At 66.9% G+C, this 66,726-nt stretch overlaps 3 protein-coding genes across 8 annotated transcripts; 1 reads left to right on the top strand and 2 right to left on the bottom strand.

Annotated features, from left to right (window-relative positions):
• Positions 1 to 23,111: 23,111 nt before the first annotated feature.
• Positions 23,112 to 25,120, bottom strand: LOC142825940 (uncharacterized). Its single transcript, XM_075918185.1, has 3 exons — positions 25,060 to 25,120; positions 24,437 to 24,530; positions 23,112 to 24,241 (listed from the first exon to the last, which is right to left on the bottom strand). Exons 2-3 carry the CDS (start codon positions 24,528 to 24,530, stop codon positions 23,220 to 23,222), a joined length of 1,116 nt encoding a protein of 371 aa, XP_075774300.1. The 5' UTR covers positions 25,060 to 25,120; the 3' UTR covers positions 23,112 to 23,219.
• Positions 25,121 to 25,140: 20 nt separating this feature from the next.
• LOC142825939 (uncharacterized) lies at positions 25,141 to 42,159 on the top strand. 4 transcript variants are annotated; one of them, XM_075918176.1, is made up of 3 exons: positions 25,141 to 25,225; positions 35,645 to 35,732; positions 36,342 to 42,159. In XM_075918176.1, the coding sequence occupies exon 3, from the start codon at positions 36,374 to 36,376 to the stop codon at positions 38,204 to 38,206; it is 1,833 nt and encodes a 610-aa protein (XP_075774291.1). In that variant the 5' UTR covers positions 25,141 to 25,225; positions 35,645 to 35,732; positions 36,342 to 36,373; the 3' UTR covers positions 38,207 to 42,159. The 4 variants fall into 4 exon arrangements, with proteins under 4 accessions (XP_075774291.1, XP_075774292.1, XP_075774290.1 ...); XM_075918177.1 differs by having other exon boundaries at positions 36,339 to 42,159; XM_075918175.1 differs by lacking the exon at positions 25,141 to 25,225 and adding an exon at positions 31,996 to 32,203 and having other exon boundaries at positions 36,339 to 42,159.
• On the bottom strand, positions 41,039 to 60,195 carry NDRG2 (NDRG family member 2). 3 transcript variants are annotated; one of them, XM_075918182.1, is made up of 16 exons: positions 60,061 to 60,195; positions 55,361 to 55,440; positions 54,082 to 54,187; positions 52,943 to 53,063; positions 52,796 to 52,858; positions 52,120 to 52,180; positions 51,658 to 51,744; positions 51,131 to 51,187; positions 49,071 to 49,174; positions 48,747 to 48,791; positions 48,201 to 48,252; positions 44,307 to 44,354; positions 44,158 to 44,193; positions 43,807 to 43,858; positions 43,680 to 43,713; positions 41,039 to 42,641 (listed from the first exon to the last, which is right to left on the bottom strand). In XM_075918182.1, exons 2-16 carry the CDS (start codon positions 55,436 to 55,438, stop codon positions 42,422 to 42,424), a joined length of 1,164 nt encoding a protein of 387 aa, XP_075774297.1. In that variant the 5' UTR covers positions 55,439 to 55,440; positions 60,061 to 60,195; the 3' UTR covers positions 41,039 to 42,421. The 3 variants fall into 3 exon arrangements, with proteins under 3 accessions (XP_075774297.1, XP_075774298.1, XP_075774299.1); XM_075918183.1 differs by having other exon boundaries at positions 43,687 to 43,713; XM_075918184.1 differs by lacking the exon at positions 43,680 to 43,713.
• Positions 60,196 to 66,726: the final 6,531 nt, after the last annotated feature.

Below are 66,726 nucleotides of genomic sequence, written 5' to 3'. Positions count from 1 at the left end.
ACAAACAAAAAACCAACCAAACAAAAACACAAAAACAAAAAATGGGGGGAACAAAACTTGTTGAGCAGAACAAAAAAGGTCCAGTATTTGCTGTTTTTTTTACCCAGGAGATCCCTGCACACAGCAGCCATGTCAACACCCCACAGCTCCCAGTCACCAATCCCGTCCCCAGGGTCCCACTCTGACCCCAAGACTCCTTTCTGCAGTACTTCCTAGACAGCCGCTTTCCATTCTGTGTGCGTGAGACTGATTGGTCCGTCCTAAGTGGGGCACGTTGTCCTTATTAAACTGCATCCTACTTACCTCAGGCTCTTTCTCCAGTTTGTCCAGATCAGTTTGAACTAGGACCCTCTCTCCCCACGCACTCGCAACCCCTCCCAGCTTGGTGTCATCTGCAAACTTAATAAGCCTCCTCTCTAAGCTAATATCTAAATTGTTGACGAAGATGCTGAATAGGACCAGTCCCAGACCAGACCCCCACTTGTTCTGCCCTCCCAGCACGACTGTGAACCATTGGTAACGACTCTCTGGGAACAGTTCTCCAGCCAGTTATGCACCCGCCTTACAGTAGCCCCATCTAGGTTGTATTTCCCTAGTTTGTTAATGAGATGGTCACGTGACTCCGTATCAAATGCCTGACAAGTCTAAAGGTCCCTACCAATCCTGCGTCCTTTGGATTTGCCCTCAGACCCATCCCCTGAGCTCTCCTTTTGCTGCTTGACAGGGGCTCTGATGCAGAAATGCATCCTTCAGTCAACGTGTTAAATAAGCCTGGAAAAGTTGAACAGATTTTCTTGTGCCCCAGACCGAACATGTTCCGGGGTCACCACGCAGAACGCAGGCAAAATGCCCCACACCAGACAGAAGAGGTGACCGAGGGCCAGACCTGAAAAGGTATTGAAAAATCCCCTGGGGGCCTTGTGTACCCGAATCCCTTTCTGACTCTGGCCCCTAGACACTGCCGCAGAGCCTGGCGTCCCCAGCCCTGCATCCAAACAAAATCTTCAGTGCCAAAAGGGGGCCCTCCCAGCACCCCTACGCCCGCAGACGCCTGCCACACTCGAGTACCTCAGGACCGGGATTTCCTGGCTTTTCTGCTGGGGCCTCTGCGAATCCCAGAGGGGCTGAGTAACAGGAGGGCAGCCCCAGGAGACTCCAGAGCCATTGGCAGGGCAGGTCTTGAGGCAGGGTGTGTGCGCAGCAGGTGAGGGGAGATGGCCACGAAGGGGGCTCAGGTCAGGAACAGCCAGAGGGGCCATGGGAAATGGGCACAGGTGGGGCTGGGGGTGCAGCATGTAGGGTGCTGAAGAGGTGCAGGGGGGGGACTGGAGGGTGCTGTGTGTGTGCTGGGGGGCGGGTTGTAGGAGCTCGGGGCTGGGGGTGCAGCATGTAGGGTGCTGAAGAGGTGCAGGAGGGGGGGACTGGAGGGTGCTGTGTGTGTGGTGGGGGGCGGGTTGTAGGAGCTCGGGGCTGGGGGTGCAGCATGTAGGGTGCTGAAGAGGTGCAGGGGGGGACTGGAGGGTGCTGTGTGTGTGGTGGGGGGCGGGTTGTAGGAGCTCGGGGCTGGGGGTGCAGCATGTAGGGTGCTGAAGAGGTGCAGGGGGGGACTGGAGGGTGCTGTGTGTGTGCTGGGGGGCGGGTTGTAGGAGCTCGGGGCTGGGGGTGCAGCATGTAGGGTGCTGAAGAGGTGCAGGGGGGGGGACTGGAGGGTGCTATGTGTGTGGTGGGGGGCGGGTTGTAGGAGCTCGGGGCTGGGGGTGCAGCATGTAGGGTGCTGAAGAGGTGCAGGAGGGGGGGACTGGAGGGTGCTGTGTGTGTGGTGGGGGGCGGGTTGTAGGAGCTCGGGGCTGGGGGGTGTAGCATGTAGGGTGCTGAAGAGGTGCAGGAGGGGGGGACTGGAGGGTGCTGTGTGTGTGCTGGGGGGCGGATTGTAGGAGCTCGGGGCTGGGGGGTGCAGCATGTAGGGTGCTGAAGAGGTGCAGGGGGGGACTGGAGGGTGCTGTGTGTGTGGTGGGGGGCGGGTTGTAGGAGCTCGGGGCTGGGGGTGCAGCATGTAGGGTGCTGAAGAGGTGCAGGGGGGGACTGGAGGGTGCTGTGTGTGTGCTGGGGGGCGGGTTGTAGGAGCTTGGGGCTGGGGGTGCAGCATGTAGGGTGCTGAAGAGGTGCAGGAGGGGGGGACTGGAGGGTGCTGTGTGTGTGCTAGGGGGCGGGTTGTAGGAGCTTGGGGCTGGGGGTGCAGCATGTAGGGTGCTGAAGAGGTGCAGGGGGGGGACTGGAGGGTGCTGTGTGTGTGCTGGGGGGCGGGTTGTAGGAGCTTGGGGCTGGGGGTGCAGCATGTAGGGTGCTGAAGAGGTGCGGGGGGGACTGGAGGGTGCTGTGTGTGTGCTAGGGGGCGGGTTGTAGGAGCTCAGGGCTGGGGGTGCAGCATGTAGGGTGCTGAAGAGGTGCAGGGGGGGACTGGAGGGTGCTGTGTGTGTGCTGGGGGGCGGGTTGTAGGAGCTCGGGGCTGGGGGTGCAGCATGTAGGGTGCTGAAGCGGTGCGGGGGGGGACTGGAGGGTGCTGTGTGTGTGGTGGGGGGCGGGTTGTAGGAGCTCGGGGCTGGGGGTGCAGCATGTAGGGTGCTGAAGAGGTGCAGGGGGGGGACTGGAGGGTGCTGTGTGTGTGGTGGGGGGCGGGTTGTAGGAGCTCGGGGCTGGGGGTGCAGCATGTAGGGTGCTGAAGAGGTGCAGGGGGGGGACTGGAGGGTGCTGTGTGTGTGCTGGGGGGCAGGTTGTAGGAGCTCGGGGCTGGGGGTGCAGCATGTAGGGTGCTGAAGAGGTGCAGGGGGGGACTGGAGGGTGCTGTGTGTGTGGTGGGGGGCGGGTTGTAGGAGCTCGGGGCTGGGGGTGCAGCATGTAGGGTGCTGAAGAGGTGCAGGGGGGGACTGGAGGGTGCTGTGTGTGTGCTGGGGGGCAGGTTGTAGGAGCTCGGGGCTGGGGGTGTAGCATGTAGGGTGCTGAAGAGGTGCAGGGGGGGACTGGAGGGTGCTGTGTGTGTGGTGGGGGGCGGGTTGTAGGAGCTCGGGGCTGGGGGTGCAGCATGTAGGGTGCTGAAGAGGTGCAGGGGGGGGACTGGAGGGTGCTGTGTGTGTGGTGGGGGGCGGGTTGTAGGAGCTCGGGGCTGGGGGTGCAGCATGTAGGGTGCTGAAGAGGTGCAGGGGGGGGGACTGGAGGGTGCTGTGTGTGTGGTGGGGGGCGGGTTGTAGGAGCTTGGGGCTGGGGGTGCAGCATGTAGGGTGCTGAAGAGGTGCAGGAGGGGGGGACTGGAGGGTGCTGTGTGTGTGGTGGGGGCGGGTTGTAGGAGCTCGGGGCTGGGGGTGTAGCAGAGGAGGGAAGGGAGATGCACATGATAGGAGCTCAGGATGGGAGCAGTGGGGGGCAGTGGGAGGCTGGTGCAGAAGGTGGGGGGTGCAGGAGGCAGGGCTGGGGTGAAGCAGATAGAGTAGAAGATGAGCACAGCAGGAACCCAGGCTGGGAGCAGCCGGGGAGGTGAGGAGCTGGAGGGTGCAACAGGTACAAGGTGTGGGGGTGCAGGAGGGGGAGATGGGCACCTCGGTGGCTCAAGCCGGGAGCAGCCAGGCGGGCCATGGGAGGTGGGAGCAGCAGCTGGAGGGTTGGGGATGGTGATGGTTGGGGGAGCAGGTTTGGGGGGCTGTGGAGTGCAGGAGGTGTGGGGGGAAGGCAGGCAGAAAGCTCAAGCTTAGGGCAGCAGGAGGTGGGTGCAGCAGGTGGGGGGGGTCTTTGGGTAATAGGGGTTAGGGGTGCAGCAGCTGGGGACTGGGGGTGTAGGAACTGAGGGGCTGGGGTGCAGGGACTGGGGGTGTAGGAACTGAGGGGCTGGGGTGCAGGGACTGGGGGTGTAGGAACTGAGGGGCTGGGGGTGCAGGGGCTGGAGATGCAGGGGCTGGGACAGGGGGTGTAGGAACTGAGATGCTGGGGGTGCAGGGGCTGGAGATGCAGCAGCTGGGGACAGGGGTGTAGGAACTGAGGGGCTGGGACTGGAGATGCAGCAGCTGGGGACAGGGGGTGTAGGAACTGGGGGGCTGGGGGTGCAGGGGCTGGAGATGCAGCAGCTGGGGACAGGGGTGTAGGAACTGAGGGGCTGGGACTGGAGATGCAGCAGCTGGGGACAGGGGGTGTAGGAACTGGGGGGCTGGGGGTGCAGGGGCTGGAGATGCAGCAGCTGGGGACAGGGGGTGTAGGAACTGAGGGGCTGGGGTGCAGGGGCTGGAGATGCAGGGGCTGGGACAGGGGGTGTAGGAACTGAGGGGCTGGGGGTGCAGGGGCTGGAGATGCAGCAGCTGGGACAGGGGGTGTAGGAACTGAGGGACTGGGGGGCTGGGGGTGCAGGAACTGGGGGGCTGGGGTGCGGGGACTGGGAGTGCAGGGACTGAGGGCTGGGGGTGCAGGAAATGGGGGACTGGGGGTGCAGGAAATGGGGGGCTGGGGTGCGGGGACTGGGAGTGCAGGGACTGGGGGTGCAGGGACTGGGGGCTGGGTGCAGGAACTGGGGGTGCAGGGGGTGCAGGAAATGGAGGGCTGGGGGTGCAGGGGGTGCAGGAAATGGAGGGCTGGGGGTGCGGGGACTGGGAGTGCAGGGACTGGGGGTGCAGGGACTGGGGGCAGGAACTGGGGGTGCAGGGGGTGCAGGAAATGGAGGGCTGGGGGTGCAGGGGGTGCAGGAAATGGGGGGCTGGGGGTGCAGGAAATGGGGGTGCAGGGGCTGGGGGGCTGGGGTGCAGGAACTGGGGGTGCAGGGGCTGGGGTGCAGGAACTGGAGGGCTGGGGGTGCAGGAACTGGGGGTGCAGGGACTGGGGGTGCAGGAACTGGGGGGCTGGGGGTGCAGGGGCTGGGGTTGCAGGGACTGGGGGGCTGGGGTGCAGAGGGTGCAGGGGCTGGGGTGCAGGAAATGGGGGGCTGGGGGGCTGGGGGTGCAGGAACTGGGGGGCTGGGGGTGCAGGGGCGGGGGTGCAGGGACTGAGGGGCTGGGGGTGCAGGGGCTGGGGGTGCAGGGGCTGGGTGCAGCGGGAGCTGGGGGGCTGGGGGTGCAGGAACTGGGGGGCGGGGGTGCAGGAACTGGGGGGCTGGGGGTGCAGGGGCTGGGGTGCAGGGACTGAGGGGCTGGGGGTGCAGGAACTGGGGGGCTGGGGGTGCAGGAAATGGGGGTGCAGGAAATGGGGGGCTGGGTGCAGGGACTGGGGTGCAGGAAATGGGGGGCTGGGGGTGCAGGAAATGGGGGTGCAGGGGCTGGGGGGCTGGGGTGCAGGAACTGGGGGACTGGGGGTGCAGGGGCTGGGGTGCAGGAACTGGAGGGCTGGGGGTGCAGGAACTGGGGGTGCAGGGACTGAGGGGCGGGGGTGCAGGAACTGGGGGGCTGGGTGCAGCGGGGGCTGGGGGGCTGGGGGTGCAGGAACTGGGGGGCTGGGTGCAGCGGGAGCTGGGGGGCTGGGGGTACAGGAGCTGGGGGTGCAGGGGCTGGGGGGCTGGGTGCAGCGGGAGCTGGGGGGCTGGGGGTGCAGGAAATGGGGGTTCAGGAACTGGGGGGCTGGGGGTGCAGGGGCTGGGGGTGCAGGGACTGAGGGGCTGGGTGCAGCGGGAGCTGGGGGGCTGGGGGTGCAGGAGCTGGGGGTGCAGGGGCTGGGGGGCTGGGTGCAGCGGGAGCTGGGGGGCTGGGGGTGCAGGAAATGGGGGGCTGGGGGTGCAGGGGCTGGGGGGCTGGGTGCAGCGGGAGCTGGGGGGCTGGGGGTGCAGGAGCTGGGGGTGCAGGAAATGGGGATGCAGGGGCTGGGGGGCTGGGTGCAGCGGGGGCTGGGGGTGCAGGAAATGGGGGTGCAGGGGCTGGGGGGCTGGGTGCAGCGGGAGCTGGGGGTCTGGGGGTGCAGGGGCTGGGGGGCTGGGTGCAGCGGGGGCTGGGGGTGCAGGAAATGGGGGCTGGGGGTGCAGGGGCTGGGGGTGCAGGAACTCGGGGGCTGGGTGCAGGGACTGGGGGTGCAGGAACTGGGGGTGCAGGAACTGGGGGGCTGGGGGTGCAGGGGCTGGGGGTGCAGGAAATGGGGGTGCAGGAACTGGGGGGCTGGGGGTGCAGGGGCTGGGATGCAGGAAATGGGGGGCTGGGGGTGCAGGGGCTGGGGGGCTGGGTGCAGGGACTGGGGGTGCAGGAACTGGGGGGCTGGGTGCAGCGGGAGCTGGGGCGGGCTCCGGCCGGGGGCAGCGGGAGGGGCCGGGGGCCGGGCCGGTGCAGGGCCCGCCCCGGGGGAGGGCGCCGCGGGGCCTGCCGGGGCGCAGGGCGGAGTCCCCGGGCGGGCGGCGGGAGGGTCCCGCGGGGCCGCGATCGCAGCGCGGGAGCCTCGGGGGCCGCTGAGCCGGGCCCGGCCGCAGCCTCCTGCTCTCCCGGTCAGTGCCCGGCGGCCGGGCCTGGGCAGCGCGGGGGGCGGGGCTGGGGGCGGGGGGGCCCGGCCGGGTGCAGCCTGGGGGCTGGGCCGGGTGCGGGCTGGGCGGGGGGGGTAGGATGCAGGGGGGGGGCGGGATGTGGGGGGGCGGGGGGCTGGCAGGATGCAGGGTGAAGGCTGGGGGGCTGGATGTGGGGGGGCTGGGTGCTGGCTGGATGGGGGGGCTGGGCTGGGGGGGCTGGATGTGGGGGGGCTGGGTGCAGGCAGGATGCAGGGTGGGGGCGGGGGGGCTGGATGTGGGGGGGCTGGGTGCAGGCAGAATGCAGGGTGGGGGCGGGGGGGCTGGGTGCAGGTAGGATGCAGGGTGGGGGCTGGGGGGCTGGATGTGGGGGGGCTGGGTGCAGGCAGGATGCAGGGTGGGGGCTGGGGGGCTGGATGTGGGGGGGCTGGGTGCAGGCAGGATGCAGGGTGGGGGCTGGGGGGCTGGATGTGGGGGGGCTGGGTGCAGGCAGGATGCACGGTGGGGGCTGGGGGGCTGGATGTGGGGGGGCTGGGTGCAGGCTGGATGCAGGGTGGGGGTTGGGGGGCTGGATGTGGGGGGGCTGGGTGCAGGCAGGATGCAGGGTGGGGGCTGGGGGGCTGGATGTGGGGGGGCTGGGTGCAGGCTGGATGCAGGTTGCAGTGTGAGGACTGAGCAGGTTCCTGTCTGGGGTCTAGGCAGATTCTGGGTGTGGGAGGCTAAGAAGCTGGGGGAGGGGGCTGGGGCCTCGGGGTGTCTGGGGCAGGTGAGGAGGGCTGGGGAGATGCAGTGGTGATGGGGTGGGGGCCTGTGTCTGTGGGGCTGGCAGGCAGTGGGGGGCTGGAATGGCATGGAGATGGGGCCTGGCTAGTGGGTTTCTTCAGGCCCGGTTGGGGGCCCCCTTGGGCTGTGCCCTGGGGAACTCTCGGTGCTCCCCTGCTTTTCCTTGCCAGGGCTGCTGGGTAGAAAGTTGCCCAGCGACACAGTGGGCCCCCCGCTACCCTCCGCCTGCCCCCCTGACTGCCCCTCTGCCCAGCAGGCTCGCTCCTAGCAGTGGCAGGGCTGGCGTGGGGATGGGTCTTTCTGCCAGCCAGGGCCGGACCGAGCCATTCCGGCGCCACGGGCAGACAGTTTAATTGCGCCCCGAGTTGGGGGAGGGCGCACGTGTGGCCTCGCTCGCACCCGGCGCGTGGGGGAGGGCGTGCAGAGCTGGCGGCGGTAGGACACACGTGCCCGGCCCAGCCCGGCTACCGCCGCTGGCATGCAGCCCGGGGCAGGTGGAGCCTGGCCGTGCAGGGCCCCGCGGCCACGGGGGGAAGGGCGCTGCTGGCAGGCGCTGAGGGGGGCCCCCAGGAGCTGCTGCAGCCCAGGATCCAGGAGCCGGGCGCGTGGCGCCTGATGGCAGCTATAGGGGGCTCTGCGTGCCCCTTACAGCTGCCCGGCTAGCCCCTGCCTTAATCCGGCCCTGCCGCCAGCTGTGGGTGAGTCTGCCTAGGGTGGGGGTAGGGGGACCATGGAGCTGGCGGGGAGCTGCATAGGGTGGAGAGGGGAAGGGGCACCCAGTGCAGCACCCCCCCCCCCCCGTGTGGGTTGGGCTCGGGGGCTTCCCCATGTGCAGTGGAGCTGCTCCTGCCTGGAGGCTGGGGCGCAAAGCCAGCCTGACCCCCAGGCACAGACTTGTGCCCCCTCTGCATACCCAGGGCTCCCCCTCACCTCTCCTGCTGGAGCTGGCCTCCTGCGGGCGGGGGGGACCTCTGGAGCACAGCCCAGGGCAGGGGAAGGAGAGGAAGGGACCGACCCCCTGAAAGGGCTCCGTGCTCTACCAGCGAGCCGGGGCTGGGCTCTGGGGCCAGACGTTCAGACTCAGGGTTTGGAGGGTCGAGTGAGTAACCACGGGAGCCACTTCCCACGGCTGCTGACACCAAGGTGTGGGGAGTCACCAGGCCCACTGGGCCCAGAGGCATTGTGGGGGGAACCGGCTCTTCAGCCAGCTCCCCCGCAGCTCCAGCTCCAGCTCCCCCCGTCTTGCTGCCTCTGGTACAGATAGTCGACAGCGGCCTGGTAAGCCCAGGCTTATTGGGTAGTCAACTTGTCCAGTGTTTCTCAACCTTTTTTTATAAAGTACCCCCCCTTTAAAAAAAAAAAAGTACCCCCAGTATCTAGAGTTTTCAGACACACAACTTTTTTTTCTACCAGTGCAACACATTTGTTTAAACGATTGTAGCTGGGCGGGCGATGACATTTTTGGGTGTAAAAAGGACAAAAATAATCAAGTGCTGTAAAACTTAAAACATTCAGTTTTCTCCAAATGTCAGTTTGTTGACGTAGCCCCCAAACTTCTCTCCAGGAACCCCTGAGGGTACTCGTCCCTCTGGTTGAGAAACACTGGACTAGTCAGCTACTCCCTCACGTCCCTAGTCAGCAAAGGGACCGGGAGCTGTCAGTACATCGGGGGGGGGGGGGGGTCTGGCTCCTTCCCTGCACCCCAAGCCAGCTCAGACTGACCCACGCCCAGCTCCTGGTCCAAGCCCCCCAGCCAGGCTGCTACTCCGACCTTTGTTCTGCTGCCTCAGGCAAAGGTGTCAGGTACGAAGGGCATTGGCCATTGGTTATTTGCAGGCAGCCTCCCTCACACTCGAAATTCCCATCACCTTCTAGGGATTGGTGCAGTGCCTAGGGAAACTGAGGCACACACATGGAGTTACTACAGCACAGCAGAATTCACATGCAGCAGAACAAAGTTACGAAACCCCCCAGCTCGCACACTCTCCCTTGCTGACAACATGCCTGGTAAGGGGGGAGGTTGCTCTGGTGGGCTCCGCAGATCAGACTGCTTATCACGGGCCACTAGCTGCACCCAGGTGGAGCCCTGCTGAGGCTGTGACTCACCTCTACACTCTGTGTCCCTGCAGGTGACGGGGCGGTAATGCTGGAGGCACAGGGGCGGTTCCTGAGGAGCGCTGTGAGGAAGCTGGAGATGCCAGAGCCAGAAATACCAGGGATGCTGGAGCCCCAGGGGCTGCTGCGGAGGAGTGCTGTAAAGCTAGAGATGCCGGAACCAGGCAAAGCAGGGATGCGGGAGCCGCGGAGGCCACTGCGGAGGAGTGCTGCGAAAGCTGTAAAACTGGAGATGCTGGAGCCACGTGGGCCGTTGCTGAGGAGCGCTGCGAAGGCTGTAAAACTGGAGGCGCTGGAGCCAGGTGAAGCAGAGATGCTGGAGCCGCGTGGGCCGTTGCTGAGGAGCGCTGCGAAGGCTGTAAAACTGGAGGCTCTGGAGCCAGGTGAAGCAGGGATGCTGGAGCCGCGTGGGCCGTTGCTGAGGAGCGCTGCGAAGGCTGTAAAGCTGAAGATGCCAGAGCCAGGCATAGCGGGGATGCGGGAGCCACAGGGGCCATTGCTGAGGAGCGCTGTGAGGGCTGTGAAGTTGGAGACGCTGGAGCCAGGCGAAGCCGAGACGCTGGAGCCACAAGGGCCATTCCTGAGAAGCACTGGAGAGAATGTTCCTCAGATCCCCATGCTGAGCAGAGCTGGTGGGAGCCAGTGCCGGGCAGAGAGGAGGAACCCTCCTCGCGGGAGGCGGGATAAGAACAGCTGCTATGACCTCCCTCCAGGGAGGCAGGGGGCCAGCCCCTTGCGGGACATCACCGTGCCTCAGAGTTCGGCCGCAGGGGAGCCCCTCATGTGTGCCACCTGTGGGAAGAGTTTCAGCCGCCGCTCCAAGCTGCGCTCCCACCAGAGGAACCACACTGGAGACAAACCCCACCGCTGTGGGGACTGTGGGAAGAGCTTCCTTTGGCGCTCAGATCTGCTCCGCCACCAGCTCCTGCACACAGGGGAGCGTCCTCACCAGTGCGCCCAGTGTGGCCGTGGCTTCAGTCGGGCCTCGCGGCTCCTGCAGCATCAGAAAGTCCACGGGGAGCTTGGCCACGGAACAGAGGGCAGCCTGGCACCGAGTGCAAAGCAGGAACTCCATGGGGCACCTGGCCACAGAACGGAGGGCAGCCTGGCACCAATTGCACTGCAGGGAGTGCATGGGGAGCCTGGCCATGGAACGGAGGGCAGCCTGGTGCCGATTGCCCTGCAGGGAGTCCACGGAGAGCCTGGCCACGGAACGGAGAGCAGCCTGGCGCTGAGTGCACTGCAGGGAGTCCATGGGGCACTTAGCCATGGAACAGAGGGCAGCCTGGCACTAAGTGCACTTCAGGGAGTCCACAGGGCACCTGGCCACGGAATGGAGGGCAGCTTGGCACCGATTGCACTGCAGGGAGTCCATGGGACACCTGGCCACGGAACGAAGGGCAATCTGGCAGCGATTGCACTGCAGGGAGTCCATGGGGTGCCTGGCCACGGAATGGAGAGCAGCCTCGTGTCGAGAGCACTGCAGGGAGTCCACGGGGTGCCTGGCCACGGAACGGAGGGCAGCCTGGTGCCGAGAGCACTGCAGGGAGTCCACGGGGTGCCTGGACATGGAACGGAGGGCAGCCTGGTGCCGAGAGCACTGCAGGGAGTCCACGGGGTGCCTGGCCACGGAACGGAGGGCAGCCTCGTGTCGAGAGCACTGCAGGGAGTCCACGGGGTGCCTGGCCACAAAACGGAGGGCAGCCTCGTGTCGAGAGCACTGCAGGGAGTCCACGGGGTGCCTGGCCATGGAACGGAGGGTAGCCTGGCACCGATTGCACTGCAGAGAGTCCATGGGGAGCCTGGTCACGGAACGGAGAGCAGCCTGGTGCCGAGTGGACTGCAGGGAGTCCACGGGGCACCCAGCCATGGAACAGAGGGTAGCCCGGCGCTGAGTCCACTGCAGGGAGTCCACGGGGTGCCTGGCCACAGAAGGGAGGGTAGCCCGGTGCTGAGTCCACTGCAGGGAGTCCACGGGGCAGCTGGCCATGGAACGGAGGGGAGCCTGGCACCGATTGCGCTGCAGGGAGTCCACGGGGAGCCCTGTCTCAGAACAGGGTGGAGCCCCGTGCTCAGTACACTGCATGGTGTGCACACAGATCCATGCCACGGAACGGGATGGAGCCCGGTGGTCTCTACGCTGCAGGGAGTCCATGCGGAGTCCTGCCATGGGGTAGGGTGGAGCCCGGTGCTCACAGCGCTGCATGGCATGCACACAGAGCCGTGCCACGGAACAGGATGGAGTCCGATGGTCAGTACACTCCAGGGAGTCCATGCGGAGCCCTGCCCCAGAGCGGGGTGGAGCCCGGTGCTCACTACACTCCACGGCATGCACACAGAGCCATGCCACGGAACAGGGTGGAACCCAGTGGTCACCATGCTCCAGGGAGTCCATGCGGAGCCCTGCCATGGAGCGGGGTGGGGCACAGCCCTGAGTGCCTTGCAAGGAGTACACACAGAGCCCTGGCATGGTGCAGAGGGCAACGTGGCACAAAGCCCAATGTTTGCAGTGCAGAGAATTCATGCAGAGCCCTGCTACGTCACAGAAGGACCCACGATCCAGAGCGTGGAACTGATTGTACTGCAGCAAGGCCACGGAGAGCCCTGCCACGGTACAGAGCAGGGCCTGGCACTCAGTGCAGTGCAGCCAGGCCACGGGGAGCCCTGCCACGGTACAGAGCAGGCCCTGGCACTAGGTGCACTACATCCTGGCCATGGGGAGCGCTGCCTTGGGGCAGAGCAGGGCCTGGCACTGAGTGCAGTGCAGCCAGGCCACAGGGAGCCCTGCCACGGAGCAGAGCAGGGCCTGGCACTGAGTGCAGTGCAGCCAGGCCACGGGGAGCCCTGCCACGGAGCAGAGCAGGGCCTGGCACTGAGTGCAGTGCAGCCAGGCCACGGGGAGCCCAGCCACGGAGCAGAGCAGGGCCTGGCACTGAGTGCAGTGCAGCCAGGCCACGGGGAGCCCTGCCACGGAGCAGAGCAGGACCTGACACTGAGTGCAGTGCAGCCAGGCCACGGGGAGCCCTGCCACGGAGCAGAGCAGGGCCTGGCACTGAGTGCAGTGCAGCCAGGCCACGGGGAGCCCTGCCATAGGGCAGAGCAGGACCTGACACTGAGTGCAGTGCAGCTAGGCCACGGGGAGCCCTGCCACGGTGCAGAGCAGGGCCTGGGACTGAGTGCAGTGCAGCTAGGACACGAGGAGCCCTGCCACAGTGCAGAGCAAGACCTGGCACTGAGTGCAGTGCAGCCAGGCCACGGGGAGCCCTGCCTGGGAGCAGAGAAGGGCCTGGCACTGAGTGCAGTACAGCCAGGCCACGGGGAGCCCCGCCACGGAGTAGAGCAGGGCCTGGCACTGAGTGCAGTACAGCCAGGCCACGGGGAGCCCTGCCACGGAGCAGAGCAGGGCCTGGCACTGAGTGCAATGCAGCCAGGCCACGGGGAGCCCTGCCACGGAGCAGAGCAGGGCTTGCCACTGAGTATAGGACAGCCAAGCCACGGGGAGCCCTGTTGCAGAGCAGAGCAGGGCCTGGCACTGAGTATAGGACAGCCAGGCCACGGAGAGCCCTGCCACGGTGCAGAGCAGTGCCTGGCACTGAGTGCAGTGCAGCCAGGCCCCAGGGGGCCCTGCTACAGCGCAGAGCAGGCCCTGGCACTGCGTGCAGTGCAGCTAGGCCATGGGGAGCCCTGCCACGGCACAGAGCAGGGCCTGGCACTGCGTGCAGTGCAGCTAGGCCACGGAGAGCCCTGCCACGGCACAGAGCAGGGCCTGGCACTGCGTGCAGTGCAGCTAGGCCATGGGGAGCCCTGCCACGGCGCAGAGCAGGGCCTGGCACTGTGCACTGTGCATCCAGGCCATGGGGAGCCCTGCCACGGTGCAGAGTGTGCCGTGGCCCAGAGCCTGCAGCCAGCTGCACTGCACAATCTCCAGGCCAGTGAGAATCAAGCTGTCAGCACTGAGCTGGGGGGAGGCCTGGCTGAGATACCTCCTGGCTCGGTGCAGGAGAGTCCCTTCCAGTGCCCCGAGTGCCGGAAGTGTTTTAGCCGCAGCTCGTACCTGGTGAAGCACCGCCGGATCCACGGGGCAGGGAAGCCCCACCAGTGCTCCCAGTGCGGCAAGAGCTTCAGCCAGCGCTCCTACCTCTGCAAGCACCGGCAGATCCACACTGTGGCAGCTGGCAAGCCCCACGAGTGCCCACTGTGCGGCAAGCGCTTCAGCCTTCGCTCCTACCTCTGCAAGCACCGCCGTCTCCACGCCCGGTAGCTGGGCGGGCCGGCTGGGGGCAGGGGGCCGCTCTGCACCCCCGTCTGTAGCGTGTGCTCAATAAATGGTGTCTAGAGGGGGAGACGCTCCCGTGTGAATGTGCGAGTCTGCGCCGGAGCTGGCGTGCAGGGGAAGTCGGGGAAGGGCTGGGGCATCAGAGCAGAACAGCTGGAGCTCTGGCGGGGAGACCGGTGTGCCCGTGCAGCCATTCCTGTGGTGGGGGAGGGGACAATACTCATCACAGGGCAGCTCCCTGTTGCTGGGGAGCCCCCGGGCCCGGCACCCCCATCCGCAGCCAAACGCAACTGTCAGACGGCAGGGACACGTGTACAAGACTGGTCAGCGCAGTAACCAGGAGCAGCCAGTGCAGCCCAGCTTGGGGTGAGGGGGCTCAGAGCCATAGCTCTGTCCCCCCCCGCCTCCCAAGCCAGCCCAGACTGCCCCACTTTCGGCTGCCTGGTCCCAGGCCCCCAGCCTGGCGACTCCTTTGGGGTCAGACCCCCTCCCCTGCTCACAGAGGGCATCAACCATTGTGCAGGAGCTGGGTGGGGGTCACACCCGAAATTTCCATCCCCATCTATGCACTACCCAGGGAAACTGAGGCACACAGTGTTACTCTAGAACAGTAAGCAGGTGACTAAAATCCACACTGGGCAGCCCCTGACCCCTGCTGGAACACGGGCTCATCCAACCTGGGTCTCCTATGGAGTGCCCTGGTCTCCTGTGGGGAGCTGCTGCAGGAGGCCAAGGGGCAGGGCCAAGGTTCGGTTCCCCACAGAGCTAGGGCCCCACCAAACCCACAGGCATGAAAACCACGTCACGGACTGAAATCTCCTCCCCCCGCCCCCGGGGAAATCTGGACTTTTGCGTTTTTAGCCTGTATTTGCCAGGGTTCCAGAGAGCTGCTCAGGGGTGACGGGGACAGAACAAGGAGCAGGGGGGGGTCTAGGTTGGATATTAGGCGCATGGGGAAGCACTGGGATGGGTTCCCTTAGAATCTCCAACCCTGGCATGACAAAGCCCTGGCTGGGAAGACTGAGTTGGGGTTGGTCCTGCAGTGGGCAGGGGCTGGATTGATGGCCCCTGAGGTCTCTTCCAGCCCTGATCTCCGTTTCCCAGAGACCAGCAGTTCTTGAGCTGGGGCTGGTTAGCTTTGGAGAGGTGTGGAATGATCCCCCCTCTGCGCTGACTTCTGAGCTGCAGGGCTGGAGCATGGTGTCTGGGTCTGACCGCGGCGACCCAGCGGCCATGCAGAAGTAAAGGTGGCAATACCCTACAGCTACGTCTACACTGGCAGGATTGTCCGGAAATGCTTTTAACGGAAAAGTTTTCCATTAAAGCATTTTCGGATCAGAGCGTCTAGATTGGCAGGTCGCTGTTCCACAACAGCACGTTTTGCGGGAAAGCGTCCGTGCCAGTCTAGACGCGCTTTTCTGCAAAAAAGCCCCGATCGCCATTTTCGCCATCAGGGTTTTTTTGTGGAAAACAAATGGGAGCTGTCTACACTGGCCCTTTTGCGCAAAAGGGACTTTTGCCTGAACGGGAGCAGCGTAGTATTTCTGCAAGAGGCGCTGATTTCGGACAGTAGGACGTCAGTGCTTTTGTGGAAATTCAAGCGGCCAGTGTAGACAGCTGGCAAGTTTTTCCGGAAAAGCGGCTGATTTTCCAGAAAAACTGGCCAGTCTAGACACAGCCTACTGGCTGAGCTGCTGCTGGCAGGGCCCTGCCTTCTGAGCTGGGCTCCTGGCCAGCAGCCACCACTCTCCAGCTGTGCAGCTCAGATGGTAGCACCACTGCCAGTGACAGTGCATAAGGATAGTAGAACCACAGCCCCCCCCCCCCCCCACCTTTTTGGGTCAGGGCCTGACAGTTACAGCTCCATGCCATTCAGATTTAAATGTCAGGTTTAAGCAGCTGAAATCATGTAATTCCCTAGTTTAAAACCCCAGGGACTGAAATTGCCTAACGTGGACGGTGACTTTGGTGGACCCTAGACACCCGCCTGCTGCTGAGGCCCAGAGATGGCTGGGGCCCGAGAGTGCACAGCTGGGAGCTGTGTGCGCCAGATGCTCTGAACCTCTCTAGCGCCGTGTCACACTGGGCTCCAGCATCCTCGTGGCCGTGGCTGCAGGCTCCCTTGCCAGTGTGTGCCTAGGCCCTGCACACTTCCTCCTGCCGAAGGCTCCACACTTGCTCTCGCGCCCCAGCTGGCAGCCCTGGCCCTGGGGCACTGACCCAGCAGTGGGCGCCATGGGGCAGAGGTGTTACTGGTTAGAGGCTGCTGAGAGTGGCACTGGCTAGAGCCAGGCTGGGCCTGTCTGGGAAGGAACCGCGGTAGCTGAGGGGGAGTCAGTCCAGCCTGGGGCACTCGGTAGATGCAGGAGCCTGGGATCCCCAAGCCGTGGGGGGAGGGGGGGGCCTGCAGCCAGGCACCATCCCTATGGGATCAGAGACTTCACTGCGGTGGGCATGGGGGCTCCTCAGCACCAGCCCTGTCCCCACGCAGAGCTGCAGCGCCAGCCCCCGGGGTTAATGCAGCTGCGGGTGGCACGGCAGAGACCCCGTGTGGTTCAGTGGGCAGCTGGCCCAGGCCAGGCCTGGAGATCACCAGGAGCCTGCCCACCCTCGGGGAGCTGACGCAAAGCTGCTGCCCTGGCTAGAGCCGGGGTGCATTGCTGGGAGCTGAGGGCCAGAGGCACCCAGCCCTGTCCTGAGCCCCCTGCATGGAGCAGAGGCCCTGTCCCAGGGGAGCCGTCACCTGCCCTGACGTCGTATGGGCAATGCCACTCCAGGCAGGGCTAACTAGCCCTGACCTGCCTCCATTTGCTCCTTGCAAGGGCAGCTCAGCCCGGGCACGCTTGTCTGAGCCTGCCCCCAGCACCCTCCTCCTCGCAGGGTGGGCCCAGAAAGGGGCCCTGGTGCCGACCTTAGCGTGACAGCCCGTCCCAGGCCCCCCCGTCCTCGGTCTGTGCACAGCCCAGTCTGCGGCAGGTCCCAGGCCCCCCGTCCTCGGTCTGTGCACAGCCCGGTCTGCAGCAGGTCCCAGGCCCCCCGTCCTCGGTCTGTGCACAGCCCGGTCTGCAGCAGGTCCCAGGCCCCCCGTCCTCGGTCTGTGCACAGCCCAGTCTGCAGCAGGTCGCTGGCCCCCCGTCCTCGGTCTGTGCACAGCCCAGTCTGCAGCAGGTCCCAGACCCCCCGTCCTCGGTCTGTGCACAGCCCAGTCTGCAGCAGGTCCCAGGCCCCCCGTCCTCGGTCTGTGCACAGCCCAGTCTGCAGCAGGTCCCAGGCCCCCCGTCCTCGGTCTGTGCACAGCCCGGTCTGCAGCAGGTCCCAGGCCCCCCCGTCCTCGGTCTGTGCACAGCCCAGTCTGCGGCAGGTCCCAGACCCCCCGTCCTCGGTCTGTGCACAGCCCAGTCTGCAGCAGGTCCCAGGCCCCCCGTCCTAGGTCTGTGCACAGCCCAGTCTGCGGCAGGTCCCAGACCCCCCCGTCCTCGGTCTGTGCACAGCCCAGTCTGCGGCAGGTCCCAGGCCCCCCGTCCTCGGTCTGTGCACAGCCCGGTCTGCAGCAGGTCCCAGGCCCCCCGTCCTCGGTCTGTGAACAGCCCAGTCTGCGGCAGGTCCCAGGCGCCCCGTCCTCGGTCTGTGCACAGCCCGGTCTGCAGCAGGTCCCAGGCCCCCCGTCCTCGGTCTGTGCACAGCCCAGTCTGCAGCAGGTCCCAGGCCCCCCGTCCTCGGTCTGTGCACAGCCCGGTCTGCGGCAGGTCCCAGGCGCCCCGTCCTCGGTCTGTGCACAGCCCGGTCTGCGGCAGGTCCCAGACCCCCCGTCCTCGGTCTGTGAACAGCCCAGTCTGCGGCAGGTCCCAGGCCCCCCGTCCTCGGTCTGTGCACAGCCCAGTCTGCAGCAGGTCCCAGGCCCCCCGTCCTCGGTCTGTGCACAGCCCGGTCTGCAGCAGGTCCCAGACCCCCCGTCCTCGGTCTGTGCACAGCCCAGTCTGCAGCAGGTCCCAGGCCCCCCGTCCTCGGTCTGTGCACAGCCCAGTCTGCAGCAGGTCCCAGGCCCCCCGTCCTCGGTCTGTGCACAGCCCAGTCTGCAGCAGGTCCCAGGTCCCCCGTCCTCGGTCTGTGCACAGCCCAGTCTGCAGCAGGTCCCAGGCCCCCCGTCCTCGGTCTGTGCACAGCCCAGTCTGCAGCAGGTCCCAGGCCCCCCCGTCCTCGGTCTGTGCACAGCCCGGTCTGCAGCAGGTCCCAGACCCCCCGTCCTCGGTCTGTGCACAGCCCGGTCTGCAGCAGGTCCCAGGCCCCCCGTCCTCGGTCTGTGCACAGCCCGGTCTGCAGCAGGTCCCAGCCCCCCCGTCCTCGGTCTGTGCACAGCCCGGTCTGCAGCAGGTCGCTGGCCCCCCGTCCTCGGTCTGTGCACAGCCCGGTCTGCAGCAGGTCCCAGGCCCCCCGTCCTCGGTCTGTGCACAGCCCAGTCTGCAGCAGGTCCCAGGCCCCCCCGTCCTCGGTCTGTGCACAGCCCGGTCTGCAGCAGGTCCCAGGCCCCCCCGTCCTCGGTCTGTGCACAGCCCGGTCTGCAGCAGGTCCCAGCCCCCCCGTCCTCGGTCTGTGCACAGCCCGGTCTGCAGCAGGTCCCAGGCCCCCGTCCTCGGTCTGTGCACAGCCCGGTCTGCAGCAGGTCCCAGGCCCCCCGTCCTCGGTCTGTGCACAGCCCGGTCTGCAGCAGGTCCCAGGCCCCCCGTCCTCGGTCTGTGCACAGCCCGGTCTGCAGCAGGTCCCAGGCCCCCCGTCCTCGGTCTGTGCACAGCCCGGTCTGCAGCAGGTCCCAGGCCCCCCGTCCTCGGTCTGTGCACAGCCCGGTCTGCAGCAGGTCCCAGGCCCCCCGTCCTCGGTCTGTGCACAGCCCGGTCTGCAGCAGGTCCCAGGCCCCCCGTCCTCGGTCTGTGCACAGCCCGGTCTGCAGCAGGTCCCAGGCCCCCCGTCCTCGGTCTGTGCACAGCCCGGTCTGCAGCAGGTCCCAGCCCCCCCGTCCTCGGTCTGTGCACAGCCCGGTCTGCAGCAGGTCCCAGGCCCCCCGTCCTCGGTCTGTGCACAGCCCGGTCTGCGGCAGGTCCCAGACCCCCCGTCCTCGGTCTGTGCACAGCCCAGTCTGCAGCAGGTCCCAGGTCCCCCGTCCTCGGTCTGTGCACAGCCCAGTCTGCAGCAGGTCCCAGACCCCCCGTCCTCGGTCTGTGCACAGCCCAGTCTGCAGCAGGTCCCAGACCCCCCGTCCTCGGTCTGTGCACAGCCCAGTCTGCAGCAGGTCCCAGACCCCCCGTCCTCGGTCTGTGCACAGCCCAGTCTGCAGCAGGTCCCAGGCCCCCCCGTCCTCGGTCTGTGCACAGCCCGGTCTGCGGCAGGTCCCAGGCCCCCCGTCCTCGGTCTGTGCACAGCCCGGTCTGCAGCAGGTCGCTGACCCCCCGTCCTCGGTCTGTGCACAGCCCGGTCTGCGGCAGGTCCCAGGCCCCCCGTCCTCGGTCTGTGCACAGCCCAGTCTGCAGCAGGTCCCAGACCCCCCGTCCTCGGTCTGTGCACAGCCCAGTCTGCGGCAGGTCCCAGGCCCCCCGTCCTCGGTCTGTGCACAGCCCGGTCTGCGGCAGGTCCCAGACCCCCCGTCCTCGGTCTGTGCACAGCCCGGTCTGCAGCAGGTCCCAGGCCCCCCGTCCTCGGTCTGTGCACAGCCCGGTCTGCGGCAGGTCCCAGGCCCCCCGTCCTCGGTCTGTGCACAGCCCGGTCTGCAGCAGGTCCCAGGCCCCCTGTCCTCGGTCTGTGTACAGCCCGGTCTGCAGCAGGTCCCAGGCCCCCCGTCCTCGGTCTGTGCACAGCCCGGTCTGCGGCAGGTCCCAGGCCCCCTGTCCTCGGTCTGTGCACAGCCCGGTCTGCAGCAGGTCCCAGACCCCCCGTCCTCGGTCTGTGCACAGCCCGGTCTGCAGCAGGTCCCAGGCCCCCCCGTCCTCGGTCTGTGCACAGCCCGGTCTGCGGCAGGTCCCAGGCCCCCCGTCCTCGGTCTGTGCACAGCCCAGTCTGCGGCAGGTCCCAGGCCCCCCGTCCTCGGTCTGTGCACAGCCCAGTCTGCGGCAGGTCCCAGGCCCCCCGTCCTCGGTCTGTGCACAGCCCGGTCTGCAGCAGGTCCCAGACCCCCCGTCCTCGGTCTGTGCACAGCCCGGTCTGCAGCAGGTCCCAGGCCCCCCGTCCTCGGTCTGTGCACAGCCCGGTCTGCAGCAGGTCCCAGGCCCCCCGTCCTCGGTCTGTGCACAGCCCGGTCTGCAGCAGGTCCCAGGCCCCCCGTCCTCGGTCTGTGCACAGCCCAGTCTGCAGCAGGTCCCAGGCCCCCCGTCCTCGGTCTGTGCACAGCCCGGTCTGCAGCAGGTCCCAGGCCCCCCGTCCTCGGTCTGTGCACAGCCCAGTCTGCGGCAGGTCGCTGGCCCCCCGTCCTCGGTCTGTGCACAGCCCGGTCTGCGGCAGGTCCCAGACCCCCCGTCCTCGGTCTGTGCACAGCCCGGTCTGCGGCAGGTCCCAGACCCCCCGTCCTCGGTCTGTGCACAGCCCAGTCTGCAGCAGGTCGCTGGTCCCCCTCTGTCTTCCTGTCCCAGGCCTGTGTGCACAGCCCAGACCGCACGAGCCCTCTGGGGCTGAGATCCACTGGCAGGTCGTAGCCTCCCTTGGTGCCTTCCAGTCCTGGCTCCCGGCAGGCAGGCAGCCGGCACGCACCCCATGGCATTTACTGCCCTGTCAGCCACAGGGAGGACTTTCTCCCAGCAGAGCGAGGGGGATACTCAACGGCAGGGGCAGACGACGATTTGCGGGGCCCCCCCTTCGACATGGCACGTGCACGGTGGCGCCACAGCGCATGCGCAGGGCTTCTTGAAGCGCGGGGCCCGGGGCGGCCGCCCTGCTTGCCTGCCCTGTATCCGCCCCTGCTCAACAGCCCCGGGCCGAGCGCCCCCGCCAGCTCGAGTCCCTTTAACAGGGCAGCCGTCGGCGAGGGCCCGTTTTAACTGTTCAGCTGAGCGTCAGCACCCAAGAGCAGCCGGCCTGTATTCCAGCCCGTTCCCACGCGGCCCTCCCGCCAGCCCTTGGCTCTCACAGGATCCACTTGTTGGCACATGGGTAACAGTTCAGGGGAGCCAGCCCCAGCCAAACGCGGCTTCATCGGATGCACCGGAGCTGGGACCAAGCCTGGCATGCAGGCGGTGAGCTCTGCTATCGAGGGGAAGGGCTGGGCCATTGCCGCTCCCGTCTCAGAGCTGTGAAAGGAGCCCACTGGAGCATCAAACCTGCCTTCCCTCCCCCCCGTGGACTCACTGTGAGCCCCTCAGGCCTTCATTGTTCTGCTCTGGAGATCCTGTCCCCTCGGCCAGTGCTGGCCAGAACCGGACCACCACCTGTGAAGTGAACCCTGGATTCCTGCCAGCACCTTGTTCCCATTGGTAGCCTGTTCCCACCGTTCCTACCCACAGCCTACCGGCACACCATTTCTACCTACAGCCTGTACCCACCGGTACCCCGTTGCTACCCACAGCCTGCCGGCACACCATTTCTACCTACAGCCTGTACCCACCGGTACCCCGTTCCTACCCACAGCCTACCGGCACACCATTTCTACCTGCAGCCTGTACCCACCGGTACCCCGTTCCTACCCACAGCCTACCGGCACACCATTTCTACCTACAGCCTGTACCCACCGGTACCCCGTTCCTACCCACAGCCTACCGGCACACCATTTCTACCTGCAGCCTGTACCCACCGGTACCCCGTTCCTACCCACAGCCTACCGGCACACCATTTCTACCTACAGCCTGTACCCACCGGTACCCCGTTGCTACCCACAGCCTGCCGGCACACCATTTCTACCTACAGCCTGTACCCACCGGTACCCCGTTGCTACCCACAGCCTACCGGCACACCATTTCTACCTACAGCCTGTACCCACCGGTACCCCGTTGCTACCCACAGTCTACCGGCACACCATTTCTACCTACAGCCTGTACCCACCGGTACCCCGTTCCTACCCACAGCCTACCGGCACACCATTTCTACCTGCAGCCTGTACCCACCGGTACCCCGTTCCTACCCACAGCCTACCGGCACACCATTTCTACCTACAGCCTGTACCCACCGGTACCCCGTTGCTACCCACAGCCTACCGGCACACCATTTCTACCTACAGCCTGTACCCACCGGTACCCCGTTCCTACCCACAGCCTACCGGCACACCATTTCTACCTGCAGCCTGTACCCACCGGTACCCCGTTCCTACCCACAGCCTACCGGCACACCATTTCTACCTGCAGCCTGTACCCACCGGTACCCCGTTGCTACCCACAGCCTACCGGCACACCATTTCTACCTACAGCCTGTACCCACCGGTACCCCGTTCCTACCCACAGCCTACCGGCACACCATTTCTACCTACAGCCTGTACCCACCGATACCCCGTTCCTACCCACATCTGCTGGCACCCAATTTCTACCTGCAGCCTGTATCCACCGGTACCCCGTTCCTACCCACATCTGCTGGCACCCAATTTCTACCTGCAGCCTGTACCCACCGGTACCCCGTTCCTACCCACATCTGCTGGCACCCAATTTCTACCTGCAGCCTGTATCCACCGGTACCCCGTTCCTACCCACATCTGCCGGCACCCAATTTCTACCTACAGCCTGTACCCACCGGTACCCCGTTCCTACCATATCTGCTGGCACCCAATTTCTACCTGCAGTCTGTACCCACCAGTACCCCGTTCCTACACACAGCCTATGCCCACTGGCACGCTGTTCTTACCTACAGCCTGCCGGCACCCCATTCCTACCCACAGCCTGTACCCACCAGCACCCTGTTGCTACCCACAGCCTGCCGGCACCCTGTTCCTACCCTCAGCTTGCCGGCACCCCGTTCCTACCCACAACGTGCTCCCACTGGCACCCCGTTCCAACCCACAGCCTGCTGGCAGCCCCTTCCCACCCACACCCTGTTCCCACCGGCACCCATTCCTGCCCACAACCTGCCGGCACCCCATTCTCCCCGGCAGCTCACGCTGTGCCCACCTTAGCACTTTGCTCTCTTGCCTTCTGTTGAGTGAGCTGCTTGGAGCGTTCCCTGGAGCCCAGCTGGGAACCGGGGAGCAGAGGCAGCGAACGCGCTGCCCAACGCTGGCCACAGGGCTGCATGCGGGACTCAGTGCCAATGGCCTCACTCCCCATGCCTGTTGGGCCCTGAACTAATGGCAGCTCCACCCTTCCGCTTTGCCCCACAAGCCCAACGACCCCCAGCTCTGCCAGCCAGGGGGTGAGTTTTACAGTCAGAGCCCCTGCTGGCAAACTAGAACCCAGCCGGAATAGGTGGCACCACCCTCTCCGCGGTGCCTTGCCCCGAGGCTACGGAGACGTTCAGGGCACACCAGCCCTAGGCTCAGCTAGTCACCCCAGCCTAGTGTAACCGCTCAGCACTGGGCAGTGACGCGTGCCGTTAACACGGTACAGCCTGTGGGCCCATTTATTCCAGCTGAATCCACCAGCCTCCACAGAGCCCCTTCTCCCACCCGCTCCCTCGCTGGCTGCTGCGGGGCTTCAGGCGCTAATCGTGGAGTCTCTGGTGGCGGACGAGCGCCGAGCTTTGGCTGAAGCCGGCTCCGCACTCGTGGCAGGCGAAGGGCCGCTCCCCGGTGTGGACGTGCCGGTGCCGGAGCAGCGCGGAGCTGACAGCAAAGCGACGCCCGCACTCGGCACAGCAGAAGGGCGCCACCCCGGCGTGCCGGCGGCGGTGCTGGCGGAGGGTGGCGCGGGCGGCGAACGTGGCCCCGCAGTCCCGGCAGGGGAAGGGGCGCTGGCCGGCATGCAGGCGCTGGTGGTGCTGCAGGGTGGCAGCCCGGGTGAAGCCCTTGCCACAGTCGGCGCAGGCGTAGGGGCGCTCGCCTGTGTGCAGCCGCCGGTGCTGGATCAGCGCGGTGGCCTGGGCGAATCGCTCCCGGCACTGCCCACACCGGAAGGGGCGCTCGCCAGTATGGGTACGGCAGTGGGCTGCCAGGTGGGCGCTGCGGGCGAAGGCGGCCCCGCAGTCCGGGCAGGGGAAGGGGCGCTCGCCGGTGTGGGAGCGCTGGTGCCGCAGCAGGTTTGAGCTCTGGCTGAAGGCCCGGCCGCACTCGGTGCAGCGGAAGGGGCGCTCGCCGGTGTGGGACTGGCGGTGGCGGGCCAGGTCGGCCTTGGTGCCGAAGGCCCGGGTGCAGTCGCTGCAGCGGAAGGGGCGCTCGCCGGTGTGCGTGCGCCGGTGCTGGGCCAGGTTGGCGTTCTGGGTGAAGCGCTTGCCGCACTCGGCGCAGGCAAAGGGGCGCTCCCCAGTGTGGATCCGCTCGTGCTTCACCAGGCGGGCGCTCACAGCGAAGCCACGGCCACATTCGGCGCACACATACCGCTGCTGAGTGCCACGGGGCTTGGCAGGGGTGTCTGGCTGCTGCCTGGTGCTGCTCCTCCTTCCCGACCGACGCAGGCTCCCGGCCCGCTCTGAGCGCTGGCAAACAGCTCCACCTGCCCGGGGAGCCCCGTCCTCGCCTGCCCTGCCGTCTGCTGAGAGGCCAAGGAGATCCTGCGGCGAGTGGCTCCCTGCGGCAGAACAAAAGGACCCTGCCAGATGGGGAGGCATCACTAAGGAACCTCTGCTTGTGGGGCTGCCCCCCAGGCCCAGTTCTGCCCCATGTCCCACCTGAGACAGCAGGGCTGGGGGATTCCCCAGGCCAGTGGGGCCGAATCACAGGGAACTAGCAGCAGCTCTTTGGCCGTCCTTAGACCCTTCCTCACCTGGGATGGCACCACGTGGCATCTCGGGATCTGGGACCAGCAGCTCCTGTCCGTGCTCCATCTGGGCGTTGGGGGGGAGATGGATTCCTTCCATCTGCTGGAAGGGAGGAGATGGGTGAGATGGATTCCTGCCCCATTTCCAAGCCCCGTTACCCCCAGACACAGTGGTTCTGAACTCAGCATCTGCGCAAAAGCTCGGGCACCGGATTATACTCGAACCCCCAGCTCTGCCCAGCCCATGAAGCTTCACTCCCTGCACTGAGCTGCGCCCAGCTGCCGCCACAGGCCTGGCGAGAAATAACAGCGTCAGAATTGCAGGGGGAGCGGGGATCCCGGTGGGGGGCCCGGCTGGGGCACAAAGGCGCCCACTCCCCGTGCCAGGCCCCAGGGCGGTCAGCTCTTGGCCAGGGAGAGCCAGGGGACCGGCCCGGGTCCCACACCCCTGCAGGAGCCGCCAGCCATGCCCAGAGCTGCCTTTGGAGACCGCGGGAGCCGCTCCGCCCGCCCGGGGACCCGGCCGTTCCCAGCACTCCGCCAGCCTGGGGACCAGCCCCCTGGGGACCCCGCCCAGCCCGGCCAGAGGCTGCAGGGCCGCGGCCCCACTGCTCCCCCCTCCCCGTTACCGGAGCCCCGGCGGGGCCGCTCCTTGCCTCGCCCCGGGGGCCCGAGCGCTGGGCCGGGGGCGGCGCCGCGGAACGAGCCCGTCTGGCGCCGCCTCCTCCGGCTGTTCGGGGCGCCCCGGCGGGCTGCCTGCAGCAGGGACACGGGCCGAGACGGGGGGCCCCGGGGGTATGCGAGTGCGCGCGCGGGTCCCCCGCCTGTGTGCGCGTGTGGGAACCCCCCGGTGTGCGTGTGTGGGAACCCCCCCGGTGTGCGCGTGTGTGGGAACCCCCCCTGTGTGCGCGTGTGGGAACCCCCCCAGTGCGCGCGTGTGGGAACCCCCCCAGTGCGCGTGTGGGAACCCCCCAGTGTGCGCGCGGGTCCGCCCGCCTGTGTGCGCGTGTGGGAACCCCCCCAGTGTGCGCGCGGGTCCCCCGCCTGTGTGCGCGTGTGGGAACCCCCCCAGTGTGCGCGCGGGTCCCCCGCCTGTGTGCGCGTGTGGGAACCCCCCGGTGTGCGTGTGTGGGAACCCCCCCAGTGTGCGCGCGGGTCCCCCGCCTGTGTGCGCGTGTGGGAACCCCCCGGTGTGCGTGTGTGGGAACCCCCCCAGTGCGTGTGTGGGAACCCCCCCAGTGCGCGTGTGGGAACCCCCCCAGTGTGCGCGTGTGGGAACCCCCCAGTGTGCGCGCGGGTCCGCCCGCCTGTGTGCACGTGTGGGAACCCCCCCAGTGTGCGCGCGGGTCCCCCGCCTGTGCGCGCGTGTGGGAACCCCCCAGTGTGCGCGCGGGTCCGCCCGCCTGTGCGCGCGTGTGGGAACCCCCCAGTGTGCGCGCGGGTCCGCCCGCCTGTGTGCACGTGTGGGAACCCCCCCAGTGTGCGCGCGGGTCCCCCGCCTGTGTGTGGGAACCCCCCCGGTGTGCGCGCGGGTCCCCCGCCTGTGTGTGGGAACCCCCCCGTGTGCGTGTGTGGGAACCCCCCCAGTGTGCGCGCGGGTCCCCCGCCTGTGTGCGCGTGTGGGAACCCCCCCAGTGCGCGCGGGTCCCCCGCCTGTGTGCGCGTGTGGGAACCCCCCCAGTGTGCGCGGGTCCCCCGCCTGTGTGCGCGTGTGGGAACCCCCCCAGTGTGCGCGCGGGAACCCCCCCAGTGTGCGCGCGGGTCCCCCGCCTGTGTGCGTGTGTGGGAACCCCCCCGGTGTGCGTGTGTGGGAACCCCCCCTGTGTGCGCGTGTGTGGGAACCCCCCCAGTGTGCGCGTGTGGGAACCCCCCCAGTGCGCGCGTGTGGGAACCCCCCCAGTGCGCGTGTGGGAACCCCCCAGTGTGCGCGCGGGTCCCCCGCCTGTGTGTGGGAACCCCCCCGGTGTGCGCGCGGGTCCCCCGCCTGTGTGTGGGAACCCCCCCGGTGTGCGCGCGGGTCCCCCGCCTGTGTGTGGGAACCCCCCCGTGTGCGTGTGTGGGAACCCCCCCAGTGTGCGCGCGGGTCCCCCGCCTGTGTGCGCGTGTGGGAACCCCCCCAGTGCGCGCGGGTCCCCCGCCTGTGTGCGCGTGTGGGAACCCCCCCAGTGTGCGCGGGTCCCCCGCCTGTGTGCGCGTGTGGGAACCCCCCCAGTGTGCGCGCGGGAACCCCCCCAGTGTGCGCGCGGGTCCCCCGCCTGTGTGCGTGTGTGGGAACCCCCCCGGTGTGCGTGTGTGGGAACCCCCCCGGTGTGCGTGTGTGGGAACCCCCCCGGTGTGCGCGTGTGGGAACCCCCCCTGTGTGCGCGTGTGGGAACCCCCCCAGTGCGCGCGTGTGGGAACCCCCCCAGTGTGCGCGCGGGTCCGCCCGCCTGTGTGCGCGTGTGGGAACCCCCCCAGTGTGCGCGCGGGTCCCCCGCCTGTGTGCGCGTGTGGGAACCCCCCCAGTGTGCGCGCGGGTCCCCCGCCTGTGTGCGCGTGTGGGAACCCCCCGGTGTGCGTGTGTGGGAACCCCCCCAGTGTGCGCGCGGGTCCCCCGCCTGTGTGCGCGTGTGGGAACCCCCCGGTGTGCGTGTGTGGGAACCCCCCCAGTGCGTGTGTGGGAACCCCCCCAGTGCGCGTGTGGGAACCCCCCCAGTGCGCGCGTGTGGGAACCCCCCAGTGTGCGCGCGGGTCCGCCCGCCTGTGTGCACGTGTGGGAACCCCCCCAGTGTGCGCGCGGGTCCCCCGCCTGTGTGCGCGTGTGGGAACCCCCCCAGTGTGCGCGCGGGTCCCCCGCCTGTGTGTGGGAACCCTCCCGGTGTGCGCGCGGGTCCCCCGCCTGTGTGTGGGAACCCCCCCGTGTGCGTGTGTGGGAACCCCCCCAGTGTGCGCGCGGGTCCCCCGCCTGTGTGCGCGTGTGGGAACCCCCCCAGTGCGCGCGGGTCCCCCGCCTGTGTGCGCGTGTGGGAACCCCCCCAGTGTGCGCGGGTCCCCCGCCTGTGTGCGCGTGTGGGAACCCCCCCAGTGTGCGCGCGGGAACCCCCCCAGTGTGCGCGCGGGTCCCCCGCCTGTGTGCGCGTGTGGGAACCCCCCCGCCTGTGTGTGGGACCCCCCCCGGTGTGCGCGTGTGTGGGAACCCCCCCTGTGTGCGCGTGTGTGGGAACCCCCCCAGTGTGCGCGCGGGTCCGCCCACCTGTGTGCTCGTGTGTGGGAACCCCCCGCTGTGTGTGTGCGGGAACCCCCCCGGTGTGCGCGCGGGTCCCCCCGCCTGTGTGCGCGTGTGTGGGAACCCCCCCGGTGTGTGCGTGTGTGGGAACCCCCCCAGTGTGTGCGTGTGTGGAAACCCCCCCGGTGTTTGTGTGTGCACCCTCCAGCCCTGGGGTGCGTGTGCACCCCACGGCTGCATGTGTGTGTGCGCTCCCTCTGGCCCCGGGGCCTGTGTGTGTCTGTGTGTGTGTGTGTGTGTGTGTGTGTGTGTGTTCTCTCCCCCGACCTGAGCTATGTGTTTGTCTGGTTAGCAGAGCTCAGCACGCAGCACCCAGACCCACTTGCACCATTCCGCAGAAGGCAGCTTCTGCCCAGGGCCATCGCCCGAGCCTGCTGGGCCGAAAGCAGTACCCAGGGCAGCAGGCTCCATTTACCTGGCCGCTGGGCACAGGCTGAGGCCTAACAACACGGGCTCCTCCTTCCTCCCCACTCCAGCGTCCTGCGGTTCCCTAATGGGGACGCTCTGCTGGGACAGTCATCCCTTATCAGTCGGCAGGTGCAGGGGGGCTTGTGAGCCGGCTGGGAGTCAGCACACACTGGTCAGCAGTTTCAGTCCAGAACCGTGCACAGAACATGCGGCCAGGGGTCGGTTAGACAGAATCTCTTACTGCCTCCGCATACAGCCATGACCACCCGCATCTCGCATCCCGTGTGCAGGTCTGGTCGCCCAGTCTCCCACCAGACACACCAGCCTAGGAAAAGCTGTGCAAAGAGCTAGCAAAAATGGCTCCGGGCACGACTCGCTGCCGTGCGAGGAGAGGCTGGAGGGGACCCTGGAAAAGAGAGCGTGGCGGGTCTATAGCATCGTCACTGGTCTGGACCCAGTAAAGGCAGTGCTCTGGGTTACCCTGCTCTATCCATCCCCCGTGCAGCACCTGGCACTGGCCACTGTCTGCGCTGGGCTAGAGGGGCCTTTGCTCTGACCCAGGAGGCTGCTCTGGGCCTTCGAGCAGGAACACTCCTTGTGAGGCTCCTAGAGAGCTGAACCCGCCCAGTACAGAGAAGGCAAAGGGAGAAAGGGTGAATAACGGAACAAGCAAGAGAGAGATGGAGGGGCGAGTGGAGTGAGAGAGAGGGGCAGGGGAGGGATTTGTAGGCAGACAGGGGTGGGGTTAGGACGAGGGGTGCGGGGGAAGGGTGCAGGTATGAGGAGGTGTGGGGTTACAGTGGGGGCGCAGGACGGCTGTGTAGGTGCATGGGGGATGCACAAGGGGGGTGCAGGTAGAAGGGGCGGGGACAGAAGTAGGTGACAGCAGGGGTGTAGGGTTAGAATGAAGGCACAGGACAGGAGGGTGCACAAAGGGGGGGCAGGGTTAGAGTCGGGCTCAGGACGGAAGTGTGTGTAGGCAGGGTGTGTGCGCAAGGAGAGTGTGCAAAGGGGCAGAGTTAGAAGTGGGGGTGCAGGATGGGGTGCACAAGTGAGGGCGGAGGTAGAAGGGGCAGGGATAGAAGTGGGGGTGCATGGAGCACACAAGGGGAGCAGAGTTAGAGGGCTGCAGGGCAGGGATGTGTAGGCGGGACGTACACGGAGGGATGAAGGCCAGGGATGTGTGAGTGAGGGGATGTGCGGGGGTGTAGGGCATGGGGGGTGTAGGCGGGGAGGGTGCACGGGGGTGCAGGGCATGGGGGGTGTAGGCGGGGAGGGTGCACGGGGGTGCAGGCCTGGGCGGTGTAGGCGGGGAGGGTGCACGGGGGTGCAGGCCTGGGCGGTGTAGGCGGGGAGGGTGCAGGCCTGGGGGGGTGCACGCGGAGGGGTGCAGGGCAGGGGGTGCAGGCCTGGGGGGTGCAGGCGGGGAGGGTGCACGGGAGGTGCAGGGCGGGGGTGCAGGCGGGGAGGGTGCAGGCCTGGTGGGTGTAAGCGGGGAGGGTGCACGGGGGTGCGGGCCTGGGGGGTGTAGGCGGGGAGGGTGCAGGCCTGGAGGGGTGCACGCGGGAGGGGTGCAGGCGGGGGGGGGGTGCAGGCGGGGAGGGTGCATGGGGTGCAGGGCAGGGGGTGCAGGCGGGGAGGGTGCAGGCAGGGAGGGTGCATGGTGGTGCAGGGATGGGGGGTGCAGGGCTGGAGGGTGCATTGTGGTGCAGGGCTGGGGGGTACAGGGCAGGGGGTGCAGGCGGGGGGGTGCATGGTGGTGCAGGGCTGGGGGGTGCATGGGGTGCAGGCTGGGAGGGTGCATGGGGGTGCAGGGCAGGGGGTGCAGGCAGGAAGGGTGCATGGGGGTGCAGGGCTGGAGGCTGCAGGCAGGGAGGATGCATGGGGGTGCAGGGCTGGGGGTGCATGGGGGTGCAGGCTGGGAGGGTGCAGGCGGGGGGGTGCATGGGGGTTCAGGGCAGGGTGTGCAGGCAGGAAGGGTGTATGGGGGTGCAGGGCTAGGGGGTGCAGGGCTGGAGGGTGCATGGGGGTACAGGGCTGGGGGGTACAGGGCAGGAGGGTGCATTGTGGTGCAGGGCTGGGGGGTGCAGGGCAGGAGGTGCATGGTGGTGCAGGGCTGGGGGGTGCAGGGCAGGGGGTGCAGGCGGGGAGGGTGCATGGGGGTGCAGGGCAGGGGGTGCAGGCGGGGAGGGTGCATGGGGGTGCAGGGCAGGGGGTGCAGGCGGGGAGGGTGCATGGGGGTGCAGGGCTGGGGGGTGCAGGGCAGGGGGTGCAGGCTGGGAGGGTGCACGGTGGTGCAGGGCTGGGGGGTGCAGGGCAGGGGGTGCAGGCTGGGAGGGTGCATGGGGGTGCAGGGCTGGAGGCTGCAGGCAGGGAGGATGCATGGGGGTGCAGGGCTGGAGGCTGCAGGCAGGGAGGATGCATGGGGGTGCAGGGCTGGAGGCTGCAGGCAGGGAGGATGCATGGGGGTGCAGGGCTGGAGGCTGCAGGCAGGGAGGATGCATGGGGGTGCAGGGCAGGGGGTGCAGGCGGGGAGGGTGCATGGGGGTGCAGGGCAGGGGGTGCGTGTAGGCGGGGTGTGCACAAGGGGGCGGGGTTAGAAGTGGGGGAGTCGCGCAGGGGCAGATCGAGGCGCCCGCTCGAGCTCCCACTCCTGGAGCCCCGCCCCCTGCTCACAGCCAGGGCTACGCGGGAGCGGGGCATGCCGGGAGGCGAAGTGCTTAGCAGCTCAGCGCCCAGGAGCACGCTGTGAAGTTCCGCTGTGGCGCGGGGCATGCCGGGAGTTGTAGTTCTGAACAGCTCGGCGTCCAAGAGCACGCGACGAGCAGGCACAAGTCATGCTGGGAAATTCCACGTGAGCCCGCGGCATGCCGGGAGACGTAGTCCTGGGATGTGCAGAGCGGGCGTCCCGGGCCGGCATGTCTGTGAGGCCCTGACTTGGGCATGCGCAGGAGAGCACACTACCCCAACAAGGGAACGCACACCCGTGCACCAGCACACACATACTCATGCACCAGCAATGTGTGCACTCACACCCATGCACCAACAAACACATCCATGCACTAGCAACGCATGCACTCACACCCATGCACCAATAAACACAGCTGTGCACCAGCAATACGTGCACCAACACACACCCGTTCATCAGCAACACATGCACTAAAACTCAAACCCATGCACCAACACACACGTGTGCACGAGCAATTCGTGCACCAACATACACCCGTAACCAGCAATGCACACCTATGCACCAGAAATACACACCTGTACATCAGCAATTCATGCATCAGCAAACGCACACCCATGCACCAACAATGCATACCCGTGCACCAGCAATGCACAGCTATGCACCAGAAATACACACCTGTACATCAGCAATTCATGCATCAGCAAACGCACACCCATGCACCAACAATGCATACCCGTGCACCAGCAATGCACAGCTATGCACCAGAAATACACACCTGTACATCAGCAATTCATGCATCAGCAAACGCACACCCGTGCACCAACAATGCATACCCGTGCACCAGCAATGCACACATGCCCATACATCAGCAGTAATGCATGCCTATACACGAATGCATGCCTGCAGACTAGCAATACCACCCGTCAGACATTAGCAGTACTGCACACATGCACTCCCATACAGTAGCTGTGGGATACACCAGCAACTGGCAGCAACACACCCTTCCACTAGCCGTAGTGCAAACCATATACTAGCAGGAACACACCCATACAGTAGCTGTAATGCACACCCATACATTAGCAGTAATACCCCCCCCCCAATATCAGTAACACACATCCAGACATTAGCAGGACCCTCCCACACTATCAGTAACACACAACCAGACACCATCAGGAAACCCTCCCTCCCGACGAGACACTAACAGGACCCCCCCCACACGAGACACTAGCAGGACCCCCCCTACACACACCCGAGCAGGAACAGACACGAGCAGGAACCTCCCCCACTAGCAGGAACACACACTGGCCCTAAGGCAGCTGCGGGGCCGGGCTGAGCCGAGCGCACGCCCCGTGGCTGCAGGACCGCACAGGGCTGTCTCCGTGGGTCGGGTCCGGGGCTCCCGTGACGGCAGGTGAGGCGCGTAGCGGGGTGGCCTGATGCGGCGGGGACGGGCGCGAGTCCGGGCAGGAGCGCAGCGCAGCGCAGGGCAGGGCCGCAGGGCGCCGAGCGCAGCGCCGGAGGGAACCGACCTCCCCAGCCCGGCCCGGGGCTCCAGTAAGGAGGGGGGGGGCTCGGGTCCCGGTGCCGCCTGGACCCGTGGGGGGTGGGAGCGGCTCCTCCTCCGGCTGCGTGTGTGTGAATGAGAGAGATCCGTGTGTGTGTGTGTGTGTGTGTGAGAGCGAGGGGAATCCGCGTGTGTGTGAATGAGAGAGAGATCCGTGTGTGTGTGTGTGTGAGAGCGAGGGGAATCCGCGTGTGTGTGAATGAGAGAGAGATCCGTGTGTGTGTGTGTGAGAGAGCGAGGGGAATCCGCGTGTGTGTGAATGAGAGAGAGATCCGTGTGTGTGTGTGTGTGTGTGAGAGCGAGGGGAATCCGCGTGTGTGTGAATGAGAGAGAGATCCGTGTGTGTGTGTGTGAGAGAGCGAGGGGAATCCGCGTGTGTGTGAATGAGAGAGAGATCCGTGTGTGTGTGTGTGTGTGTGTGAGAGAGCGAGGGGAATCCGCGTGTGTGTGAATGAGAGAGAGATCAGTGTGTGTGTGTGTGTGTGTGTGAGAGAGCGAGGGGAATCCGCGTGTGTGTGAATGAGAGAGAGATCCGTGTGTGTGTGTGTGTGTGTGTGTGTGTGAGTGAGGGGAATCCGCGTGTGTGTGAATGAGAGAGAGATCCGTGTGTGTGTGTGTGTGTGTGTGTGTGTGTGTGTGAGTGAGGGGAATCCGCGTGTGTGTGAATGAGAGAGAGATCCGTGTGTGTGTGTGTGTGTGTGTGAGAGCGAGGGGAATCCGCGTGTGTGAATGAGAGAGAGATCCGTGTGTGTGTGTGTGTGTGTGTGTGAGAGAGCAAGGGGAATCCGCATGTGTGTGAATGAGAGAGAGATCCGTGTGTGTGTGTGTGAATGAGAGAGAGATCCGTGTGTGTGTGTGTGTGTGTGTGTGAGAGCGAGGGGAATCCGCATGTGTGTGAATGAGAGAGAGATCCGTGTGTGTGTGTGTGTGAATGAGAGAGAGGTGTGTGTGTGTGTGTGTGTGAGAGCGAGGGGAATCCGCGTGTGTGTGAATGAGAGAGAGATCCGTGTGTGTGTGAGAGCGAGGGAAATCCGCGTGTGTGTGAATGAGAGAGAGATCAGTGTGTGTGTGTGTGTGTGTGTGAGAGAGCGAGGGGAATCCGCGTGTGTGTGAATGAGAGAGAGATCCGTGTGTGTGTGTGTGTGTGTGAGTGAGGGGAATCCGCGTGTGTGTGAATGAGAGAGAGATCCGTGTGTGTGTGTGTGTGTGTGTGTGTGTGTGAGTGAGGGGAATCCGCGTGTGTGTGAATGAGAGAGAGATCCGTGTGTGTGTGTGTGTGTGTGAGAGCGAGGGGAATCCGCGTGTGTGAATGAGAGAGAGATCCGTGTGTGTGTGTGTGTGTGTGTGTGAGAGAGCAAGGGGAATCCGCATGTGTGTGAATGAGAGAGAGATCCGTGTGTGTGTGTGTGAATGAGAGAGAGATCCGTGTGTGTGTGTGTGTGTGTGTGAGAGCGAGGGGAATCCGCATGTGTGTGAATGAGAGAGAGATCCGTGTGTGTGTGTGTGTGTGAATGAGAGAGAGGTGTGTGTGTGTGTGTGTGTGTGTGTGTGTGAGAGCGAGGGGAATCCGCGTGTGTGTGAATGAGAGAGAGATCCGTGTGTGTGTGAGAGCGAGGGAAATCCGCGTGTGTGTGAATGAGAGAGAGATCAGTGTGTGTGTGTGTGTGTGTGTGAGAGAGCGAGGGGAATCCGCGTGTGTGTGAATGAGAGAGAGATCCGTGTGTGTGTGTGTGTGTGTGTGTGTGTGTGTGAGCGAGGGAAATCCGCGTGTGTGTGAATGAGAGAGAGATCCGTGTGTGTGTGTGTGTGTGTGTGTGTGTGTGTGTGAGTGAGGGAAATCCGCGTGTGTGTGAATGAGAGAGAGATCCGTGTGTGTGTGTGTGTGAATGAGAGAGAGATCCGTGTGTGTGTGTGTGTGTGAGAGAGCGAGGGGAATCCGCGTGTGTGTGAATGAGAGAGAGATCCGTGTGTGTGTGTGAGAGGTAAATCCGTGTGTGTGTGAATGAGAGAGATGTGTGTGAAATCCATGTGTGTGAACAAGAGCCAGAGAAATCCATGTGTGTGTAAGTGTAATCCCCCGCCAGCCAGCCAGCCAGCCAGCCAGCGTGCCTTCACCAACGCAATAATGGGTCTTTATTCCCTGGTTGGGGGCGGTGGGGGAGTCTCCTCCCTGCATTTCTGAGGTGGGGGCCTTGTGTGGTGCGCTGGGCACTGGTTTACCCCTGCATCCTTTCCTCTGCTCTTGCCCTTCCCTTTGAAGCCTCAGGTGCTGGGCAGTGTTACAGCCCTGATACCAGGCTAGATGGGCCCCTGCTCCCACTCAGCCTGGTGAACCCATGTGGGTAGCTGGCTTGGGGGGCCTGTCCCCAGGAACAGGAGCAACCACTATGACATCCAGGGCCCCTTTGTCTTGAGGGTTCCTGCAGAAGTGCTCATCTCCTTCAGGGGGAGGCAGGAGCGGCCGGGAGCTGTGGGGAGAGGTGACCCGCCAAGCACGGGACTCGTTATTTCAGAGCCTGGACGCACAGGGACTTGGCGGGGGTGGCTGCCAGGCAGAGCGGACCCCAGGGCAGGCAGACCTGCATTAGCCCACAGTCCTGACCCATTCCTCTCCTTCAGCAGGAGCTCTGCGACTCTGGAGGGTGGGGACAGTCAGAGGGGACTGGAGATTGGCCCCTCTGGTTTCCTGAGTGCCCTCGAGAGAGTCCTGGCCCCCTCGCTCACGGCTTGGAAGGAGGTGCGGAGACAGTGACGTGGGCAAACTGTGGGGCCAGTGTCTGCCAGGAGTCCTCAGCCCAGCACTGGCTCTGCAGTCCCTGGCCCTGGCTCCGGCCCAGCTGCAGGGCTGCTTGGGTTAGCCCTGCAAAGTTTCCCACCCCTGCTGGAGGGGGCACAGGCAGACTTTTGTCAAGGGGGGGTGGGGCAGGTGGGCTCAGGAACACACAGAGGCCTTGTCTACATGGGCACGTTTTGTCGCCAAAACCTGCTTTTTGGTGCCAAAACCGTGAGAGTGTTCACACTGCCGTGCGACTTTTTCAGAGAAAAACACCCAGTTTTGGCCACAAAAAACTTCCAGGCCTGGGAGAGACTTGTCTTTCTCCCTCCCTTTGTGGTCGACAGAGAGCTAGAGTGGACTCTGCTGTTGGTTTTGTGGAGAAAACTGGCATCCTCCAATATCCCATAATGCCTGCCCTGATGGCTATGCTCAGTGTTTTGTGATTTCTGCTGCCCTGCAGGCCTGCACCCTTTCCCCTTGTTCCCATCCAAGTATCCATTTCTGTCTTCCAGGCGCTGCTCCTCCTTCCGCTAGATTAACGAGGTTGCGTGGCCGCGCTTGGCCCCCCGTGTACTGCCCTGGCAGACTTTGGGTAACTACGTAAGTTGTTTGCCCCCTCTGATGCTAGAAGCCGTCTGGTTCGCTCCTGGTCTGCTTTGCTCTCTGCCTTTCCCATCACCTGCTGCCACCTGGAGCTTGGGGGCTACGGATTTACCCCCCTCTCTGCTCGGCTCGTCCCCATCTGTTGCGCAGCCCGGCTGTGTCGGCTGCAGCCTGAGGGCAGCGTGTCCCAAGCAAGCCCGATGTTTCCATGTGCCTGTCCTTTCCCTGCCGGCATAGATGCCCGTCTGCGCGCCCGTAGCTCGCTTTCGCAACCCCCCGGGAGCTGCCACGGCCTTGCAGAAGGCCGCCCTCGCCTGAGGGTTTCCCTTTGCTGCTGGCTCGGCCATGTCCCGGGGGATGTGTAATGCCCGTCTGGGCACCGGCGCAGCCACTAGGCCCCTGCTGGTTTTGTAGGTGCCCAAATCCCTGACAGTCCAATCCTGGCGCCTAAATCCCATTAGCTGCAGCCAGTCCCTGGCAGTGGGGGGGCCTGCGGCCCTGTCTCGGTGCCTGCACTGTAGGTGTCCTAGTGGCTGAGGCTGCTCTGACCTGACCTACCCCACGACCCCGAGGCTTGTGCTCTGGATTTGCTCCGCGTCCCAGCAGGTGATGGAGCCGTGAGCGAGGCCAGGATCGGGATGGAGCGTGAGGAGGGGGTCAGGAGAGCAGAGCCACCGGGGGACGCCGGCCAGAGCTGGCAGGAGGGCACCAGCCGCTTGGAAGAGGAACCGACCATGTGTGCCGAGTGCGGGCAGAGCTGTGGGGACGCCGCCGCCCTGCTGGCCCACCGGGGGGCGCCCTGCTGTGCTGTGGTGGCGAAGCCGTTTGGCTGCTCCGGCTGTGGGCGGCGGTTCAGCCGCAGCTCCAACCTGCTGCGGCACCAGCGGGTGCACACGGGCGAGCGCCCCTTCGCCTGTGCCGACTGCGGCCGGGCCTTCAGCCAGAGTGCACACCTGGCTAAGCACCGGCGCCTGCATGGCCCGGCGGGGCTGCCTCCCCCGGTGCCCGAGCGCAGCTTCAGCCGCAGCCCTGAGTTCCTGCAGTTCCAGCGGGCGCATGCTGGGCAGCGCCCCTTTGCCTGCCCTGACTGCGGCAAGTGCTTCGGCGCCGGCTCCTCCCTGGTGCAGCACCAGCGCATCCACACGGGCGAGCGCCCATTCCCCTGCCCGGACTGCGGCAAACGCTTCCTGCGGGCCCCGGACCTGGCGCTGCATCGGCGCATCCACACGGGCGAGCGCCCCTTCGCCTGCTCCGACTGTGGCCGGCGCTTCATCCGCGGCCCCGACCTGGCTCTGCACCGGCGCACCCACACCGGGGAGCGCCCATACCAGTGCGGCCAGTGCGGGCGCCGGTTCAGCCGTGGTCCCGGCCTCTTGCTCCACCAGCGCACCCACACCGGGGAGCGCCCCTACCAGTGCTCCGAATGTGGACGCCGGTTCAGCCGCCGGGCCAACCTGGGCCGGCACCTGGCCACCCACAGCACGGAGCCGGGGGGAGAATCCAGCACAGAGACCCTGATGCAGCCCAGACTCCCAGCTGAGGGGGAGGAGTCCCCAGGATTGAAGGGGCGGAGCTCCAAGGGGGAGGAGTCCCCAGGGCTGAAGGGGCGGAGCTCCAAGGGGGAGGAGTCCCCAGGGCTGAAGGGGCGGAGCTCCAAGGGGGAGGAGTCCCCAGGGCTGAAGGGGCGGAGCTCCAGCTCGCTGGGGGCACCCCTGGAGAAGTGCCAGAGCTGCCCGGACTGTGGGAAGGGCTTTGCCCAGCGCTCTCACCTGCTCGCTCACCAGCGTGTGCACACCGGGGAACGGCCTTTCCCCTGCCCGGACTGCAGCAAGCGCTTCAGCCAGAGCTCGGTGCTGGCCCGGCACCAGCGCACCCACACGGGCGAGCGCCCCTTCGCCTGCGGGGACTGTGGCCGGCGCTTTGCGGAGAGTGCGGTGCTGCTCCGGCACCAGGCTGTGCACTCTGGCGAGCGCCCTTACTGCTGCCTTGACTGCGGCCGGGGCTTCAGCCTCCGCGCCAACCTCCTCCAGCACCGGCGGCTCCATGCCCGGCGCCCCCACGCCTGCACCGACTGCGGCAAGGCCTTCGGCGAGCCTGCAGCACTGGCTGCCCACCGCAGCACCCGGCACGGGGCCGGCAAGCCCTTTGCCTGCACCGGCTGCGGCAAGCAGTTCGGCCGCAGCTCCACGCTGGCCCGGCACCGGCGCATCCACGCTGAGCGGCCCCACGACTGCACCCGCTGCGGCCGCAGCTTCGGGGAGAGCGCCGAGCTGGCCCAGCACCTGCGGGTGCACAGTGAGACCCCCTACGAGTGTGCCCGCTGTGGGGAGCGCTTTGCCCAGAGCCAGGCACTCCTCTCACACCAGGCCGTGCACGCCCAGCCATACTCCGGGCAGGGCCAGGTTGAGCCTGGGGATAGCAGCCTGCCCCAGGCCCCACCCGTGTCCTGCCAGAGACTCCACACTGGGTAGGGACCCGGACAGAACCCAGGCGTCCTGGCTCCCAGTGCCCCCCGTGGTAACTCCTCGGCACCCCCTTCCCAGTGCTGGAACCCCCTCCCAGCCCGCTGCTCTGACCACGGTGGAGCCAGACTGAGGGGCACCTGCAGGCAGAGTTCCCTCTAAGCTTTTCCATCCATGTGTGGATTACATTTTGTTCTGTGCACCGAGGCATGAGCAGATGTGCACCACCAGTAGAAAGGAGGGATGTTCGATATCTGTTATTTTAGGAATTGCGTAACTCCAACATATTTTAGCTATTATACGGTTACTAAATTGCTCCCCAGGGTCAGGGCCCAGCAGCCAGTGTGCTCCTGGCTCCCAGCCTCACTCCTAGGAAGCCCCCACCACCTCGCACTGCTGCCCCTGTATCTGAGGCAGCAGCACAGGGTGGGGAGAGGCAGGCAATTACTTGGGGCCAGTGCTCCTGGGAAAGCCGGCTCCCGCTTGCCCACCATCCTGCGCTGCTGCCTCCAATAGAGAGGGGGGCGAGTGCAGGTCGTTTAACCGCATATACACCAACATCCCTTGTCAAAACACCTGCTCCCGGCTGTGGGCGCTGTGCCCATCAGCCAGGTGCCCTGGGATCTCTGCTGGGCGGCTGCCCACGCGCTCAGCTCTTGAGACACGGGCTCCAGGGTTCTTGGCCCTAAGGGGTGGGCAGCCAGGCCCCAGCTATGTGGAGCTCCGCGGAGATCTGAATGTGGCCCGTGCTACGGTGGCTGTTGAGACACCACACAGCAGCCTGTGGCTTGCGGCTGGTCTAGCGATCCTGGGCTGCTGGAGTGTGTGTATGGGGGGGAAGGAGGGGAGAAGGGCAGGAGCCAGGACTCCTGCATTTTCTCCCTGGCTCTGAGAGTGGAGGCTAGTGGTTGGTGTGTGTGGGGTGGCAGGGAAGGAGCCAGGACTCCTGCATTTTCTCCCTGGCTCTGGAAGGGAAGTGGGGGCTAGTGGTTAGCGCAAGAGGCTAGAAGCCAGGAGTCCTGATTGCCACGTGTCTGGACTGAGAAGGAGCCAGGACTCCTGCATTTTCTCCCTGGCTCTGGAAGGGAAGTGGAGGCTAGTGGTTAGCGCAAGAGGCTAGAAGCCAGGAGTCCTGATTGCCACGTGTCTGGACGGAGAAGGAGCCAGGACTCCTGCATTTTCTCCCTGGCTCTGGAAGGGAAGTGGGGGCTAGTGGTTAGCGCAAGAGGCTAGAAGCCAGGAGTCCTGATTGCCACGTGTCTGGACTGAGAAGGAGCCAGGACTCCTGCATTTTCTCCCTGGCTCTGGAAGGGAAGTGGGGGCTAGTGGTTAGTGCAAGAGGCTAGAAGCCAGGAGTCCTGATTGCCACGTGTCTGGACTGAGAAGGAGCCACGTGGGCTGTTACGTGAATGTTCAAAATAAACAGCCTCCCGTTAGACTGACCTCGTGGTGTGTCTGGGTGATACCCCACTTTGGGCAAATCGCTGCCCTCCTCCCTGCCTTGTTTTCCCTACCCGGCCTCTGGCGCCTGATTGGCAAATCAGCTCCCCCCCCCCCGGTGCTCTCACTGCCCCAGGCACAACGGTGCCATCTCTGGCTGGGGTGGGTAGCCACAGTGGCACCTGGGCCAGGCTCAGCAGCACCTGCTGCATCCCAGGGCTGGGAACAAACCCCGGCACAAGCAGCCGTGAGCCAAGCTGGACATGGCTGGGTGCTGGGGACCCCCCAGCCTTTGGGCTGGTGACACGGTGGAGCCTGCCCACCCCTGGGCACGGACTGGCCCAGGGCACCTGCCGGATCAGCTAGGAAGCGCCTCGGAGAAGAGCCCCCCGGCAATGCACTGGCCCTGACTGGAACACGCAGCCGGGCCGTTGCCCCATGTGCCCGGCTCTGGGCGCATTGCCGTCAGCGCGAGGCAGCAGCAGCGAACGCCACAGGGCACTCAGCCCCCAGTCCCTGCCTGGCCCCACAGGGCATGGCAGGCAGCTCACTGTGGGGTGCACAGCTTGCAGGCGGAGGGCTGGGCTCCCAGCCATGCAGAGTAAGCAGCTCTCTGCTAGCACGTGGGTTGGTTACCGAGCGCCCATGGGACTGCAAGCCAGGGCGGGGGGCAGGGAGCTCGCAGCCTGGGCTGTCCCCCCAGCGCCGACCAGCGCCCGGGGGAGCCCAGCCACACCCGCCAAGGGGAGATGCCCATGAGGCTGGGGGGCAAAGTGCAGTGGCACCGCCAGGCACAGGGAGCCTGGTGTCTCCGCCCCCAGCCATGTGCTGCATGCGGCGCCCAAGGTGCAGGGGGTCGTGTTCTCAGCCGGCTGGAGCGGGCACAGCCCAGGGCAGGCCAAGCGGGGAGCCAGAACCCAGGCCCTTGCAATGCCTGGTGCAGGAACGGTGCTGGACTTGGGGGGGAGTAGCATGGAAGCTCAGAGCTGTAAGTCCCTTTCCAGCCACACAGGGGCACTGAGCAGGGGTGGGGGGGAACAGGCCATGTGGGGAAACTGAGGTACAGCGAAGGTCACCTGGGGATAATCTAGCAAGGCTTCCAGCTGGCCACTCCCCTACACTGAGCAGAGTGAGGCGCTTGTAACTCATTGCGTGACCGTTGCTCCCCCCCCCCGCCCCCCTGCCAGGCATGCGTGCCCCCTCCCCACCAGGCTTCTGAGGCTCTGGCTAAATGGGGGGGGAGCTTTCCCCACAGGCGCAAGGGGGTGCCGTGCTGCAGGGAGTCCTGGCAGGGAGATGGGGGTGGGGGCAGAGCCAGGGTTCATGGGATTCTCCCCTGCCCGCCCCAGTCACATCTGGGCTCAGCCCCTTTGTCACACACGGCCAGGCACAGACGGCAGCTTCCTCTACAGATTTTATTGGTAAGGCTGGGATTGGCTGTCAGTCACTCCGCTAGAGCCCCAGCCCTGTGGATATACAGCTGCTACAGCCCGACAGAGCCCAATGCATCAGCAGTACAGTCAGAGGCAAGAGCCTGGTACGTTAGCAGTGCAGCCGAAGCCTGGTGGAGCCAGAGCCTGGCCCGGTGTTGTTACATCCGGAGCCTGGTGTGTCACTGGTACAGTCAGAGACAGGTCCATGGGCAGGACAGCTGGAACGCAGCAGCTACAGAGCTGGTACACTCAGACCCAGCCTGTTTCTGACAGGACCAGTTACACAGCCAATACAGGCAACATCTACTACATGCTCTGTCACCGTCAGAGCTTAGCCTTCTAGTGCCCAATACAGGCAGAGTGTTGACGGCCATAATGCTACACCATCTGGAGTCCATAACACCCGGAGCCCACTACTTAACAGTGCCCATTACAAACCAGTACAGCTAGAGCTGGTTACATACAAAACTGCTACAGTCAGAGTCCATTACAAAGATCAGCCACCAGAGCCTGGTACAATCGTTGAAACCGACCCCAGACTAAAGCTGTTACAGTCAGGGGCTGGTACAACCAGGCCCTTTCACAACTGGAACTCAAATCAGTCAGAACTGCTACAAGTGGGGCCTGCAACAGTTGGAGCCTATTACAGTCGGAGATCCCTGTGCTCAGAGCTTGGCACGGTCAGAACTGGGTCTGGTCGGAAAGGTGGTACAGCCAGAGGCCAGTTGAAAAAAAAAATCACATTCCTCCAAGCCTTCTCATACCACCACCAGCTCCACCCCCCTCCCGCAGCAGAGCAGTGCTCTGCCTGGGCCTTGCTCCAGCCCGCACGGCTCCTGCACGCACGCACACGCTGCTACACATCTAGGCAGGTTAGTGCACAATGCCCCGCCCCCTCGTGCCTGCACCCCCAGGGGAGACACCCCGAACTGTGGGAAATCACCAAGAAGGGACACGAAGTGGGGGCTGGGGAAGGCTTTGCAATGCATCCTGGGGAAGGGGGGGGTCACATCAGGCCAGACTTGGGTTGGGGGCGTTCCCAGAAAAGGGGCATCCAGGACAGACGGACGTACAGAGGGAGAGTGTGGACGGACCCCCGAAGGGGCAGGGGCAGAAGTCAGGGTGATGAGCCCCTAGAATCTCTCCCCCTCCACTAGCGAAATGGGTGGGGAGGGCGGGGGGAGGAAGGGGGTGGGGCCCAGGGCCCGGGGGCTGGTTATTTGGTTTTTAAAGGGTTAACGCTGGTTTGCTGCCGTTTCTGGGGTCGGGGCCTCCTCGGTTTAGTACCGTTAGGGGGGGCGTCGTGTGGCCCCTGGGCCGGAGGGCATTGTGGGGTAGCAGGAAGTCCCGGTCAGAGGCGGGAGGCGTCTCCATCCCCGTCCCCTCCTCTGCTCAGCAGGAGACCTCCATGGTGTGGGCGGAGCCCTCGGCGGCTGGCGGCAGCGGCGGCTGGGAGCTGCCCGACTCGCTGCTCTGGGACAGGGTGCGGGAGTGGCTCCCCTCCCCCGAGGCTGCGCTGGACAGGGAGGCGGTGCGGGAGCGCGACAGGCGCGTCATGCAGGAGGAGGCCACTGCAGGGAGACAGAAGGGCGGAGTCAGATTAGCCCCGCCCACACCGCCAGCCACAGGCCCCACCCCCAATTTGTACTTGTGCGTCTCAACAAGCTGTGGAGTGTGGGGTGGGCTGGGGCACAGCCCAGCAATGCGGGAGGGAGGTCCCCATGCTCGGATGGGTGTGTGTGCAGGGGGAGCCGGTGCAGGGTGTGTGAGGTGCATGGGGGCAGTGCAGGCTGTGTGCGCGGGGGGGGGATCCCCATGCTCGGATGGGTATGTGTGCAGGGGGAGCCGGTGCAGGGTGTGTGAGGTGCATGGGGGCAGTGCAGGCTGTGTGCGCGGGGGGGGGATCCCCATGCTCGGATGGGTGTGTGTGCAGGGGGAGCCGGTGCAGGTTGTGTGAGGTGCATGGGGGCAGTGCAGGGTGTGTGTGTGGGGGGGGGGGTCCCCATGCTCGGATGGGTGTGTGTGCAGGGGGAGCCGGGGCAGGGTGTGTGAGGTGCATGGGGGGCAGTGCAGGCTGTGTGTGTGGGGGGGTCCCCATGCTCGGATGGGTGTGTGTGCATGGGAGCAGTGCAGGCTGTGTGTGTGTGTGGGGGGGGTCCCCATGCTCGGATGGGTATGTGTGCAGGGGGAGCCGGTGCAGGTTGTGTGAAGTGCATGGGGGGCAGTGCAGGCTGTGTGTGTGTGTGTGGGGGGTCCCCATGCTCGGATGGGTATGTGTGCAGGGGGAGCCGGTGCAGGTTGTGTGAAGTGCATAGGGGGCAGTGCAGGCTGTGTGTGTGTGTGTGGGGGGGGTCCCCATGCTCCGATGGGTATGTGTGCAGGGGGAGCCGGTGCAGGTTGTGTGAAGTGCATGGGGGGCAGTGCAGGCTGTGTGTGGGGGGGGTCCCCATGCTCGGATGGGTATGTGTGCAGGGGGAGCCGGTGCAGGGTGTGTGAGGTGCATGGGGGCAGTGCAGGCTGTGTGTGGGGGGGGTCCCCATGCTCGGATGGGTGTGTGTGCAGGGGGGCAGTGCAGGCTGTGTGGGGGGGTAGCAGGGGAGGTACCTGACCCCATACTCAGTTTCCTGTCCAGGACGTAGGGGACTGGGAGAGACAGAGAGAGAGACATTTCAGGGACTGGCCCAGCTAGGGGGTGAGGGCAGGGCTGGGGGATCGGGACCCCCGTCGGCTACTCACTGTATCCCATGCCCTGCACGAAGTACTTGAAGGCCTCCGTCAGCTTCCCAGGCTGAGATGGGGCAAGAGAAAGATCAGACGCGCACCCTGCACCCGGGACCCCCCGGCCGCACCCCATGGCTGTGAGCCACGCTGCACCCCCAGCTCACAACCCTCCCTTACACACCCAGCTGGCCCCACAGCAGTGCTCACCCCATATATCCCGGCTGCACCCCCAGAGTACCCTCAGCTTTGCTGAGCCTCCCCCAGCACGTTTCCCCACCCCCTGTGCTACTCTGCACCCCACAATCCCTGCCCCCCTGCAGTGCCCTGGGCCCTCCTCCCAAAAGCTATTGGGAAAACAGCTCTCACCTGAGTCAGCTGGGGCTGCCCCCCGGAATCTGCCATCTGGAAAACAAAGCCAACCCTCAGTGAAAGGAGGGGCACCAGCTGGGCTGGCAGGGGCTGTGGGTCGGGAGTGAGGGGTGCCGGCAGGGCTGGCGGGGGGGCCCAGCACTCACCTTGAGGAAGGAGGTCTGCGTGGGGTCCAGTTTGGAATTACACTCCACCTGGGCGTGGGAGAGACAGGAAAGTTACAATGAGTTGAATGCGGGAACCGTGGAGCTGCTGGAAAGGTCGGTGGTTCCACGCAGGTGACAGGCGGCTCCCCAGGAGCCCACGTGTGCGGGGAGCCTGCGTGGGACCGGGCCGTCAACCCGGGAGCCCGCGTGGGACCGGGCCGTCAACCCGGGAGCCCGCGTGGGACCGGGCCGTCAACCCGGGAGCCCGCGTGGGACCGGGCCGTCAACCCGGGAGCCCGCGTGGGACCGGGCCGTCAACCCGGGAGCCCGCGTGGGACCGGGCCGTCAACCCGGGAGCCCGCGTGGGACCGGGCCGTCAACCCGGGAGCCTGCGTGGGACCGGGCCGTCAACCCGGGAGCCTGCGTGGGACAGGGCCGTCAACCCGGGAGCCTGCGTGGGACCGGGCCGTTAACCCGGGAGCCTGCGTGGGACCGGGCCGTCAACCCGGGAGCCTACGTGGGACCGGGCCGTCAACCCGGGAGCCTGCGTGGGACCGGGCCGTCAACCCAGGAGCCCACATGAGTGGGGAGCCTGCGTGGGACCGGGCCGTCAACCCGGGAACCTGCGTGGGACCGGGCCGTCAACCCGGGAGCCTGCGTGGGACTGGGCCGTCAACCCGGGAGCCTGCGTGGGACCGGGCCGTCAACCCGGGAGCCTGCGTGGGACCGGGCCGTCAACCCGGGAGCCTGCGTGGGACCGGGCCGTCAACCCGGGAGCCTGCGTGGGACCGGGCCGTCAACCCGGGAGCCTGCGTGGGACCGGGCCGTCAACCCGGGAGCCTGCGTGGGACCGGGCCGTCAACCCGGGAGCCTGCGTGGGACTGGGCCGTCAACCCGGGAGCCTGCGTGGGACCGGGCCGTCAACCCGGGAGCCTACGTGGGACCGGGCCGTCAACCCGGGAGCCTGCGTGGGACCGGGCCGTCAACCCGGGAGCCTGCGTGGGACTGGGCCGTCAACCCGGGAGCCTGCGTGGGACCGGGCCGTCAACCCGGGAGCCTGCGTGGGACCGGGCCGTCAACCCGGGAGCCTGCGTGGGACCGGGCCGTCAACCCGGGAGCCTGCGTGGGACCGGGCCGTCAACCCAGGAGCCCACGTGTGCGGGGAGCCTGCGTGGGACTGGGCCGTTAACCCGGGAGCCCACGTGTGCGGGGAGCCTGTGTGGGACCGGGCCGTTAACCCGGGAGCCTGCGTGGGACCGGGCCGTCAACCCGGGAGCCCGCGCGCGCGGGGAGCCTGCGTGGGACCGGGCCGTTGACCCAGGCGCCCAGGGAGCCTGCGTGGGACCGGGCCGTTGACCCAGGCGCCCAGGGAGCCTGCGTGGGACCGGGCCGTCAACCCGGGAGCCTGCGTGGGACTGGGCCGTCAACCCGGGAGCCTGCGTGGGACCGGGCCGTCAACCCGGGAGCCTGCGTGGGACCGGGCCGTTAACCCGGGAGCCTGCGTGGGACCGGGCCGTTAACCCGGGAGCCCGCGCGCGCGGGGAGCCTGCGTGGGACCGGGCCGTTGACCCAGGCGCCCAGGGAGCCTGCGTGGGACCGGGCCGTTGACCCAGGCGCCCAGGGAGCCTGTGTGGGACCGGGCCGTTAACCCGGGAGCCTGCGTGGGACCGGGCCGTCAACCCGGGAGCCCGCGCGCGCGGGGAGCCTGCGTGGGACCGGGCCGTTGACCCAGGCGCCCAGGGAGCCTGCGTGGGACCGGGCCGTTAACCCGGGAGCCTGCGTGGGACCGGGCCGTCAACCCAGGAGCCCGCGCGCGCGGGGAGCCTGCGTGGGACCGGGCCGTTAACCCAGGCACCCAGGCCCACTGGGTAACCGTGGTCACGTTCCACGTTCACACCCCTAGCGGGAGACGGGACAGAACTGTGTGTGGGGGGGGAGGGGCAGACACACCTGCCAGCCCCTCCACTGCCCAGGGCCCCCAGCTGGCTGTGCCCTGGGGAACCACACAGGCTGGGGTGACAAGTGCCGGATGAGCAGCCAGGAGCCAGGCTCCCCGACAGCTGCAGCCCAATGAGCCAGGTGTGGAAGGCCCGGGGCCCGGCTGGGGCCGCTCGCTCCCTGGCCCACCGGACAAAGGCCGAGGAGGGGCAGGAGAGGGCCTATGGGGCTCCTAGAGCCCTCAGGGACATGGCCGGGCCCCAGGAGCGGCCTGGCTGGGTCGGCCGTGGAGTCAAGCACCCGCTGGACGCTCTGTCCGTCTGTCCCTGGAATTAATCCTGCTGTGTGTGCAGGCCTGTCCGTCTGCCGTCGGGGCGGTCTCCCATCGTGGGGTGTGCCGAGGTCATGGGAGCGGCGTGGGTAATGCTGTGGCACGGAGGTTGTGTCAGGGGGCTGTGTGCTGTTATGGAAGGTATGTCCACGAGGTGTACCGGTAGTTGGAATTAGAAAGCCCAATTCGAACTACCTACTCCGTGCCGCGTGGAGCCGCGGGTACGGAGTCCGCACTAATGGGGATTTAAAAATGGCGGCGCCCGGCAAGATGCAAATGAAGCCTGGGATATTTAAATCCCAGGCTTCATTTGCAACTTCCAATGCCGACATTAACCACCCTAGTTCGAACTAGTGTAGACATACCCTAACTGCAGAGAGTGCTGCCGGGCTGTGTACTGGGTTCTGCTGTTGTGTTGTGACACAAGGGGCTCTGTGGAGGTGCGTGTTGGGTTGTGTTGCAGGGGGACGTTCTGGGGTTGTGTCACAAGGGGCGCTGTGGGGCTGTGTGTTGGGTTGTGTTGCAGGGGGACGTTCTGGGGTTGTGTCACAAGGGGCGCTGTGGGGCTGTGTGTTGGGTTGTGTTGCAGGGGGACGTTCTGGGGTTGTGTCACAAGGGGCGCTGTGGGGCTGTGTGTTGGGTTGTGTTGCAGGGGGACGTTCTGGAGTTGTGTCACAAGGGGCGCTGTGGGGCTGTGTGTTGGGTTGTGTTGCAGGGGGACGTTCTGGGGTTGTGTCACAAGGGGCGCTGTGGGGCTGTGTGTTGGGTTGTGTTGCAGGGGGACGTTCTGGGGTTGTGTCACAAGGGGCGCTGTGGGGCTGTGTGTTGGGTTGTGTTGCAGGGGGACGTTCTGGGGTTGTGACACAAGGGGCTCTGTGGAGCTGTGTGTTGGGTTGTGTTGCAGGGGGACGTTCTGGGGTTGTGACACAAAGGGCGCTGTGGGGCTGTGTGTTGGGTTGTGTTGCAGGGGGACGTTCTGGGGTTGTGACACAAGGGGCGCTGTGGGGCTGTGTGTTGGGTTGTGTTGCAGGGGGACGTTCTGGGGTTGTGTCACAAGGGGCGCTGTGGGGCTGTGTGTTGGGTTGTGTTGCAGGGGGACGTTCTGGGGTTGTGACACAAGGGGCTCTGTGGGGCTGTGTGTTGGGTTGTGTTGCAGGGGGACGTTCTGGGGTTGTGTCACAAGGGGCGCTGTGGGGCTGTGTGTTGGGTTGTGTTGCAGGGGGACGTTCTGGGGTTGTGACACAAGGGGCGCTGTGGGGCTGTGTGTTGGGTTGTGTTGCAGGGGGACGTTCTGGGGTTGTGACACAAGGGGCGCTGTGGGGCTGTGTGTTGGGTTGTGTTGCAGGGGGACGTTCTGGGGTTGTGACACAAGGGGCGCTGTGGGGCTGTGTGTTGGGTTGTGTTGCAGGGGGACGTTCTGGGGTTGTGTCACAAGGGGCGCTGTGGGGCTGTGTGTTGGGTTGTGTTGCACGGGGACGTTCTGGGGTTGTGACACAAGGGGCGCTGTGGGGCTGTGTGTTGGGTTGTGTTGCAGGGGGACGTTCTGGGGTTGTGTCACAAGGGGCGCTGTGGGGCTGTGTGTTGGTTGCATAGTTGTGTGGTGTGTGGTTTGTTGCGTTACTCACCACAGCATCTTCGTGGGGCGCCTGGTCTCCCACCACCAGCATGACGGGGCACCTGTGGGGTGAGAGGGAGGGGTAGATGGAGCCAACCCCCCTGCCCCTCAAACCGGGTCAGGGCCGAGCAAGGGGGTAGAAGGGATTAGGGGGCTCAGTGCTGGGTGTTCTGGGGAGAGGTCCCACCCCAACTGGGTGAGGCTGGATACTTGGGGCAGGGACACAAGGCTGCTGGGGGTTCTTGTGGGGCACCCTCAGGGGTGTTCCCAGGGTCTCTGGGGATTTTGAGGCCCCCAAGGGGCTGGGCTCAGGGTATCGGGGGGTCGTGGGGTACCCAGGGGCTGGGCTCAGGGTTTCGGGGGGTCGTGGGGAACCCAGGGGCTGGGCTCAGGGTATCGGGGGGTCGTGGGGTACCCAGGGGCTGGGCTCAGGGTATCGGGGGGTCGTGGGGTACCCAGGGGCTGGGCTCAGGGTTTCGGGGGGTCGTGGGGAACCCAGGGGCTGGGCTCAGGGTATCGGGGGGTCGTGGGGTACCCTGGGGCTGGGCTCACTTACTTCAAGGTGACGTCTCCCCCGCGTTCGAAGTTCAGGTCCCGACGGCTGAGGAGGGAAAATGGGGGGGCTGAGAACTGCCATGTCCCCCTCCCCCCCACTCAACCCCAGCCCCAGGTAGCATTAAACCTGCCGAGGCTCTGAGCTACATCAAGGTTAAGAGGCCCCAAAACCTCACCGCGGTCGCCTCTGTCCCATGAGCCTTTGCGGTAACTCCAGCCCCGGGCACACTGGCCCCATGGCTAAGCCCCCTCCACCCCCCCTCGGCACCCCACTCAATCCATTCCAACTCTCCCTCCAACCCCGCCCCACCCACACCAGCCCCACCTGTTGTAGCTGCTCCAGTACAGCTGGATGTTGCTGAGGTTCGGGGCTCCGGCGAGTGCCTGCCTGTGCTGCTGGACCACCTCCGTGCAGCCCGACAGCTCCTCCTGCGGACCGGGCGTTACTGAGCAATATGGCCCTGCTGACCTGCCCTTCTCCCACAGTGCCCGCCCTGCAGCCTGACAGCACCTCCTGCGGACCGGGCATTACTGAGCAATATGGCCCTGCTGACCTGCCCTTCTCCCACAGTGCCCGCCCTGCAGCCTGACAGCGCCTCCTGCGGACCGGGCGTTACTGAGCAATATGGCCCTGCTGACCTGCCCCCTGCCCTGCCCTTCCTCCCACAGTGCCCGCCCTGCAGCCTGACAGCGCCTCCTGCGGACCGGGCGTTACTGAGCAATATGGCCCTGCTGACCTGCCCTTCTCCCACAGTGCCCGCCCTGCAGCCTGACAGCGCCTCCTGCGGACCGGGCGTTACTGAGCAATATGGCCCTGCTGACCTGCCCTGCCCTTCTCCCACAGTGCCCGCCCTGCAGCCTGACAGCGCCTCCTGCGGACCAGACGTTACTGAGCAGTATGGCCCTGCTGACCTGCCCCCTGCCCTGCCCTTCTCCCACAGTGCCCGCCCTGCAGCCCGACAGCGCCTCCTGCGGACCAGACTTTACTAAGCAGTATGGCCCTGCTGACCTGACCTGCCCTTCTCCCACAGTGCCCGCCCTGCAGCCTGACAGCGCCTCCTGCGGACCGGGCGTTACTGAGCAATATGGCCCTGCTGACCTGCCCCCTGCCCTGCCCTTCCTCCCACAGTGCCCGCCCTGCAGCCTGACAGCGCCTCCTGCGGACCGGGCGTTACTGAGCAATATGGCCCTGCTGACCTGCCCTTCTCCCACAGTGCCCGCCCTGCAGCCTGACAGCGCCTCCTGCGGACCGGGCGTTACTGAGCAATATGGCCCTGCTGACCTGCCCTGCCCTTCTCCCACAGTGCCCGCCCTGCAGCCTGACAGCGCCTCCTGCGGACCAGACGTTACTGAGCAGTATGGCCCTGCTGACCTGCCCCCTGCCCTGCCCTTCTCCCACAGTGCCCGCCCTGCAGCCCGACAGCGCCTCCTGCGGACCAGACTTTACTAAGCAGTATGGCCCTGCTGACCTGACCTGCCCTTCTCCCACAGTGCCCGCCCTGCAGCCTGACAGCGCCTCCTGCGGACCAGACGTTACTAAGCAGTATGGCCCTGCTGACCTGACCTGCCCTTCTCCCACAGTGCCCGCCCTGCAGCCTGACAGCGCCTCCTGCGGACCGGGTGTTACTGAGCAATATGGCCCTGCTGACCTGCCCTTCTCCCACAGTGCCCACCCTGCAGCCTGACAGCGCCTCCTGCGGACCGGGCGTTACTGAGCAATATGGCCCTGCTGACCTGCCCTTCTCCCACAGTGCCCGCCCTGCAGCCTGACAGCGCCTTCTGCGGACCGGGCGTTACTGAGCAATATGGCCCTGATGACCTGCCCTGCCCTTCTCCCACAGTGCCCGCCCTGCAGCCTGACAGCGCCTCCTGCAGACCAGGCGTTACTGAGCAATATGGCCCTGATGACCTGCCCCCTGCCATGCCCTTCTCCCACAGTGCCCGCCCTGTAGCCCGACAGCGCCTCCTGCGGACCGGGCGTTACTGAGCAATATGGCCCTGATGACCTGCCCCCTGCCATGCCCTTCTCCCACAGTGCCCACCCTGCAGCCTGACAGCGCCTCCTGCGGACCGGGCGTTACTGAGCAATATGGCCCTGATGACCTGCCCCCTGCCATGCCCTTCTCCCACAGTGCCCGCCCTGCAGCCCGACAGCACCTCCTGCGGACCAGGCGTTACTGAGCAATATGGCCCTGCTGACCTGCCCCCTGCCATGCCCTTCTCCCACAGTGCCCACCCTGCAGCCCGACAGCGCCTCCTGGGAGCTGGGTGTTACTGAGCAGTCTGGCCCAAGCTGGCCCGGCATCTCCACCTCCCCGGGAAGGACCCCAGGAAGCGTGGAACCCACCCACAGCCCCTCAGGGGAGACCTAGACCACCCCCTCACCTGGCTGAAGAGATGGGCCAGGATCATCTCGGGCACGGAGGAGGTCAGGCCGCTGAGCTGGGGCAGAAGGCAGAGGGTGAGATAGGCACCCGGGGGGGGGGGGGGGGGGGGGGACAGAGATCTTAGGCCAGATATTTCCTGTCATCTTCCCAGTTGTGCATGATCTCCACCCCACGCATCCCCTCCCCACACCCCATCCTGCCCCCTCCTCTGCCATCCTGCCCCATACATTCCCTCCCCACACACCCATCCTGCCCCCTCCTCTACCACCCTGCCCCATACATTCCCTCCCCACAACCCACCCCTCCCCACTCCCATCCCATCCCCTCCCCACTCCCACCCTATGCATCCCCTCCTCTCCCCGTGCCCCCACCCCGTCCCTGCTGCCCACCCTTTCCCCTTCCCACTCCACCCCACGCATCCCCTCCTCAGGCCCCCCACCCTATCCCGCTCCTTTCCACTCCCACCCCGGCCCATGAATCCCCTCCTCACGCCCCCGCCCCACGCATCCCCTCCCCACACCATACCTTGTGAGCCGCCCAGTCCATCCACCCCTTGGCATTGGGGTCCATGTTGATCAAAACCAGGCCCTCCACAGTGTCAGGGTGAGAGAGCTGGGGGGGGGGCGAGAAAAGAGGAGTGGACCCAGCCCCCAATGCCCCTGCCAGCCCAGCTGGGCTCCCCCAATGCCCCTCAATCCTGCCCCCCCAGCCCCTGCCAGCCCAGCCCTACCAGTGCCCCTCACCCCCGCCCCCCCCACCCATGCCGGTGCCCCTCACCCCCGACCCACAGCCCCAGCCCCCCCCCCAGCCCTGCCAGTGCCCCTCAGCCCTGACCCGCAGCCCCCGCCCCCCCCAGCCCTGCCGGTGCCCCTCAGCCCCAACCCGTAGCCCCCGCCCCCCCCGGTGCCCCTCACCCCTGACACACAGCCCCCGCCCCCCCAGTGCCCCTCACCCCCAAGCCGCTGCCCCCTGGCCTGCGCTACTCACACTGTAGCGGGCAAGCACGTAGGCGCCGGCTCCCACTCCGATGCCGATGATGCTGGTGAAGCTGAGGAAGGAAGCAGGGGGTTTGTTCTGGGGCACAGGGGCCTGGCGCAGGCGGAGGGAGGCGGGTGCTGGCCTTGGCCGGGAGACATCGCCGGGGTGGAAGACTGGGCCAGGGCTGGGCCGTGACCTGGTGTGGCCGGCGGCTCCGAGCCCAGACAAGGGGTGGCTGCTGGCCGGACTGTCCTAGAGCTGGTCCCCACAGGAGGCCTCGAGGCCCCGACACTGCCGGTTGCAGCTGAATCCCCGCTCCGGGAATGGAGCCTCAGGGCGGTCCTAGCAGGCGCGGAGGCTGGGAACAGGAAGCTGAACATGCTGCCCCCGACTAGGCCAACGCTGCTGAGTTTGCCAGGGCTCTGCGGGCTGGGCTGGCACCAGCGAGCCTGCCAAGGAGGGTCTGGCAATGGGGATTTTTCAGTGGCATTTTTAAGAGGCCTGTGTGCCTCAGTTTCCCCTACATGGCCACACGGGGGTACAGGGCATCATATCTGCAATAGGCCACATCTAGACACACAGAGTGAACCAGCGTGGCCGTGCCCCCTGCCCCGAGCTCTCCTGCCCCGGGGAGGATGGAGCAGGGGCACTTGCTGGGTCCATCTGTCCCTGCCCCCCCACTCACTTCAGGTACTGCAGGATGCAGGGGATCATGTCAGCCAGCTGGTCCAGCGACGGGTACTGGTACCTGCAGGGAGAGGGCAGGTCAGCAGGGGGCACCCCACGGGGAACGCCGAAGGCAAGGGAGAAATGGGGTGTATGGGGAGCTCACCCCACGGGGAACACGGGGGCACCCTCCTCCATGCCGGGAGCGTCCACATGAACCACAACAAAGTTCTTGACGATCTCCTGCATGTCCTCGAAGCGGAAGAGCGTCTGGAAGCAGGACTGGTCTGGGGCAGCGGGAGAGATGGTGTCAGAGCAGCAGGGAGTGCAGGAAGGGGAGCAGGGGGTGCTGGCTGCAGGGGGGGCGCAGGAGGAGCTGGCTGCGGGGGGGGCGCAGGAGGAGCTGGCTGCGGGGGGGGCGCAGGAGGAGCTGGCTGCGGGGGGGGAGGTGGGGGGCGCAGGAGGAGCTGGCTGCGGGGGGGAGGTGGGGGGGTGCAGGAGGAGCTGGCTGCGGGGGGGAGGTGGGGGGACGCAGGAGGAGCTGGCTGCGGGGGGGAGGTGGGGGACGCAGGAGGAGCTGGCTGCAGGGGGGGAGGGGGCGCAGGAGGAGCTGGCTGCGGGGGGGAGGTGGGGGGCGCAGGAGGAGCTGGCTGCGGGGGGGGAGGTGGGGGGAGGCAGGAGGAGCTGGCTGCAGGGGGGAGGGGGCGCAGGAGGAGCTGGCTGGGGGGGAGGTGGGGGGAGGCAGGAGGAGCTGGCTGCAGGGGGGGAGGGGGCGCAGGAGGAGCTGGCTGCGGGGGGGAGGTGGGGGGCGCAGGAGGAGCTGGCTGCGGGGGGGAGGGGGGGGCAGGAGGAGCTGGCTGGGGGGGAGGTGGGGGGAGGCAGGAGGAGCTGGCTGCAGGGGGGGAGGGGGCGCAGGAGGAGCTGGCTGCGGGGGGGAGGTGGGGGGCGCAGGAGGAGCTGGCTGCGGGGGGGGAGGTGGGGGGAGGCAGGAGGAGCTGGCTGCAGGGGGGAGGGGGCGCAGGAGGAGCTGGCTGGGGGGGAGGTGGGGGGAGGCAGGAGGAGCTGGCTGCAGGGGGGGAGGGGGCGCAGGAGGAGCTGGCTGCGGGGGGGAGGTGGGGGGCGCAGGAGGAGCTGGCTGCGGGGGGGAGGGGGGCGCAGGAGGAGCTGGCTGGGGGGGAGGTGGGGGGAGGCAGGAGGAGCTGGCTGCAGGGGGGGAGGGGGCGCAGGAGGAGCTGGCTGCGGGGGGGGAGGTGGGGGGGCGCAGGAGGAGCTGGCTGGGGGTCGGCTCCCTGCAGCCCAACTCACGGTTCAGCCCCACGTCGTGGTAGGTCAGGATGGCCGGGCGCTTGGGCTTCGGGCTGCCGTGCACGGTGAAGGTGACTTGTCCGTAGGGCGTCTCCACCGAGTGCTTCTGCCAGAGAGACAGGGCCTGTGAGGGACCTGGGGGGCTGCCCCACGGCTGGCGCTGCCGCCGAGTGCGGGCTCCCTGCTGTCCAGCGGGGCTGCTGCCCGGGGCTCCCGCTCCACGGCCCACATGCAGCTGGTTCGAATCCTGACTCGTGCTGGCCCCATGCTTGGACGCTGCCAGCCGGCGTCACGCCAGGGAGGCCCGAGTTCCCTGGAAGATGGGAGGCCGCCGAAGGGACCCTCCTGGGGACCTGCCAGGGCTGGGCCAAGGATGGTCTGAACCTGGCGCCTCTCCCGGCCTGAGCCCAGCTCCAATCCAGCTCCGGCTGGAACTGGGGGGGCTCCCTGCGTCCCCCAGCCAGTACCCGCCCCCCTGCCTAGGTGCGGCTGCAAGGAGAGAACTGGGGGAGTCCTCTCTCCTTGCAGTAACACCGGAGCTTCCCACCCAGCCCCACACCCCCTGCCAGAGTCTGCATACCCTGAGCCCCCCAACCCCACCCCCAAACCTGCACCCTCAGCCAGAGTCTGTACACTCCCAACCCTGCCCCCCACCCCACCGCGCCAGCCCTGAGCCGGCACCGCCAGCCGGAGTCTGCCCCCCCACCGTCTGCTCCAGCCCCTCGGCCCCCTCCCGTATGCATATTGTATGTGCTTAATATGGACGGGCTGTGTCGCACGTCACCTCCGTGTCGCTGCACCCAGCAACGTTCACTCCACTCGGGGGTGGGAGCAATTAGAGGGACACTGGCCACTGGAGGTCAGAACACAGGAGCCAGGACTCCTGGGTTTTCTCCATAGCTCTGGGAGGGGAGCGCGGTCTAGTGGTTAGAGCACAGGGAGCCAGGACTCCTGGGTTTTCTCCATAGCTCTGGGAGGGGAGCGCGGTCTAGTGGTTAGAGCACAGGGAGCCAGGACTCCTGGGTTTTCTCCATAGCTCTGGGAGGGGAGCGGGGTCTAGTGGTTAGAGCACAGGGAGCCAGGACTCCTGGGTTCTCTCCCAGCACAGTGTGTGGAGCTCAGGGGCAGGAGGCCTGCAGATGCTCAGGGAGGAGTCCAGCTACTAACAGCTCAGCTGCCTACAAGGGGGGGCAGATGTGGGGGGGGGCCGTAGGGGGATAGACAGGGGCTGGGGGCAGCAGTGGGGGCCCCTCCCCACAACATGCCCTGTGCCTCTGACCTTGCCCGGGTCCGGCTGCGTGGGGGTCACCAGCAGTGGCTTTTCCTCCGTGATCTGCACCTCGTGGAGCTCGGTCATGGCTGCGCTTGGAGGGGAAGGGGGGGGGGGGTGTCAGAGCAGGACACAGAGACACCTACCAGCACTACTGCTCCCCTACCCAGACACATGAATCTCCCCCCGATTCAGTCCCCCAGGGCCACCCCCAACAGAGGCCCCCCCTCGAGCTGCCTTCTGACATGCAGACCCTCCAGAGCTGTCCCCCAACACAGAAGACCCCCCGAGCCACCTCCCCGCACACAAGGAGGGCTGGGGCCCAGGCCATGTGCACAAGGGGGTACAAACACCCCCATTCGCTGTCTCAAGCACCCCTGCACTGTCCTGTCTCTGAGGGGGCTGGGCTGCGACGAAGGGGGATTGTCAGGGCCTCACTGTGTGCCTCAGTTTCCCCTTGATGCTTGCGGTGGCCCAGCAGGGGAAGGACTGTGCTTTCAGGAAGGGCTCCAACAGTGTCTCTCAAGCTTTTTTTTATAAAGTACCCCTATTTCAAAAAACCACACAACCACACCAAGAGCAAGCACCCCCGGTACCTACAGTTTTCAGACACGCAAGTTTTTTTTCTACCATTGCAACACATTTGTTTAAACAACTTAATTGTAGCTGGGCGGGCGATGAAATTTTTGGGTGTAAAAAGTACAAAAATAATAAAGTGCTGTAAAACTTAAAACAAACATTCAGTTGTCTCCAAGTATCGGAAGGGTAGCCGTTTTAGTTTGAATCTGCAACAACCACAAGTCCTGTGCCACCTTATCGACTGAGGGTATGTTTACACTGCAGCACTATTTCCAATTACCTTACTTGAAATAGTTCATTCGAATTGAGGTAATTCGAAATAACGCATCTAGACACAAAAACTATTTCGAAATAGCGAGTCCACACTGAGCGGACCCTGAACCGCGGTTAAGGTTGGCCGGACCCAGTGCTGGCAGGGCATCAGGTTGGGACTTAGTGTGTGGGGCTGCTGCCTGAGGCTAACTGAGCTCCGTGCTTAAAGGGACCCGACCCCCACCCCGGACAGACAGTTCTCAGGGTTCCCCGCTTGCTTGTCTCCCTCGATGAGGGACAGCAAAGCAGTCCTGTCTTGGAGAGCCCTGAGTGCCCGCACTCGGGACACCACAGCACTCGGCCACATGGAGCAGAGCTGCCCCTGGGCATCCCAGGGCATCTCGTGGGGTCGTTGCTATCAGCCCAGCTGCACTTGCTGCAGGCTGCCATCTGGGGATCCATCGGGGGGCTGTCAGGATCCAGGACACCCTGAGGGAGAGCGTCCACCCCGAGGAGCCTTCAGAGCCTCCCTGGTCCTCCCCACTGGGGTCTCGTGCCCCATTCCTCCCTCACGTCCTCCCACTGACCCCTCCCTAGCCCCCTTCCTGATGTCAAATAAGAGACACGTATGTTCAAAAATAGAAACTGGGTTTATTGAACAAAACTGGGGGAGGGGATGAACCTCTGGGGAGACTGGGAAAAGGAGGTGGGAGAGGGGAAGAGAGAGGGTGGGAGAGGGGAGGGGGAGACCTGGGAGGAGGGAGCTGGAAGGGGGAAGCAAGGGGAAGAAGGGGGAGGGGAAGCTCAGGACCCAGGATTGGGGGTCTCCCCAGACCAACCTGACTTTCATGCAAACCTGCTCCTGGGTTCGCATGTGGCCTTTGGTGGCCAGGCTGGCAGCTCTCCTGCCATAGACGGGCGTGTTCCTCCGTCTAGGGCGGAGATCATGGACATTGGGGGCATCCCCCCAAACCTGAATAAGGCCCATGATCCCCACCCTGGACCAGGAAGGCCCCCGCCTTCTCCAGCCCGTCAGGCTCCTGGGAGCTGGCAGACGGCTCCTGGGGAGCGGTGGAGGGCTGGCTGCCAGGGGCTTGCTGGCTCATGTTTTGGGGTCCCTGGGCCCCGTTGGCCACTGCTGGCTCTGGCACAGGCCCTGTGGCCAGGGTCTACCCCTTGAATGTCTCCGGGGCTGGGGGAGAGGAGAGGAAGTTTTCCTGGCTGTGCCCAGAGTGGGCGCCAGGGCTCCCTGGGAAGGCTGGAGGCCCCTCCACAGCGCTGCGTTCCAAATAGCTATTTCCAATTTGGCGTTACCCCTCGTACAATGAGGTTTACCTACTTCGAATAAGGGCTCCGCTAGTTTGAATTTATCCGAGAGAGCGGTTTGGCTGTGCAGACGCGATTCCAGTGAATCCGAACTCACGGCTGTTATTTGGAATTAACTCTGTAGTGTAGACAGACCCTAGCGGATCGATCGGCGCATGCGCTGTCGTGGGCAAAGGCCCTCTTCGTCAGATGCAGGCAGTGGGGCTTTGCCCACGGAAGCGCATGCTCCAATCAGTCTGTTAGCCTCTGAGGTGCCACCCTTGTCTCCAAGTTTCAGTTGTTGATGTGTGCCCCAGACTCCTCTGCAGAGGCACCAGGGCTGAGAAGCACCCGGCTAAGACAGGCCTGGCTAGGGACAGCAGGGCCCTGAGCAAAGGTGGGAGCTGGGGGGCAGGGGGATGCTGAGCTGGGAAGGGACAAGGGGCCCCAGGGACACCCCGGCAGCCAGATAATAGACAGCCTGGGCTGGGCTCCAGGCCGACCCAACGCCGCGTCCGCGTCGCGTGGCTGCCCTCAGGGCCTCCCCGGTCGCGTCCCGGTGACTAACCCACCCGCGGGTTTGGGTGTCACTTCAAATCCCGCCAGGGCAAGGGCACGTAGCCTGGGACCCCTGGGGGTCAGGCCCCAGAAAAGGGGCTGCGGCATCAAGCGTGGGGACACAAGCTTGGGGGAGGGAGGCAGGAGGTGGGGGAGCATCAGTTGAATGCCAGGTAGGGAATTGGGGGGGCGTTGGGGATCAGGCAGGAGGCTGGGAGGGGGCACTGGACGGATCAAGGGGGTAAGTGGGAGGGCGAGAGGGGGTACTGGAGGGATCAGGGGTTTGGCGGGGGGGGCACTGGAGGGATCAAGGGGGTAAGTGGGAGGGCGGGAGGGGGCACTGGAGAGATCAAGGGGGTAAGTGGGAGGGCAGGAGGGGGTACTGGAGGGATCGGGGGTTTGGCGGGGGGGCACTGGAGGGATCAAGGGGGTAAGTGGGAGGGCGGGAGGGGGCACTGGAGGGATCAAGGGGGTAAGTGGGAGGGCAGGAGGGGGTACTGGAGGGATCGGGGGTTTGGCGGGGGGGCACTGGAGGGATCAAGGGGGTAAGTGGGAGGGCGAGAGGGGGTACTGGAGGGATCGGGGGTTTGGCGGGGGGGGGGCACTGTGTGCCTCAGTTTCCCTGGGTGCTGCACCAATCCCTAGCTGGGGATGGGGATTTCGGGGTGCCAGCCTCCCTCACGTACACAATGGCTGATGCTTTGTGTAACCTGAGCCTGGGCGGGGTGTGACCAGGTGGGGAAGCAGGAGAGAGGCGGGAGGAAGAGCGGGGGGGGGGGGGGGGGCGGGAGCTGCCAACAGGAGCTGGACGCGGGTCAGCCTGGGCTGGTTTGGGGAGCAAAACCAGTGTGGGCTGCCCTGGCTGCTGCGCGGGGTCCCTGCTCTCCCTGCCGGCTGGGATCACTCTGGCTGCAGGGGGGGCAGGGACCGGGGGCTCCCCCCAGAGACAAAGGGGCACTGGGGGAAGCAGGAGGGGGCAGGGATCCGGGAGGCCCACGGGGTCTGTTCCCAGGGCACTTGGGGGGCTGGGATCCAGCGAACGGCTCAGCCCTGTCCGGACCCCCCGGGACGCTGGGATGGGCCACCCGTGCCCCCTCCCCTCGCCCGAACCCAGGGGCCCCAAGGGGACCTCACCGGGTCCTGCCCAGAGGGAACCCAGGAGCCCCCGCCGCGCCCTCCAGCCAGACCCAGGCGTCCGGGCCCCGAGCCCGGGGGCTTTTCCGCTTGACATTTTGGGAGGCGCAGCTCACAGGAGGTGCGGAGAAGAGCGGGGGGGGGGGGGGGTGTCCGACAGAGGGACATAGAGAGCTGCCCCCCCCCCCGCCACTGCGCGCCCCCCCTTCGAACCCCCGCCAGGTCCTACTAACCCCCGCCCCCCTTCGGATCCGCCGCCGCTGCGCGCCCCCCCCCCCTCGGTCCCCTCCCGGCAATACCTGTCCCCCTCCTTTACCCCCGCCGCTGCGCGCTCCCCCCCCGCCGCTGCGCGCCCCTTCGGACCCCTCCCGCCGCTGCGCGCTCCCCCCCGCCGCTGCGCGCCCCTTCGGACCCCCCCCCCCGCTGCTGCGCGCCCCTCCGAACCCCCCCCGCCGCTGCGCGTTCCCCCCCCCGCCGCTGCGCGCCCCTTCGGTCCCCCCCCGCTGCTGCGCGCCCCTCCGAACCCCCCCCGCCGCTGCGCGCTCCCCCCCCCCCCGCCGCTGCGCGCTCCTTCAACCCCCCCCCCCCGCCGCTGCGCGCCCCTTCGGTCCCCCCCCGCCGCTGCGCGCCCCTTCAGACCCCTCCCGCCGCTGCGCGCTCCCCTCCCGCCGCTGCGCCCCCCTTCGAACCCCCCCTCCGCTGCGCGCCCCTTCAGACCCCTCCCGCCGCTGCGCCCCCCTTTGAACCCCCTCCCCGCCGCTGCGCGCCCCCCTTCGGACTCCCCCCGCTAGGTCCTATTCACCCTGGCTCCCCTCCCATTGCCCCTCCGCCTGCCTGGCCCCCCCAACCCAGCATCAGTCCCCCCCCAGACACCCCCCTACCTGCTCTGTCCGCGTCCGGCTCCGCTTGCGCCTCCCCCGTCCCTCCACCTTCACTTGCCTTTGAGTGACTCTGTCTGCGCCCCCCCCCCCGCCAATCCCAGTGCCTGGGGGGAGGGGTGGGGACAGAGGAGGGAGGGGCGAAGGGGGACGGGAAGCAGCTGAGCGTGGGGGAGGGGTTGGGGAGGGGCCAGAAGAGGGGGAGGGAGCTGTGAGGGGACAGGGAGGGGCCTGAGGAGGAGGAGGAGGCAGAGTGGGGAGGGATTGTGTGCGGACATGGGAAGCAGAGGGAGGGGGCGAGTAGGGGGAAGGGCAGAAAGGAAGGGGGCAGAGTGGGGGGGGAGGCAGAGAGGGAGGAGCAGAGTGGGGGAAGGGCAGAAAGGGAGGGGCAGAGTGGGGGAAGGGCAGAAAGGGAGGGAACGGTGGGGGGGGGGGAGGCAGAGAGGGAGGAGCAGAGTGGGGGGAGGGGAGCAGGGGGTACAGTGGGGGGAGGGGTGTCTGAATGAAAACCCAACTCCTTCTCCCTCCCACATTTCTGCAGCTCCCTGAGGACCGCCCCCCTCAGAAGTTCCCCTGCCCCTCATGCCATTCTCCCGGGCCCGTCCATCCGGTCAGACTGGTCTGGGTCCAGCCCTGTCCGGCTCTGTGCCAACCAGCACAGCCTATCCCAGAGCCTCAGCCACAGGGCAGGGCAGGCCAGGCCCCCGCCAGCCGTGCACCTCCAAACACAAAAACACAGGAGCCCTGGCTCCCAGGCCCCCGCCAGCCCTGCACCCCCAAACCCTCACAACACAGGAGCCCTGGCTCCCAGGCCCCCGCCAGCCCTGCACCCCCAAACCCTCACAACACAGGAGCCCTGGCTCCCAGGCCCCCGCCAGCCGTGCACCTCCAAACACAACAACACAGGAGCCCTGGCTCCGAGGCCCCCGCCAGCCCTGCACCCCCAAACCCTCACAACACAGGAGCCCTGGCTCCCAGGCCCCCGCCAGCCCTGCACCTCCAAACACAACAACACAGGAGCCCTGGCTCCCCAGCCCCCGCCAGCCCTGCACCCCCAAACACAACAACACAGGAGCCCTGGCTCCCCGGCCCCCGCCAGCCCTGCACCTCCAAACACAACAACACAGGAGCCCTGGCTCCCAGGCCCCCGCCAGCCCTGCACCTCCAAACACAACAACACAGGAGCCCTGGCTCCCCAGCCCCCGCCAGCCCTGCACCCCCAAACACAACAACACAGGAGCCCTGGCTCCCAGGCCCCCGCCAGCCCTGCACCCCCAAACACAACAACACAGGAGCCCTGGCTCCCAGGCCCCCGCCAGCCCTGCACCTCCAAACACAACAACACAGGAGCCCTGCACCCCCAAACACAACAACACAGGAGCCCTGGCTCCCAGGCCCCCGCCAGCCCTGCACCCCCAAACACAACAACACAGGAGCCCTGGCTCCCAGGCCCCCGCCAGCCCTGCACCTCCAAACACAACAACACAGGAGCCCTGCACCCCCAAACCCTCAACACAGGAGCCCTGGCTCCCAGGCCCCCGCCAGCCCTGCACCCCCAAACACAACAACACAGGAGCCCTGGCTCCCAGGCCCCCGCCAGCCCTGCACCTCCAAGCACAACAACACAGGAGCCCTGCACCCCCAAACCCTCAACACAGGAGCCCTGGCTCCCAGGCCCCCGCCAGCCCTGCACCTCCAAACACAACAACACAGGAGCCCTGCACCCCCAAACCCTCAACACAGGAGCCCTGGCTCCCAGGCCCCCGCCAGCCCTGCACCTCCAAGCACAACAACACAGGAGCCCTGCACCCCCAAACCCTCAACACAGGAGCCCTGGCTCCCAGGCCCCCGCCAGCCCTGCACCTCCAAACACAACAACACAGGAGCCCTGGCTCCCAGGCCCCCGCCAGCCCTGCACCTCCAAGCACAACAACACAGGAGCCCTGCACCCCCAAACCCTCAACACAGGAGCCCTGGCTCCCAGGCCCCCGCCAGCCCTGCACCCCCAAACACAACAACACAGGAGCCCTGGCTCCCAGGCCCCCGCCAGCCCTGCACCTCCAAACACAACAACACAGGAGCCCTGGCTCCCAGGCCCCCGCCAGCCCTGCACCCCCAAACCCTCACAACACAGGAGCCCTGGCTCCCAGGCCCCCGCCAGCCCTGCACCCCCAAACCCTCACAACACAGGAGCCCTGGCTCCCAGGCCCCCGCCAGCCCTGCACCTCCAAACACAACAACACAGGAGCCCTGGCTCCCAGGCCCCCGCCAGCCCTGCACCCCCAAACACAACAACACAGGAGCCCTGGCTCCCAGGCCCCCGCCAGCCCTGCACCCCCAAACCCTCAACACAGGAGCCCTGGCTCCCAGGCCCCCGCCAGCCCTGCACCCCCAAACACAACAACACAGGAGCCCTGGCTCCCAGGCCCCCGCCAGCCCTGCACCCCCAAACCCTCAACACAGGAGCCCTGGCTCCCAGGCCCCCGCCAGCCCTGCACCCCCAAACCCTCACAACACAGGAGCCCTGGCTCCCAGGCCCCCGCCAGCCCTGCACCCCCAAACCCTCAACACAGGAGCCCTGGCTCCCAGGCCCCCGCCAGCCCTGCACCCCCAAACCCTCAACACAGGAGCCCTGGCTCCCAGGCCCCCACCAGCCCTGCACCCCCAAACCCTCAACACAGGAGCCCTGGCTCCCAGAACTGTCTGCTGTGCTGGAGCCGCTGGATCCCTGCGAGGGTGGGAGAGGCAGGGCCCTGGCCATGACCCACCCACTTATGCTCCAGTCCCCCAGATCTGCTCCTGCCCCAGGGAAGCAGGATCAGGGCGCGGGGGATCCCCCCAGCTGTCTGTCCACCCCCCTCCATAATCCCCTCCATGCAGGGCCGGCCCGAGCCCTTTTGGCGCCCTGGGCTGGGCGTGTGGTGCTGCCTCTGGGCACAGGGTGCATGTGTGAGCCCCCCCAGGGAGTGCGGGCCCGCCCCCCCGGGCACACAGCGCATGCGCTGCCCAGCCTGGCCCGGTGTGTGCTGCTGATGCGCGCTGGGCCATACAGGGCCCCGCAGCCGTGGGGGGAAGGGCGCTGCGGGCGGGCGCCGCGGGGATGCGGGCGGGCGGGCGGGCGGGCGCTGCGGGAGCCGGGCGCGCGACTCCTGATGGCAGCTGTCAGGGACACCGCGCGCCTTACAGTTGCCATCAGGCGCCCCTCGGTGGTTGGCGCCCTGGGCAGCTCGCTGGCTCGCCCATGCCTCCGTCCAGCCCTGCACCCATCTGTCTGTCCGTCTATCCATCCGTCCATCCCCTTCCCCATCCGTCTGTCCATCTCTCCACTCCTTCTGACCCCTTCCCCATCTGTCCACCCCTCCCCATTCATTTATCTGTCCACTCCTTTTCCCCGTCCACCCGTCTGTCCATCCCTCCCCTCACCCCCAACCGTCTGTCCACCCCATCTCCCCACGTCCACCCATCCCCATTCATTTATCTGTCCACTCCTTTTCCCCGTCCACCTGTCTGTCCATCCCTCCCCTCACCCCCAACCGTCTGTCCACCCCATCTCCGTCTGTCCACCCCTCCCCATTCATTTATCTGTCCACTCCTTTTCCCCGTCCACCTGTCTGTCCATCCCTCCCCTCACCCCCAACCGTCTGTCCACCCCATCTCCCCCTGTCCACCCCTCCCCATTCATTTATCTGTCCACTCCTTTTCCCTGTCCACCCGTCTGTCCATCCCTCCCCTCACCCCCAACTGTCTGTCCACCCCATCTCCCCCTGTCCACCCATCCCCATCTGTCCCCTTCCCCCCGCATTTTCTTTTCCAATGGCAAAACATTCACACACGAGGAGACGAGGCTCGCTCCACCCCCAAATAGTGTGGGAGCCAGTTCCCCTGCCCAGGGTCTGTGCCTGGTTCTTGTAACATTTGTAAACACCGGGAAGGGAAACTCCCCAAGGGGCGGGGGCCAGGCCTGCTTCTGTTCTGGCCCCCTCAGTACAAGGGGCAGGGCCAAAGGCCAATGCGGGGACAGGGGGAGAGACTGCCCCCATCCCAGCACTGGCAGCCTCCCTCTGAGCCAGCCCCTGGGCCGGAACATCGTGTTCCCATTGTGAGCACAGTCATGGGCACAGAGCCATGGTAAAAACACCAGCCCCCTTGTCCCGAATCCCTGCTCAGCCAGGGCAGGGCGCTGCGGCTCATTAACCCTCCTACTGCAGCTGCAGGTCCAGTAGGACCTACAAAAACACAAGCTCTGCTCCGTGCTGCTGTGCAGCCTAGGCCTTTGCATTTGTATGTGTGCGCATGAGCATGTACCTGGGGCTAGGCTGGCAGGGCTGTGGGGCCCCACACGTGCTAGTGAGTGAAGGGCATGGCTGGCAGGGGCTGCAGGGCGGGAGTGGGGCAGCGGCGGGGCCGGGGGCACCCAGGGCTGGGCTGGCAGGGGCTGCGGGGCGGGAGTGGGGCAGCGGCAGGGCCGGGGGCACCCAGGGCTGGGCTGGCAGGGGCTGCGGGGCGGGAGTGGGGCAGCGGCAGGGCCGGGGGGCGCCCAGGGCTGGGCTGGCAGGGGCTGCAGGGCGGGAGTGGGGCAGCGGCAGGGCCAGGGGGCGCCCAGGGCTGGGCTGGCAGGGGCTGCGGGGCGGGAGTGGGGCAGCGGCAGGGCCAGGGGGCGCCCAGGGCTGGGCTGGCAGGGGCTGCGGGGCGGGAGTGGGGCAGCGGCAGGGCCGGGGGGCGCCCAGGGCTGGGCTGGCAGGGGCTGCGGGGCGGGAGTGGGGCAGCGGCAGGGCCGGGGGGCGCCCAGGGCTGGGCTGGCAGGGGCTGCAGGGCGGGAGTGGGGCAGCGGCAGGGCCGGGGGGCGCCCAGGGCTGGGCTGGCAGGGGCTGCAGGGCGGGAGTGGGGCAGCGGCAGGGCTGGGGGCGCCCAGGGCTGGGCTGGCAGGGGCTGCGGGGCGGGAGTGGGGCAGCGGCAGGGCCAGGGGGCGCCCAGGGCTGGGCTGGCAGGGGCTTCAGGGCGGGAGTGGGGCAGCGGCAGGGCTGGGCTGGCAGGGGCTGCAGGGCGGGAGTGGGGCAGCGGCAGGCCGGGGGGCGCCCAGGGCTGCAGGGCAGGAGCTGCAGGGGCAGGGGGAGGGCCAGGGGGAGCCCAGGGCTGCAGGGCAGGAGCTGCGGGGGCAGGGGGAGGGCCGGGGGCGCCCAGGGCTGCAGGGCAGGAGCTGCGGGGGCAGGGGGAGGGCCGGGGGCGCCCAGGGCTGCAGGGCAGGAGCTGCGGGGGCAGGGGGAGGGCCGGGGGAGCCCAGGGCTGCAGGGCAGGAGCTGCGGGGGCAGGGGGAGGGCCAGGGGGAGCCCAGGGCTGCAGGGCAGGAGCTGCGGGGGCAGGGGGAGGGCCGGGGGGCGCCCAGGGCTGCAGGGCAGGAGCTGCGGGGGCAGGGGGAGGGCCGGGGGGCGCCCAGGGCTGCAGGGCAGGAGCTGCGGGGGCAGGGGGAGGGCCGGGGGGCGCCCAGGGCTGCAGGGCAGGAGCTGCGGGGGCAGGGGGAGGGCCGGGGGGCGCCCAGGGCTGCAGGGCAGGAGCTGCGGGGGCAGGGGGAGGGCCAGGGGGAGCCCAGGGCTGCAGGGCAGGAGCTGCGGGGGCAGGGGGAGGGCCGGGGGGCGCCCAGGGCTGCAGGGCAGGAGCTGCGGGGGCAGGGGGAGGGCCGGGGGGCGCCCAGGGCTGCAGGGCAGGAGCTGCGGGGGCAGGGGGAGGGCCGGGGGGCACCCAGGGCTGCAGGGCAGGAGCTGCGGGGGCAGGGGGAGGGCCGGGGGGCGCCCAGGGCTGCAGGGCAGGAGCTGCGGGGGCAGGGGGAGGGCCGGGGGGCGCCCAGGGCTGCAGAGCAGGAGCTGCGGGGGCAGGGGGAGGGCCGGGGGGCGCCCAGGGCTGCAGGGCAGGAGCTGCGGGGGCAGGGGGAGGGCCGGGGGGCGCCCAGGGCTGCAGGGCAGGAGCTGCGGGGGCAGGGGGAGGGCCGGGGGGCGCCCAGGGCTGCAGGGCAGGAGCTGCGGGGGCAGGGGGAGGGCCAGGGGGAGCCCAGGGCTGCAGGGCAGGAGCTGCGGGGGCAGGGGGAGGGCCGGGGGCGCCCAGGGCTGCAGGGCAGGAGCTGCGGGGGCAGGGGGAGGGCCAGGGGGAGCCCAGGGCTGCAGGGCAGGAGCTGCGGGGGCAGGGGGAGGGCCGGGGGGCGCCCAGGGCTGCAGGGCAGGAGCTGCGGGGGCAGGGGGAGGGCCAGGGGGAGCCCAGGGCTGCAGGGCAGGAGCTGCGGGGGCAGGGGGAGGGCCAGGGGGAGCCCAGGGCTGCAGGGCAGGAGCTGCGGGGGCAGGGGGAGGGCCAGGGGGAGCCCAGGGCTGCAGGGCAGGAGCTGCGGGGGCAGGGGGAGGGCCGGGGGGCGCCCAGGGCTGCAGGGCAGGAGCTGCGGGGGCAGGGGGAGGGCCAGGGGGAGCCCAGGGCTGCAGGGCAGGAGCTGCGGGGGCAGGGGGAGGGCCGGGGGGCGCCCAGGGTTGCAGGGCAGGAGCTGCGGGGGCAGGGGGAGGGCCGGGGGGGCGCCCAGGGCTGCAGGGCAGGAGCTGCGGGGGCAGGGGGAGGGCCAGGGGGAGCCCAGGGCTGCAGGGCAGGAGCTGCGGGGGCAGGGGGAGGGCCGGGGGGCGCCCAGGGCTGCAGGGC

Source organism: Pelodiscus sinensis, unplaced genomic scaffold, assembly GCF_049634645.1.
Source record: "Pelodiscus sinensis isolate JC-2024 unplaced genomic scaffold, ASM4963464v1 ctg48, whole genome shotgun sequence".
In the NCBI taxonomy this organism is placed as follows: domain Eukaryota; kingdom Metazoa; phylum Chordata; order Testudines; family Trionychidae; genus Pelodiscus; species Pelodiscus sinensis.
The sequence above is the reverse complement of the archived record's forward strand: the minus strand, read 5'-3'. Positions and strand labels throughout refer to the sequence as shown.

Excerpts from the sequence above, each read along its gene's own strand:
- LOC142825940 (XM_075918185.1), bottom strand. The coding sequence starts at position 24,530 with ATGGAAGGAATCCATCTCCCCCCCAACGCCCAGATGGAGCACGGACAG. Across the intron at positions 24,242-24,436 it reads GCCACGTGGTGCCATCCCAG|GGAGCCACTCGCCGCAGGAT; the intron begins GTGAGGAAGGGT and ends GTTCTGCCGCAG.
- LOC142825939 (XM_075918176.1), top strand. The coding sequence starts at position 36,374 with ATGGAGCGTGAGGAGGGGGTCAGGAGAGCAGAGCCACCGGGGGACGCC.
- NDRG2 (XM_075918182.1), bottom strand. The coding sequence starts at position 55,438 with ATGACCGAGCTCCACGAGGTGCAGATCACGGAGGAAAAGCCACTGCTG. Across the intron at positions 52,859-52,942 it reads GCCCCCGTGTTCCCCGTGGG|GTACCAGTACCCGTCGCTGG; the intron begins GTGAGCTCCCCA and ends CTCTCCCTGCAG. Across the intron at positions 51,745-52,119 it reads ACGTGCTTGCCCGCTACAGT|CTCTCTCACCCTGACACTGT; the intron begins GTGAGTAGCGCA and ends CCCCCCCCCCAG.